This window comes from Bos indicus x Bos taurus, chromosome 8 (assembly GCF_003369695.1).
Source record: "Bos indicus x Bos taurus breed Angus x Brahman F1 hybrid chromosome 8, Bos_hybrid_MaternalHap_v2.0, whole genome shotgun sequence".
Lineage (NCBI taxonomy): Eukaryota > Metazoa > Chordata > Mammalia > Artiodactyla > Bovidae > Bos > Bos indicus x Bos taurus.
In genome coordinates this window covers 88,475,350-88,546,532 of record NC_040083.1, presented here as the reverse complement: position 1 = coordinate 88,546,532, position 71,183 = coordinate 88,475,350, and the positions used below count along the sequence as shown (strand labels likewise).

Here is a 71,183-nt window from a genome sequence, read left to right as displayed (position 1 = left end):
AATGGCTCTTCCAGAGAAGGACGGTAACAGGTGGAGACAGGCAGAGCCACAATGTCCCGGGGAGGTGGGGCAGAGCTCCTGTCACACTGCCCAGAAGCCTCCCTGCCCTGGGTTTTTGTGTTATAGAGAAGACGAGTGTCCTTGCTCTTCATTTACTTCCATGTAGGCTCTGGGTCTCTCTTATTGTTGTTCTTTAGTCATTCAGTCATCTCTGACTCTTTTGCAACCCCACGGGCTGTAGCCTGCCAGGCTCTCTGCCCATGGGATTTCCTAGGCAAGAATACTGGAGTGGGTTGTTATTTCCTTCTCCAGGGGGTCTTCCCTGTATGGAACCCACGTCTCCTGCACTGCAAGCAGATTCTTACCCCTGAGCCACCAGAGTTTCCAGTATACATGGCTGAAAACATCTCAGATGGAACAGAAGGTACTGCATAGCAGTGGTGAGACTAGATTACTAAATAATTCTGAGACAAGCAACAAATCTCTGGTTCACAGCATATAACATTTCTTAGCAAATTATAATTCATTAGTGGTTGACATAAAAACCATTATTTTCATTTCAATCAGTTTTCTCAGCTCTTCTCTTACACGTGGAAATGAGCCTCAGGTCACCTTCTCCTGGTTGTGTGTTCACAGGAGCTAAGTTGTGTTCGACTCTTTGTGGCCCCATGGACTGCAGCCCTCCAGGTTCCTCTGTCCGTGGAATTTCCCAGGCAAGAATACTGAAATGGGTTGCCATTTCCCACTCCACGGGATCTTTCTGAACAGGGGGTCTAGCCTGTATCTCTTGCATCTCCTGCAATGGCAGGTGGGTTCTTTATCATCGCATTCTCTTTTTACTGATCGAGTTTTCTGCAGTGCTGTCTCGGTTAGTTGTCCCTCTGCTGATGTGAAGACAAGCTTGTGCTGCGGTCTATGGAGCACCACTCTGGCCATCAGAAGAAGCAGAACAACACCGCCCTCTGCTTTTTTCATCAACTCTGCATGGCAGGCATTGCATATGTGGAAGTGGAAATGGAAACTCAGAGATGCGAAAGGACTCACCAAAGCTCTCTTGAGGGAGACAAGGCAGAACTGAAATACCAATTCAGGAAGCTGCTCCCTATTTGTGGACATTTGATGATCCTGTCACCCTTTCTTGGGCAGGAGAAACACCTGTCCCCTACAGGGACAGGGGCAGTCATACTGACCTCCCTAATTACCAGGTGAATACAGGACCCAAGGTAGCCACTCAGACTTCTGAGAAGTTTGCATTTTGAGCTGACACAGGATGGGAGGGTAAGAGCTGAGCTGTCCTGTAGAATGTTCCAAAGAGCTGGTTTCTGTGGCTTCTACTGATCACCCCCATGCTTCTCAAGGCCTTGCTGTCCACCTTTTCCATGACTATGATCTGCCAAAATCCAATATTTTTGGCTTCTTTTAAGTTTAACAAATTCAATCTTTGTTGCTCGCAACCAAAGGGCCATGCTGATATTCTCTTCTTGCAGTAGTGTTTTCTCCCAGAGGAAATACCAAGGAGATATTGGCTCTCAAGATAGGTTTTGGAGGTGAGCAGGAGCTAGCCAGGTATATGGGAGGTGGGGTTGAGAATTCCAGTTAGCAAGAAAAGCATACTGATAAGCACAAGCGCTTCAGGGAACCTCAGATATTCTGGTCTGGCCATCATATAGTTAGGAGAATGACCTGTGTTAGTCAAGAGTGAGTCAGGAATGCAATCCTGCTATGTGAGTTATGGGACAGGAAATGAGACCTTACACAGTGGGCTTCCCTGGTGGCTCAGCGGTAAAGAGTCCTCCTGCCAGTGCAGGAGACACAGGAGATGTGGGTTTGATCCCTGGGCTTGGAAGATCCCCTGGAAAAAGGAATGGCTACCCATTCCAGTATTCTTGCCTAGAGAATCCCACAGACAGAGAAGCCTGGTGGGCCTCAGTCCATGGGATTGCAGAGTCAGACATGTCTTAACCACTGAGCATGCATGCAGGCAAGAGTGAGTCAGGAATCCAAATCCACTATGTGAATTATGGGACAGGAAATAAGACCTTACACAGCACACAGTGTTTGCACAGGCGGACAAGTAGGGGCTTGCTGGCAGGTCCACAGTGAGACCATGAGAAGGAGCCCACAGAGCAAGATGCAATGTCGCTGTCTCTGTGTGGCTCCCACATGGGTTTGCTGGGAAATGTCTGGTGGTCGGCAGCAGCAGAGGAGAGGGAGGGCAAGCTGGACCTGTCTGGTCTTTCAAGTTCCCCTGTTACTTTATCTGATCACACAGATTTTTGAGGAGTCCGTGGCAAACATTAGCTGGCAATCACAAGGAAGGAAATGCTGGGGACACCGCTCCCAGCCTGACCTAGTCAGCAGAGAATAGTTCATAATGAGACCTGACCAGACCTGCCATGTCTGGAGGCAACTAGGCAGCAGAGAGGATGCTGCAGTGGGCCGGGACAGGCAGGGTGCCCGGGGGAGTTACATGCATCTCTGTGAAGTGAGAGCTTCCCTCATAGCTCAGTTGGTAAAGAATCTGCCTGCCATGCAGGAGACTCCGGTTCAATTCCTGGGTTGGGAAGATCCTCTGGAGAAGGGATAGGCTACCCACTCCAGTATCCTTGGGCTTCCCTTGTGGCTCAGCTCGTAAAGAGTATGCCTGCGATGTGGGAGACCTGGGTTCGATCTCTGGGTTGGGAAGATCCCCTGGAGAAGGGAAAGGCTACCCATTCCAGTATTCTGGCCAGAGAATTCCATGGACTGTATAGTTCATAGAATTGCAAAGAGTCGGACGCGACTGAGTGACTCTCACTCACTGTGAGTTGAGGAAGGACAGCAGAGAGGGAAGGAGCTCTGGTCTCAGTGTTCGTGTCCCCACAAATTCATACGTTGACACCAAACTTTCTGTGTGACAGTGTTAGGAAGTGGGGCCCTTGGGAGGCGACTGGGTCTTGAGGGTGGAGTCCTCATGAATGGGATTAGTGCCCTAAGAGAAGAGACCTCAGAGAGAGCCCTCACCCCTTCCGTCACATGAGGGCACAGAGATAAGTCAGAGTCTGCAACCTGGAGAAAGCTCTCACCAGACCCCAACTCTGCTCGTGCCCTGATCCCAAACTGACAGCCTCCAGACTGTGAGAAATACATTCCTTCTGCCTCAGCCACACAGTCTGTGATATTCCGGTCTCTAATAATACTCTGAGCAGACTAAGATAGAGGACAGGAGAGAGGTGGGCAGTGGCGCACACTGCACGTGGGTGGCCAAACATAGCTGGTCAGTGAGAAAGATGGAAGTTTCTAGAACAACCCCTAAGTCGGGCTTGGGTATCTAGAGGGAAGAAAGGGACATGAGAGGTCAGTCTCCCTGGGTTGGAAGGATGAAGAAAGCAGTCCTTGGAGGTACAGTTGGTGCCACCTCTGGGATCCTGAATGGGGGACAGAGCTTGTTCAGAAAGACCTCCAGATCCTGGTGGAGGGCCTTTTCTATGCATGTTATTCAATCTTCTCTGAGGTCTGTTTGGAATGTGGCAGTAAACATGAAGTTTATTGAGAAAACTTAAAGCCAATTAGTTGATTTATAGCTTTTCAAAAATTTTTATCTTTCAGAGATAAATCAGTGTAGTGTTGTGACTGATGTCAAAGCAAACCATTTCAGTATTTTCTAATTTAGCTGGAACTCCATGTTTTCCTTGTGATGGTGGTTTTTTAAAGGTTAATATGATTTATGAATATTATTTGATGAGCTTTTCCCCACACTTTCTTATATGTAACTTGTTCATAATGTTATTTCATGTTTTCTCATTGATGGTTGCAAATTATCTCTCTGAACCAGGAACTTTCTCACAGCCTGTTCTGATAAGTGTTTGACCCTTTCCACATTTAACCTCACAAGTCTTGAGTAACATTTGCATCCAACAGCTGTATTGTTAACAACAAAAGTAAGCCACCTGAAATTTTTCCTGAAATTAGCAAGTTGTATGTTTTCATTTCAGGAAAAGCAAGTTGTTTCATGACCAAGGTATTGCAAGTTATACAAAATACGAAAACAAGAGGATGGGCTACCTTTGTTTTCTCCCCAAAGTTAGAGACTGTAAAGGATTAGACAGAAGGCATACCCCAGAGAGACACAGAGACCAGCAGGGAGATGGCAGTTCCTGGACTTTGGATGCTGGTGATAAGATAGACAAAGGGTAACTGAAGTGCAGAGAAGGCTGAATTCTCGCTCAGCAATGTGGAACGAGCCAAGAGGCAGGACTGATTCATATAGTGAAATGCAGAAAGGATTAGAATGCAGAAAGGACTAGGACTCAGATGGATGCAGCCAGAAGCAGGGTGGTTAGAAAGTTTGCATGGGGAGCCATTTAAACCCTCTAGTCTGGCTCCTCCTCCCAGCCCCCCTGCCATGCTACTCTGTGCCACCCTCCCTGGCCCTGGAAATGTCTGAAGGTTTGCTCCCTGCAGAAGATAAGGTGAAGGAGGCTGGGCTCAGACACAGGACTTGCTGAGGGGGGTTGATTCTGAAATGCCGCCTAGCTTGCCTGCTTCCTCCATATGAGTCCAAGAATGTGGTCAGCCAGAGGTACGACCTCCAGGCAGGACACCCCAGGATGTTCTCCTGAAAAACCCACCCGCCCAAGAAAACAGGTGATGGAAGAGCCCGGGTGACTGAAAGTCACACACAAGAAGGCTATCCGCCTAGTCACTGTCCCTGCCCCCACCGCGATTTTACAGTACACACGTCTGTGCCTTGCTGTAAGATGAGATGGCTGTGAATCAGACATTTGAAGACGGAAAACTTCCAGTAAAAGAAACAGAAAGCAAAGTAAATAGAAAAAGCACAGGGCGGTGGCAGTGGGTAAGGGGGAAGAAGTGGGAAAAAAGACACAACAGAAAAATAAAATTTTCTAAGAACTATGATTTGTATTCTTAAGGAAATAAAGGAAGATATTGCTCCTAAGAAAATGAAGTAGGTAAAAACCAAAAAGGAATGTTCATAGAATAAAAACAGGTCTCGGAAACTAAAAAAATGAGGACATAGAAATGAGGAATTTAGTGGAGGTGATGGAAGGAGAGGGGATATCTCCAAGAAAACAGACTAGAGGGGAAATTAGGAGGAAGATGGGAGAGAAGAATGAAGAAAATCAGAAGAGTACTTTAAGAGATCTGACATCTGAACAAAGGAATCCCATCAGTGGAAGTGGATAGAAGACAGATAGGAATGTAGCAAAGAAATCACTTAAAAATTCCTAGAACAGAATGATTTGGGTTTCCAGTTTGAAAAGACTCTCTGAGCATCCTGCAAAATGGAAGAAAAAAAGGCCTCCCCAAAGCACAGAGTCTGGAACGTCAAAACACAAACAACTGAGATCAAGAACGACCCTAACATCTGACAGTGTGGGAGAGAAAAGGGACCCGAGCCCTCCCCTGTGGTGGGGGCAGTGAAAGAATGGCATCCTAAGATTTCGGGGAAATGATGTCCAACAGAAACCGTAGAGCCAGAAGGGTGAGCAGTCAGGAGGAAGTTAGAAAAATAGCATTTCAGTTCTGCTAATCATTGAGGAACCTGCTCTGCAGATACCCATTCTCAGGAAGTTACTAGTGGATATTCTTCAGCAAAATGAAGAAGCAGATCAAGAAAGAGAGGAGGGACTTCCCTGGCAGTCCAGCTGTTAAGACTCTGAGCTCCCAATGCAGAGGGGCCTGGGTTCAATCCCTGGTCAGGGAACTAGATTCCATCATGCCACGACTAAAGATCCCTTGTGCCTCAACTAAGACCCGGTGAAGCCAAATTAAGAAATTTAAAGGAGAGAGAGCAATAGGAGGTCCAGGAAGTAAGAGAGAGGTAAAGAATCTCATGATGACCTGTTACCTCAAGTGCCCTGAGGGTCCTGTGGACTGAGGCTACAGAATGGGTGCCTTGAGGGAGCAGCAGGAGGGAGGTCCTAGAAGGACTCTTTCCAAGAAAAAAAAATGCAACTGACAGAACACCTGATGCATTGAAAAGAGATTCGTATTTCTGGTGAAAGGTTTTGGAATTAATTCGTAATAGGTACAAAAGTTTGATAACCTGCAATACCTTACAGTGAAACCAATAATACCTTTATCTGGCATGAAATACTTGTTAATTTCAAGAAAAATGAGTGGCCTATCTTTGTTGTTAGAATGTTGGATGCAAATGTTACTTGAAAGTTGTTAAAAGTTGAAATCATCAAACACATTTTTATCAGGGTTGGCAGTAATACACTGGTAAGTTCATGGTTTAAGAAAGAAACGTTGTAATCATCAAAGCAAAAATATAAAGGAACACTATGAATTGACTACATACAATAAAAAATTTGACAGATATTCTTGGGGACAAATATTATGGAGGATGCTGATAATGCAAATGAAAAACATTTAGAAAATGCCATCAAAATCTGCAATATTTTTATTGCATGGCTAAAAATAATTGCGGAGAAGGCAATGGCACCCCACTCCAGTACTCTTGCCTGGAAAATCCCATGGATGGTGGCGCCTGGTGGGCTGCAGTCCATGGGGTTGCAAAGAGTCGGACACGACTGAGAGACTTCACTTTCACTTTTCACTTTCATGCATTGGAGAAGGAAATGGCAACCCATTCCTGTGTTCTTGCCTGGAGAATCCCAGGGACGGGGGAGCCTGGTGGGCTGCCATCTATGGGGTTGCACAGAGTCGGACACGACTGAAGCGGCTTAGCAGCAGCAGCAGCATATGAACAAGTTCCCGAACAATGCTATAATGGTTTTGACTTAGTTCCATAAAATAGATAAATTAAAGAGAAAGAGACATATATATTCTATCAAGTTTTTCCATCAAGCAATAATATATCTCATTATGTAAACTTTTTTGTACTCTGTTCTGTAAATTTTGACAGTTTTCTTCTTTGGGCATTATACATTGCTCTTAGAATTATCAATAGATGTTTTCTGTACTTTTGTTGCTGCATTTCTGGTACTATTAATGGAATATTTCTCCATTAAAAATTATATTCTGTGATTGTTGTGTTACAGAAAATATATTAATTTTTACATCAAATTCATAATTTGATGACTTCACGCGGCAATAGCACCCCACTCCAGTACTCTTGCCTGGAAACTCCCATGGACGGAGGAGCCTGGTAGGTTGCAGTCCATGCTAAGGGTCGGACATGACTGAGAGACTTCACTTTCACTTTTCACTTTCACGCATTGGAGAAGGAAATGGCAACCCACTCCAGTGTTCTTGCCTGGAGAATCCCAGGGACAGGGGAGCCTGGTGGGCTGCCGTCTATGGGGTTGCACAGAGTCGGACACGACTGAAGTGACTTAGCAGTAGCAGCATGCATTATAAAAATTTTACGATGACTCTCAGTTTTCAGTACATTACTCCATATCTTCTAATTGTAATATTTTTGTTTTCTCTTTTAAAATAATTGTATGTCTTGTTTCTGTTTCACTTGGTTTTGAATCTTCTGCATTTCAGAAAACTGTTAACAGTGATAGCAAGAGACTTTGTTTTGTTTCTAATTAAAATGAGCTGGTTGCCACTCAAAATTAGATTTTTAGATTTCTTAACTTTTTGCTACTAGTAGGTGTTAAATGGTATAAAATTACTTTGGAGCATTAAGTGAAACTTTACTAGATCTTTTCATGTCAGTTATCTTTCAACAGACTTTAGCACTTTAAATATACAATTTGACCACTAGATGGTGCTGTGCCCCAATTTTTTTTGATGACCTAGCGTTCTGAGCAGGGCGTGGCACAGCATTAAATAACTGCTGTTAAGTCACTTCAGTCATGTCCGACGCTGTGCGACTCCACAGACGGCAGCCCACCAGGCTCCCCTATCCCTGGGATTCTCCAGGCAAGAACACTGGAGTGGGTCGCCATTTCCTTCGCTAAAGTTTAAACATTTCAACTTAATATAATCCTCAAATGAGTATACTCCTTTCAGCTTTCTTCAAAGTGACCCTAAAGTAAGAATATGGTTTGTTTGTTTATTGCTTTTGTGTGGGCTTTCTCTACCTGTGGTATGAGGGCTTCCCATTGCGGTGCCTTCTCTTTTTGCAGAGCACAGGCTTTAGGGCGGGTGGCCTTCAGTAGCTGCAGCTCATGGATTCAGTAGTTGCGACTGGAAGGCTCTAGAACACGGCTCAGCAGTTCTGGTACACGGACGTAGTTGCTCTGCAGCATGTGGGATCTTCCCGGACCAGGGATCAAACCCATGTTCCCTGCATTGGCAGGCAGGTTCTTAGCCACTGTGCCACCAGGAAAGTCCAGTAATGTTTTTTTAAAAATCTTTTTTCTCCCTTTATATGGGCACTTTTATGGGGGGTGGTATAACTGACACAGAATAAAGGTTACCATTTTAGGTCCATAACGCAGAGTTTTAACACCTACATACAGTCTTGAAATCACCTCACAGTTATCTGGTGCATTTGTCACCCTGATGAGCTCCTTCGTGCAGTTTCTGCAGTCAGCCTTTTCCCAGATCAGCTGCTGGAAACCACTGCTCTGCTTTCGTCATTGGCTGCCTTTTCTGTGGTTTCATGTCCTCGGCATCGTGCATTCAGTGTGTGACCTGTTGTGTCTGGCCTCTTTCCTGTAGCACCATGCTTTCAGGATTTATCCATGTTGTCAACTGATTCTGTAATTTGTTCCTTTTAACTGGGGAGTGGCATTTCACTGCATGGATAGAAGACAATTTTTTTAATCTATTCATCAGTTGATGGGCATTTGGGTTGCTCCTAGTTTTTGGATATCATGAATAAAACTGCTATAGACTTTCATGTACAAGTCTTTCTGCTGTCGTGTATTTTCTTCTGTGTCAATCAATACATAACAAAGGAACAGCTGAGTCAGAGGATTCGTGTTAATATATGTTTAATTTGATAAGATGATGCTTCCAAACTGTTTTTCCAAAGTGGCTGTACCATTTTATATTTCCATTATATTTCCATTAGCAGTGCAGAAAAGTTCCAATCTCTCCATCTTCACCAACACTTGGCATCGCCAGTCTCTAAAATTCTGCTGGGTGTTTAGTTATATTTCATTGTGGTTTTACTTTGTGTTTCCCTAATGTATGATGATGTTGAGCATCTTTTCATGTGCTCCTTGGCCATCTGATAATTTTGGTGAACCGTCCAAATAGTTTGCTCCTTTAAAAAGAGTTGGGCTATCTCCTTATTACTGAGTTGACTAAGAAGCAGCAGCAGCAGCAACAGCTTTTCCTATATTCTGGGTAGAAGTTTTTTACATGTTTTGCAAATATTTTCTTACAATCTATGGTTTGCCTTTTAGTTTTCTGAATGTTGAGTTTTAAACCAGCTTTTTCACTTTCCTTTTTCACACTCATCAAGAGGCTGTTTAGTTCCTCTTTGGTTTCTGCCATTACAGTGGTATTATCTGTTTATCTGAGGTTGTTGATATTTCTCCTGGCAACCTTGATTCCAGCCTGTGATTCATCCACCCTGGCATTTCGCATGATGTACTCAGCATATAAGTTAAATAAGCAAGGTGACAATATACAGCCTTGACTTACTCCTTCCCCAATTCTGAACCAGTCCTTTGTTCATGTAAGGTTGTAACTGTTGCTTCTTGATCAGCATATAGGTTTCTCAGGAGGCAGGTAAGGTGGTCTGGTATTCCCATCTCTTGAAGAATTTTTCTGTTTATTGTGATCCACATAGAAAAAGGCTTTAGTATAGTCAATGAAGCAGAAGTAGATGTTTTCCTGGAATTCCCTCCTTTCTCTATGATCCAATGGATGTTGGCAATTTGATTTCTGGTTCCTCTGCCTTTTCTAAACCCCGCTTGTACATCTAGAGTTTCTCAGTTTATGTAGTGCTGAAGCCTTGCTTGAAGATTTTGAGATCACAGCCTTGTCGTGGAGAAGGGGCTTGCGAAACTCAAGGAAGCTATGAGCCATGCTGTGCAGGGCCACCCAAGATGGACAGGTCATAGTGGAGAGTTCTGACAAAACGTGGTCCACTGGAGGAGGGAATGGCAAACCACTCCAGTATTCTTGCTGTGACAACTCCATGAACAGTTTGAAAAGGAAAAAGTGTGAGGTAGGGGTTGAATTTAATTGTTTTATCCTATTTTTCATGCAGATAGCCATTGGTTTTAGCTCCTTTTGTTGAAAAGATTATAATTTTCCATTGAATTGCCTTGGCACCTTTGCCAAAAATTAACTGGCCCTGTACGAGTGGGTCTAATTCTGAACTATGTTTCTCTATTGGTCTATGTGTCTATTTCGCTTAGACCCTAATACCATGCTGTCTTGGTAATTGTTCATTTATAGTACATCTTAGGGATTCCCTGGTGGCTCAGATGGTAAAAAATCTGCATGCAAAGCAGGAGACCTGGGTTCTATCCCTGGGTTGTGCAGATCCAGAGGCAGGCATGGCAACCCACTCCAGTATTCTTGCCTGGACAATTCCCATGGACAGAGAAGCCTGAGGGGCTGCAGTCCATAGGGTCAAAAAAGAGTCTGAGTGACTCTTTTCAGTTGAAAATGACTGAGTGACTAGGCACAGAGCACACACAGTACCTCTTAAAATCAGAAGTGTGAGTCAGAAACCGTGTTCTTTTTCAAAATTGGGTTGGTTATGCTAGGTTCTTTGTATTTTCTAGGTTTTTTGTAATTGTAATTACATTTTGTAATTAGCTCCTCAATTTCTATAAAAAAAGACTCCTGAGATTTTGTTTGGGATTGCACCAAGTCTATTCATCAGTTTGGAGAATATTGACAGCACAACAATAGCAAATCGTGAGCGTGATATGTGCTCCATTTATTACAGTTTAATTTTTCTCAGATTCGTTTTATCATTTGTGCATCTGTTAATGTAATAATAAGCTTATTCAAATTTATTTAGAAACATCAAAAATATTTCATATTCTTTGATAACATTATAAATGAGTTTTAAAATTTTAACTTTTTAAAAAATTTTAATGTTCCAATTTTTCATTGCATTTGTAATATACAAAAGTTTCCAGTTTACATTGTACTCTTGGTATATATGAATACAATGGATTTTTGTATATTGACCTTGGACTCTACAATCTTGTTATGCTCATTGTTAGTTTTAACAGCATTTTGCAGGTTCCTTAGATTTCTCTGCAGAGTCTCATGTCTCTGTGAGGTAGTTTTCGAGGTAGATCAAGATGGTTTTATTTCTTCCTCTCCAACCTGTATGCCTTTTATTTAACTTTCTCACAAGGACTTCTGTGGTAGGCAGAATAACGGTGTTAGAATGTGCACGTTCTAATCCTTATATCTGAGAATGAATAAATTAGTTGACATGGCCAAAGGCAATTAAGTCTGTGGATGGAATTAAGGTTGCTAACCAGTGACTTCAAAAGATTGTTCTGGATTGTACAGGTGGACCCAGTGTAACCATAAAGGCAAGAAGTTGGCAAGTAGGAGGTCAGAGTGATGGTGTAAGAGAGACTAAAGTTGCTTCTTGCTGTCTTTAAAGATAAAGAGGCTGTGAGCTGAGGAATGTGGGTAGCTTCTAGAAGCTGGAAAAGCAAGAAAATGGCTTCTCCCCAAGAGACTCCAGCAGAAGCCAGCTCTCTCCACACCTTGATTTTAGCCCAGTGAGATCTGTGTCAGACTCCTACCCTATAGAACGCTAAGATAATAAATCTGTGTGTTTTTAAAATTTCTTAAAATTTTTTATTGGACTATAGTTGTTTTACGATGTTGTATTATTTTCTGCTGTACAGCAAGTTGAATCAGTTACACATATACAGGTATCCCTTATTTTTGGATTTCCTTCCCATTTAGGTCCCCACAGAGCGCTGAGTAGAGTTCCTTGTGCTCCGCAGTATATTCTCCTTAGTTGTATATTTTATACATAATAGTGTGTATATGTCGGTCCCAGTCTCCCAATTCATCCCACCTTCTTCTCCCCTTGCTGCTGCTGCTGCTAAGTTGCATCAGTTGTGTCCGACTCTGTGTGACCCCATAGACAGCAGCCCACCAGGCTTCCCCGTCCCTGGGATTCTCCAAGCAAGAACACTGGAGTGGGTTGCCATTTCCTTCTCCAATGCATGAAAGCAAAAAGTGAAAGTGAAGTCACTCAGTCGTGTCCAACTCTAGCGACCCCATGGACTGCAGCCTACCAGGCTCCTCCATCCATGGGATTTTCCAGGCAAAAGTACTGGAGTGGGGTGCCATTGCCTTCTCCATCTTCTCCCCTTGGTAACTGTAAATTTGTTTTCTATACCGTGACTCTATTTCTGCTTTTGCAAATAAGTTCATCTGTATAATTTTTCAGGATTCCACATATAAGTGATATTATATGATATTTGTCTTTCTCTTTCTGACTTCACTCTGTATGACAATATGGAGGTCTATCCATGTCATTGCAAATGGCATCAATTCATTCCTTTTTATGGCTGAGTAATGTTCCACTGTATGTATGTATCACATCTGCTTTATTCATTCATCTGTCCATGGGCATTTAGATTGCTTCCTTGTCCTGGCTATTGTAAACCGTGCTGCAATGAACACAGGGGTGCTTATATCCTTTCGAATTATGGTTTTCTCTAGATATAGCCTAGGAATGGGGTTGCTAGGTCATATGGTAGCTCTATTTTAACTTTTTTTTTTTAGGAACCTCCATGCTAATCTCCATAGTGGTTGTACCAATTCACATTCCCACCAACAGTGTAGGAGGGTTCCTTTTTCTCCACACCTTCTCAAGCACTTATTGTTTGCAGGCTTTTGGTGATGCCATTCTGACCAGTGTGAAGTGATACCTCATTGTAGTTTTGATTTGCATTTCTCTAATAATTAGTGAGGGGCTTCTTTGGTGGTTCAGTGGTAAAAAATGCAGGAGACATGGGTTTGATCCCCGGGTTCGGGAAGATTCCTTTGGAGAAGGAAATGACAACCCACTCCAATATTCTTGCCTGAGAAATCCCATGGACAGAGCATCCTGGCAGGCCACTCCATGGGGTTGCAAAAGAGGTGGACATGACTTACCAACTAAACAACAACAACAACAATAATAATTAGTGATGTGATGTTGAGCATCTTTTCGTGTGCTTTTTTGGGCCAGCTGTATGTATTATTTGGAGAAATATCTATTTAGGTATTCTGCTTTTTTTTGATTGTTTTGTTTTGTTTTTTGATAAAATATATATGGTTTTAAGGCACTGAGTTTGTGGTAGTTTGTTACAGCAGCCCTGGGAAATCAAACAGTATCCAATGTTGAAGAAAAGTGGTGAGAGTGGACAGAGATGCTTCTTTAAATGGAGTGCACTGATTTTTAAATAACACTCATTACAATAACAATGGAAAGGAAAGCCATCCCCTGAAGTCCCTCGATGCGTCTGATCTGCACTAAGATGGATCTGGGCCCATTTAATCCTGATGCTTGCTACTTGAGAGCTGAAGGTGTCTTAGCGGATACTTCCAGCAGAGTGGTAAGAGGTGCTGCTGTCATTTTGCTTCTCCACTAAATTAGTTTTTGATGTGACATTTACTTTGAGCATTAGGGATTCCATACTATACTACCTGAAAAATCAGGACTCCTTGTTGACTGATTTTTTGGAAAAAATTACAAGAAATTCATCTAACTTAGAAGAGTGCAGCAAGGTGGAGACATGTTGCTCAAATTTCTCTAACACTCCGGAATCCAGGTTGAATCAAATCCATCTTTAAAGCTGGCCTGTCTCAGGGCCTAGTCCTTGTTCAGTAGGACTTGTCTTGAATGAGTTTCTGAGATCATAGGAAAGTGGGTTAATCCAGGTTTAGGGCGGGTTTCCTTGAAGAGTCCGTCTGTGCTCCTTCTCTCGTTCTGCCTGTCTGTGTCTCTGGTGAGATGCCACTTTGGCACTTACGCAAACAGGAGATGCTCTGTGGATCTTTCTCTGGTTTTCTTTCTGTCCTTTGACACCAGGCTGCCTCTACTACCACCTGCCAGTCTCTGCTTTCTTTTGCTTTGAGTTTCTCACTGTGCTTTTGTTACATCTTGCAGCATAGAATCATGTGCTTATTTTCCAGCTGCCATAAAGTATTTGGGGAGACAGGTAAGTAAGTGTGGACATCTAAATCTGTTACTCTCTAGGCTTAGAGGTCCCTGGAACCCATAGCTGGTGCAGACGCTTGTGGGACACCCTGCTCTGATGCAGATATAGCCCATGAGGAACTGGCCAGCAAGACGGCAGATCACCCAACGTGTCCTGCAGTGCTTTGTACAGGGACACCCTGGTTCTGCCCTAAGTGTGGAGTGTTGTGCTCAGACCCGCAACATGCAGGCCTTTGGGGAAGGGAGATGCTATTTTGGAATGAATGGTTTACACTTACTCCCTCACTTCCAAATGTAGCTGAAGAAGCAGCGGGCAGCCCTGAGAAGTGCATGCTGGGTGAACGTGCATCTCCTGGCCTTGATGTGATAGAGGCAGGCGTACCACAGAGGCTCTTTCTCACCGCTGACTCCTTGTGAAAGATGAGTCAAGGTACTGGGGCCTCCAGGAGTGCATTTCCTGACCTTAGACTTAGGTTATTAAGGTTTCCGAGAACTGGGGTCTGTCTTTGGATTGTTTCTGCACATTGAATGTTGGCTGGCAGCCTCACCTCCCCTCCAGTCTGGGCTCTCCTATGTAACCTGAAGTTTCCCCAGTGTCCCTGTCATGATGGTAATTCTCTGGTCTTTCCTGTCTCTCTTCTCTGTGGTGAATCCCCCTGCTTCAGTTCTTCACTGTTGCATAACAAATATCCCAAAGTTGAGTCCTGTGAAACAACAGTTATGCTTGGCTCGGCACCCTGCAGGTTTGGGACCGCTTGGCCAAGAGGGTGTGTCCTCTCAGGACTCCTCAGGCAGTAGTGGTCACTGTAGCTTGGTCATCTCCGCGTCCCCATCCCCACATCTGGAGGCTGATGCTGGCTTTCAGCTGGGACTTCTTTCTGCTGGTGCTATCCGCCAAGACCTGTGGCCTCCTTGTGTGGCCTGGGCCTCCTCAGAGCACAGTGGCAGGGGTCCACAGGGACAGCCTGCAGAAGAGCCAGCTGTCACCTCTCATGACCTGACCTCAGAAGACACGTGGCACCACTTCCACCCCGTCCGGCACCTCAGATGCAAGTCACATGTTTGAGCTGAGGGGAATGGGGTTTGGGGATGGGGTTTCCATCTTTTGTTTGCAGTCATGTCTAGAATTTTTGGACATGTTCTAAAATTTCCACAAAGTCCTTTAGGGATTGTCTGGGTTTTCTGGGAGGCTGCTGTAATGAAGTACCACAGACTGGGTGGCTTAAACAACAGGAATCTGTTCTCTCCTGGTTCCAGGGCCCGCAGTCTGACTCCAGGGTGTCGGCTGGGCTGCTTCCTTCTCCGGGGCTCAGTGAAGAATCTCTTTCAGCCTCTGGTGATCCTGGCAGCCCTTGGTGGCCCTTGGCTTGCAGCTGCGTCACTCTGGTCTCTTCCCTGTCTTTATTTGGCCTTCTTTGTGCATCTGTGTTCAACATTCCTCTTCTTCCAAGGACACCCATCATTGTCATTAGGGTCCTAGCTTCAAGGTGGCAGGAAGTGTGATCTCCCTAGGCAACTAGAAGGAAAGCAGAACAGAAATGTCCTCCACGACGCCCATCTGCAGCGGGGAGCCTCATGCCAGAGTGCAGAAAGGAACAGGTAAGAGACACAGGATGCTCAGGACTTTCCTCCTCCCAGACAAAGGTCTGTTGGGCCAGGTGACCTCTTCTGGCCCAGCACACAGCGCATCTTTCATGGCCTTGCAGTGAGTGACGTGAGTGATGTGTGTCTAAGTCTTCACCTACAGAATGCCAGAGCAGAAGTGATATGTAAGCTCAAAGGAACATGGTCACCTCAGGTGGACAGGGGTGCCGTGGGGTACCCACAAAGTATGCTCTTTGGACTGGTCCGTAAACTGCTACACCCAGGAAGAGCGGAGTTAATTCCAGAATGCAGAGCAAGTGCATTGCCAAGCACATCGTTTCATTCAGGGAAGGCTTTCTTTGTAAAATAAGACTCTCAGCGGTGCACGTGTCTTAACTAGTTTCAGCAGGGTACTCCTACTGCAGGGGATGGTGGAAAATGACCCAGGACAAACCTGGTCCCATGGGCCTGCTCCTCTGGGAACTGCTGTGGGAGGGAGAAACGAACTTCTTGTCCCTAGGCCCCTTGGTGTTAGGTCTGCTTGTGACAGCATTATGGCCCTTCCTCTCACTGACACATGTCAACCAGCATCTCACAAATGAACAAATGATCACTCAGCTTCTCTCACTCCTGAGTTACACATTCAAACAAGGGTTCTTCCAACTTTAAGACTTTGGCAATACTCCAAGATAAATAAGAGGGTGGACTTAAAAAAAAAAAAGCTTCCAAATTGCTAAGAAACTTGATCCTGACTGTTATCAACACACAAAAGAAGATGATAATTATGTGACTAGATGGAGGTGGCCAATGAGGCTATAGTAATCTTATTGTAACATACAAATGCATCAAACCATTTGTGCACCTCAAACTTACACAATGTTATATGTTGATTAAGTGCTGTGCTGTCACTTCAGTGGTGTCTGACTCTTTGTGACCCCATGGACTGTAGCCCACCAGGTTCCGCTGTCCATCAGATTCTCCAGGCAGGAATAATGGAGTGGGTTGCTAAGCCCTTCTCCAGAGGATCTTCCTGACCCAGGGATCGAACCTGTGTCTCTTATGTCTCCTGCATTGGCAGGGGGCTTCTTTACTGCGAGCACCACCTGGGAAGCCCATATATTGATTATATCTCAATTTTATTTTATTTTTTTTAAAGAAGAAGAGAGGTGGGCTCTGGGGTCAGAAGGCAGGGCTCCGTCCTGATTACTTGCTGGGACCCTGGACATATTTACCCGTCTCAGCTTCCCCCATTGATTGGCTTGGTAACGCTAGGAATGCTACCTTTTTGGGCTCTTATGAAGATGAAGTGAGAGTCTGAATGTAAAATGGTCAGCACAGCACCTGACACAGAAGTGCTCAGCTGACGTTACTATTTCTATTACTGCTACTGTGAATGGCATTAGGAAAGGAAACGTCATAGAAGGACCTCCTTGACTCAGAGAGAGCATATTCCGGTCGGACTCAGGTGAACAACTGCACACCTTTTAGGAGGATGTGATGCGCACGCTCTCAATGATGTGACTTTCCAGGACTTAGTCCAGTCGCACACACCCTGTGAGGCCATTCACAGTGGACAAAATCCGAGGTCCAGGTGCTCCCCACAGAGGAGGGGAGGCCGGGGACCCTGCCACCAGCCCACCCGCTCGGCTCCGCAGTTCACAGGCGGAGCAGAGGCTGTGCCCCTGACTGGCCCTTCAAGGAGATCTTGCTGCTGGGGCGGGGGCTGGAGCTAAGCACTGGTGGAGGCTGGAGCCCTGAATGTGGTTAACTCAAGATAAGATCTGCTCAGCTCTTCCTGGAGTGCTGCCCCATTTTCACAAAAATGACTTGGAATGTACAATTTAAAATTTATCTCCTATCTTTTCTGCCTTTCCCAGATCTAGGCTGTTGGGTCACTACGTCCTGGGTCCTGCTTGGGTGGCAGTGTCACCACCTAGGAGGCTCCATGTGCTGGCTAGACCCCAGGCTTGGGACCACCAGGACTAAGCTGAAGGTGGTGGCCTTGGAGGTCTCCTGGAAGGTTGTGGCTAGGCCCTTGGTGTTCCCCCACCTTTATTTCTGTCTCAGCCTTGGTGAGTTCAAATATGTCTGTGGGTATCAGAGTATAAACTGGTGCTCGCCAACGTGCTTCTGAAATTTGGAGTGAATGCTGCTGTCTGACATTGTATGTGTGTATGCGTGCATGCCAAGTGGCTTCTGTCGTGTCTGATTCTTTGTGACCCTATGGACCATAGCCCTCCAGGCTCCTCTGTGCATGGAATTCTTCAGGCAAAAATACTGGAGTGGGTTGTCATGCCTTCTTCCAGGGGATCTTCCTGACCCAGGGCTCAAACTTGCAGCTCTTATGTCTTCCTGCATTGGCAGGTGGGTTCTTTACCTCCAGTGCCACCTGGGAAACCTGTATATGTGTATATTCAGATTCAAATTATGGGAAATACTCTCTAAAGATCACACCCCTTGTGTTAAGGGGAGAATTCCTAAATAAGTCAGATGATCCAGGGCAGAGGGAACCTTTGTTGAAAGCTTCTGGGATTTAAGAAATGATCAAGAAGATGCTAGTCTGGTGCTTTGTTTTTAACATCCATAAAGTCTGCAAAATGTCCAGCCTGACCCCGACTTTTTTGGTTGAGCTGTGGGGTGGTGAGGCCGCCAGCCCCTGCCCTGTGGGGGAGGGGTGGGACGGGGAGTGGACAGCTGGCTTCAGCCTCAGATTGTCCCCTGGGTGTGACCTGAGCAGCTGTCACAGAAGCAGGCTGCCAGGGGTCACCATGTTACGTCTGCTTAGTTTGGTCTAATTTTCAGCAATAAAATTTCCGCCAGAGCATGTGCTGCATGTGGGGTGAGGGGGGATGGGTGGTGGTGACATCTGTGTCCGGCGAGCCAGGCCAGACCGGCTCTGCCTCCTCTCTATCCAGATACATTCTCTGTACGAGCCTCACACTGCAGACAGGCGCTGGCATTCAGGCTGGCCTCCAAGCTAGCTAGCTGAGCCCATGTGAATTGAGGTTTGCGATCCTGACCCCATGGGAGGGAGAGGCTCCGTCCATGCATGGTGTTCAGTGTGCAGAGTCCCTCCCAGGCTTTCCTGGGCCTGCTGGCTACTGGCTGCACGAGGGCAGTGGCCACCAAGATGGACCCAGCACCAGGGGGTGGGCGGTCCATCACCCTGCAGAGCAGCCTTGTGCTTGCCTGCATGGCCCCTCTGCCACCTACTATCAGCTTGAGGGAAGCTCAAAAGCCCAGTCATTCAGTCATGTCTGACTCTTTGCAACCCCATGGACTGTAGCCTGCCAGGCTCCTCTATCCATGGGATTTTTCAGCCAAGAATAGTGGAATGAGTTGCCATTTCCTTTTCCAAGGGAAACATCCCTAAAATTCATTTCATTCCTTGTCACTGCTTTTGGAGAACTCCGCTCCACCCTCCAGACTCCAGCTTCCATGGGGAGTGTGTCACAGCTGTGGTCATCTCCCTTATTACAGTGCCTCCCGAACTGGAGTTGCATCAGATTCCCTTGGAGGGTTTGTTGGGGTTAAGGTTAGAGTAACACATTACTAGCAAAGTGATGCTCAAAATTCTCCAAGCCAGGCTTCAACAGTACGTGAACCACAAACTTCCAGAAAGCTGGTTTTAAAAAAGGCAGAGGAACCAGATATCAAACTGCCAACATCTGTTGGGTCATCAAAAAAGCAAGAGAGTTCCAGAAAAACATCTACTTCTGCTTTATTGAGTGTGCCAAAGCCTTTGACTGTGTGGATCACAACAAACTGTGGAAAATTCTCCAAGAGACGGGAATACCATACTACCTGACCTGCCTCCTGAGAAATCTGTATGCAAGTCAAAAAGCAACAGTTAGAACTGGACATGGAACAACAGGTTGGTTCCAAATCGGGAAAGGAGTACGTCAAGGCTGTATACTGTCACCCTGCTTATTTAACTTATATGCAGAGTACATCATGTGAAATGCTGGGCTGGAAGAAGCACAAGCTGGAATCAAGATTGCTGGGAGAAATATCAATCACCTCAGATATGCAGATTACACCACCCTTATGGCAGAAAGTGAAGAAGAACTTAAAAGCCTCACCACCATCAATTATTCAGTGCTCAGTCACCATCTGCAGTGATTTAGGAGCCCAAAAGTTGGCTTAAAACTCAACATACAGAAAACTAAGATCATGGCATCCGGTCTCATCACTTCATGGCAAATAGATGGGGAAACAATGGAAAAAGTGAGAGATTTTATTTTTTGGGGCTCCAAAATCACTACAGATGGTGACTGCAGCCATGAAATTAAAAGATGCTTACTCCTTGGAAGAAAAGCTATGACCAACCTAGACAGCGTATTAAAAAGCAGAGACATTACTTTGCCAACAAAGGTCCATCTAGTCAAAGCTATGGTTTTTTTCAGTGGTCGTGTATGGATGTGAGAGTTGGACTATAAAGAAAGCTGAGCACTGAATAATTGATGCTTTTGAACTGTGGTGTTGGAGAAGACTCTTGAGAGTCCCTTGGACTGCAAGGAGATCCAACCAGTCAATCCTAAAGGAAATCAGTCCTGAATATTCATTGGAAGGACTGATGCTGAAGCTGAAACTCCAATACTTTGGCCACCTGATGGGAAGAACTGACTCCTTGGAAAAAACCCTGATGTGGGAAAGATTGAAGGCAGGAGAAGGGGACGAAGAGGATGAGATGGTTGGATGGCATCACTGACTCCATGGACATGAGTTTGAATAAGGTCTGGGAGTTGGTGATGGACAGGGAAGCCTGGCGTGCTGCAGTCCATGGGGTAGCAAAGAGTCTGACATGACTGAGTGACTGAACTGAATTGAACTGAACAGATTACCCTGTCCATGCCCAGTGTTTCTGATTCAGGAGGTCAAGGTGGGGCTGAGAATTCGCATTTGAAGCAGGTTCCCAGGTGATGGGGGTGGGGAGGACACCTGGGCACAAACCCCTCCTAGAGTCAGGGCTGTGAGACAGATTAGTGTTGCAACCCCACCCAGTGTCCCATGGAACCCTGGCTTTATGGTCCATGACAAAGGGTTTGTGGTTAAATAAATGTGGCATTGTGGCAGGTCCACATCTCTCAGACATTCCAGATATACTGAAGTGATGTGAAGTGAAAATCGCTCAGTTGTGTCCAACTCTTTGCGACCCTATGAACTATACAGTCCACGGAATTCTCCACATCAGAATACTGGAGTGGGTAGCCTTTCCCTTCTCCAGGGGATCTTCCCAACCCAGGGGTCAAACTCAGGTCTCCTGCATTGCACGCAGATTCTTTACCAGCTGAGCCACTAGGGAAGCCCAGATACACTGTGATGGGATAAAAGTTTTTTTTTTTTTTTTCTTCTGATTTATTTGTTTTATTGATGCCTGGATGCTCAGTCCTTGACTGGGTACTCCCAGAGAGGGTACAGCGGCTCCTTCTGCTGCTGCTTCTTGGTCTTCAGGTTCTCTCCATGTGTGTTCAGTCAGCGGCATGTTTTCTTGGGCCGTGGATCCAGGGGCTTGTACTTCTTGCCCTTATAGAATTTCTCGAGGTTCTCTTTCCAAGTCTGGTTAATGACAGTCAGTACATGGGTGATGGGTTTATGAACAACTCGGATCTTGGAGAGTTTGGAAGCCATGCTGCCTGTCACTTTAGCCACATGCCGCTGGGACAGCTCCACTTTCAGCTCCTCCTCCAGCTCCTCCTCCTTCTTGCCGTGAAGGTTTCCTGCCTTAATCTTGGCCATGGCTGTACAGTCTGCCTCTGCTGCCTTCTCAGAGGGAAAGAAGGGGTAAAAGCTTGGATGAATCCTGCAGGGCGGCACCAAGCTTCCTTTCACCCCACGTTCCTCAAAGCTATTTACATACGGGACACGTCTCTTGCACCATTCCTTCTACCTGTAGTAGGGGGTCCATCAGGCATTAGTTTGAGAAATGGATCCAGAGCTTTATTTGTCTCCTGAGATTCTGTGTAGTCTGAAGGTGGGACAGAGCCCCTCACCCTCCATTCATGACGTGCTTTACCTGCCAGGATGAATCTGACTTTGTGAGGCTGTGTTTGGGGGAGACATATGGGCTGTTCCTGGGCACCTTCCAGGTTCTTCCTCACCTCCTCCCATGTTGCCTCCTTGACTTTGGGGGGCTCCTGATGGGGGTTGCAGGAAGAGGGAGGCGGGGGTGATCAGCAGGGTTGGGGGTGCTCAGTAAAGTTTCAGGGCCCCCTGGACTGTGGACTTGCGGTGGGCAGAGCCTGTGCTCTGTCCAGCCCCAGCCCCAGTCCACTGCCTTGAGTATAGAGCACGCCCACTAATGATTATGGTCAATGATCCTGCCTGCCCATCCTCCTCCGGGTTAAAGCAGAGCTGACCTTTGTGGAGACCAGTGAGGACTGCTCCGGGGCATATGGATCTTAGGAAATGCTTCTTGACCCTGCACACTGCCTGTGGAAACCCTGTCAGCGGTGGGACTCAGGGGCCTGGTGTTCTCCTGCCATGAAAGCTGGGCGGGCCTCTGGGCTTGGCGCTGACCAGCACCCTGGACCACACGGTTCCCAGCGCCCGGGAGGGCAGTAGCCCCGCAGCGGACAGTCAGACTTTCTCAGAGTCCTGCTCTCAGCAGCCTCCTGGACAGGCCATTCTCTGTACCCCCTAGGGTTTCTGGGTTATCTGGGACCCCAAATGGGGTTGTGCTTCTGAAGTTGACAGGGTCCTCCAGACTGCCTGGCAGAGCACTGGATTGGGGGCGGTGGTCTATAGTTGGGCTGGTGTGCTTTGTGTTGCAACAACCATCTCTTTGTCTCTCTGTCTCTGTCTCTCTCTCACACACGATTGTATACATGGTCACTCAGGCTGGTCTCGTGCCCTGGAGGGCATGTGTGGGGGTGGCCGTGGGTGATCAGGCCACTGGGTTTTCCCCTCCAGCAATGACTGGGGCAGGATGGCTTTGCAGGAGGAGAGGGCTCCCTGTGGCCTGGGGCCTGCTGGCTGGCTGGGGCCTGCTGTCAATGTAGCCACTTCTCCTGCCCCCACTGATATCTTTGCTGGTGAAATGACAAGGCCTGAGGCCCCCAGGGAACAAACACATCTGGTTCTGTTATCAAACGCACTGTGCTGGGTGGAAAATTCCTTTTGTTTTTCAAGGAATCCTAAGATAATGTGACCCATACCTATACTATGTTGAGGATAGGTTTTATTTGGGATGGTCTGAATATAGTTCAGAAATTGGTACCTTTTGGAAGCACATGTGTGACAAGCTGAGCACGATCTGAAAAAAACATAGGGGCCATTGTACAGATTCTAGTCCCCCTTTTTGGTCTTAGGTGATTCAAAGTCTGATTCATTCAAGGGCGGAACATCCCCAATCATCAGCTCCTTTTACTGATACAGGGAAATGCTGTGCATATTTTCTGAGATAAGCTGGGTGGATTTTGTCACATTTATGATCGTATATCATGTGTTCTCTCTCTTCTCCCCTTTTAGAATTCCTCCCTTTTTCCATTCACAAACTTAGAAACTGCCTTGCAGCTTTGGAGAGGCTGGCCCTGGGCTGGGCGTGGCAGGTCCCTTACCTTCCTGTGGCCCAGAAGGGCCATCTCCTCACCTATCTCTCCTTGTATCTTCTTTATTCCCCTTTCCTGGGTCTGGTCTATGTCATCACCTATGATCTCCAAGTCTGAGAAGCAGAGATCCCTGTCTTTTTGGTACAGAGGGAATTCCTTTCCCATCTGAAATGAAGCAGACACTTCCTTTCACTCGTCTAGTGCCTTTTCTCATGGGGACAGTGTGTGGGGATGTGATCCGAGGTTGTGTGAAGATCAAAGGGCAACCATATCATCCTTGTGATGGAGGCATTACCAACAGGGAAGGAAGGACGCTTCCCTCCCCTGCAGCGGAGCGTCCTGACTTGGACTGTGCCAAGTCTCACCAAGCAGTGTGAGAGGGGAGGGGTAGGTTCAGGAGGAGTAGGTGTGCGTACTCAGTCGTGTCTGTTTCTTTGCAATCCCATAGATTATAGCCCGCCAGGCTCCTCTGTCCATGGGAATTCTCCCAAGCAAGAGTACTGGACTGGGTAGCCATTCCCTTCTCCAGGGGATCTTCCCAACCCAGGGATCGAACCTGTGTCTCCTGCATTGGCAGGTGGATTCTTTACTGCTGAGCCATCTGGGAACCCTTAGGAGGAGCAGAGGTGACCTCAAAATATGCTCAGAGTTGGGGGACAGCAGAGGCTGCTGGACTGAGTGGGGAGACGGTGGCGGAGCAGCAGGAGCTGGAGCCCGGCCCCAGGCCAGCGTCTGCTCTTAGGAGCTGGAGCCCGGCCCCAGGCCAGCGTCTGCTCTTTGTCCCCCTCGGTGACAACTTTGAAGGTCTCTTCCTCATTTGTTTTCATTTCCTGGGGGCAGCGTGTGTGTGTTTTTCTCCCATGGGGAGGAGTCTTCAGGTGGGACTGCTGAAGGTAGGTACAGGTTAAATAGATTATCTTGGAAAAGAGGGGCCAGCCCCTGCTGGGATTCAGGACAAAGGGAGGAGCTGAACTCCTGTTCAGACCCTTGGGGTTGAGTTACCTGTTGTGGAGGCTGAAAGCAACCTAGAGAAGGAGCGGTTCCCAGTCCCTTTGACCAGAAACCATGCCTGTCCTGCTGCAGACTTCCCTGGAAAAATGAAAATACACCACCCAGGCTCCATTCTGGGCTATTAACATTTAATGTTAAAGTTTAATGGGGGGATTCCCTGGTGGTCCAGTGGTTGGGACTCTGTGCTTCCAATGCAAGGGGCTGACAGGGTTCAATCCCTATTTGGGGAGCTAAGATCCTTCATGGAGTGCTCCCCCCAAATAGATTAATAAAGTTTAATGGGGGGAGGAGGGGTCCAGAGGAACTAGTCCTATCTATCCAAACACCATGGGAGGGATGTGAATGTATGATCCCTAACCACTGTCCTCGGGTCCAAGAGCTTGGATTTGCTGCTGAGTCAGCAGAACGTCCTCATTTGCACTAGTTACTGTGCTATCTAAACTTCTGAATGACCCTCAACATCTCCCTGCAGAGCACTCATTAACCGGGAAGTGTAAAACAGTGACTTAACATTGGAGAATCCTGGCCGACTCCACCTTGACCAAACAACCACCAATATGGGACCAAGAATAGGAACAGACCAATGCAAGCACGTGCTGACACCTGCCCGGCGGAAGACATGACATCACTACTTGCAGCCTTTGAAGTGTGCCGGGGTCCAGCCCCGGCTGATCCAGGGTATTCGAAGGAGAGACGGCGTAGGCGAAGAGGTGTAGGTGAAAGCACAAAGCAGAAAGTAGGCAGACTCTGGTTTTGGGGGTAGATGGGGGACTCCTGAGGCTCGATCCCGCCTTTGCGTATGCCTTGCCTCCTTCCTCATGACCTTTGTCATGGGCGGAGTTCCTCACGCTGGCTCCCGGCAGTGATAGAATTCCAGTTGAGCTATTCCAGATCCTGAAAGATGATGCTGTGGAAAGTGCTGCACTCAATATGCAATATGCAATATGCACTCAATATGCAATATGCCGGCTCCCGGCAGAAGTGAATTATGAGGGAGCATCAGATAAACCTTAGAGGCTGAATTCTTCAGATGTCAGTGTCAAAAAAAAGTCCTTGGCACTAAACAGACTCAGGAATGATTTCGGATTAAAGGAGACTGAAGAGCTGTGACAAGCAACTGTGCCGAGGTCCTGGGCTTCCTTTGTCATGCAGGACATCGTGGAGGCGATCAACAGAATCGCAGAATCATACTGTGGTCTGTATATTGGACAGTAGCTTCAAGTCTACCAATGTTAGTAACAGTTTTCTGATTTTGATTATTTTGCTGTGGTTTATGAAATCAGGGCAATATCTTTGTAGGAAATATTGACATATATAGTGGTAAAGAGACAGTGAGCCTGAGGCTTACTCTCAAGTGGTTCAGAAAAATACGTATAATTGAGGAAGAGTTAAAAGGATAAAACAAATGTAGTGAAATGGGGGAGCCGGCTGAAGGACACACAGGAATACTTTGTTCTACTATGCTTGTAACTATCCTGTGTCTGAAGTTTGGTCAAAATTTTAAACATTTAAAAAGATTTCTAAAACACAGTGGCTGAAGACAGCTTACGTCTCTCTCTAGGACACCAGTCTGGTCTACATGGTCAGGTGGGGACCCAGGATTGCCCCTATGCCGCCCTCTTACCACTTGCACCACAACCACAGGAAGGAAAAAAAAAAAAACACTTGAAGCAGAAAGAAAGCAATTCCTGTTTGGGCACGTGACATGCAAGTCCACACTCCATTGGCTGGAGCTGGATCAGGTGACCAAGCTGTGTTGTGCTGCGCTGTGCTCGGTTGCTTCAGTCACGTCTGACTCTTTGTGACCCCATGGATCATGGCCTGCCAGGCTCCTCTGCCCCTGGGATTTTCCTGGCAAGAATACTGAAGCAGGTCTCCATGCCCTCCTCCAGGAGATCTTCCTGACCCAAGGATCAAACCTGCCTTTCCTGTGTCTCCTGCACTGCAGGAGAATTCTTTACCGCTGAGTCACTGGGGAAGCCCTAGGGAGATCAGAAATTTGGCATCCACAAGGGAGATCTTGTGCAAAGGAGAAACGCTATTCCATGGAATAAGGGGGAGCAGAGTTGAGGGGACTAGCTGTCTTCCCTTTTCTTTAATTCAGAGGACGTTTGGCAAATGGCCATGGCCCTGGTGAGTCTTGAGGTTGTGCATCCAGTTCAGAGGTCCCACACCTCACTGCTCAACAGTGGCGTCTGCTGGGTGCCTCAAACATCCCAAACACATCGAGTCCAGAACAGCTCCTCCTCGCCCCCTGTGGTCTTCCCGTCCTCCCCCTGTGCTGCCCCGCCCACCTCTCAGAGCCCTCCTGGTGTTCCTGCTGTCTAGAAGGTGGGTACGTCCCCCCCCACTCCACACATACCTCTTGACCTGATTCACATGCATCACTCTTGGCCAGTGTCTCCAGCAGCGCATTGCATAGCTCTATGCCATGGGCGACACTCTATGTCATGATCTTGCTACAATGTGGGTGCTCAGTTTGGAGGGCTGGGCAGGGCCTGAGACTCTGCACTCTGACAAACTCCTGAGGGAAGCTGATGCTGCAGGTCTCGGGTGGAACTGAGCCCCTTGGAGATGAAGGAACTGGCACTGCTATTACCGCAAGAGTACAATCATGGATGGAGGTGGATGGATCGTGGTGCACTAGCCTGTGGAGCTACACTTGTCTGAGATGGATGTCTTGTGGGGGTACTGTCCCGGTTCAAAAATGGCAGTATTTTGGAGAACATTGCCTCCTAAGTCCCTTCAAGTTTGTTTGCCTATAAGTTGATGAGAAAAAAAAAGAAAACCCATATATTCCATGTCATGTGGCTGATGAGGGAAGTTTAGAACACTGAAGGACCTGGGGAGATTCAGAGCATTTCTTTTTTTATATACAATTTTTATGTATTTATTTGTGGTTGCCTTAGGTCTTTGTTGCTTTGTGAGAGCTTTCTCTAGTCTGCAGTGAGCAGGGGCTGCTCTTTGTTGTTTGCATGGGTTTCCCACTGCAGCAGCTTTTCTTGTGGAGCACGGGCTCCAGGAAACGTGGGCTCAGCAGTTGTGGTGCATGGGCTTAGTTGCTCCGCTGCACGTGGGATCTTTTCGGACCAGGGATCAAACTCTGTCCCCTGAACTGGCAGGTGAATTCCTATCCGCTGCGCCACCAGGCTAGTCCAGAGCATTTCTAATTTCAAAGGAAAATAATGTATGAGCCATTGAGATTCCTCCCCGCTCAGCTAAGTGCTGTCTGGGCTGTGTCTCAGAATAGCTGTCTAGCAGGAAGCCCAGGTCCTACTCAACATGCAGTGGTGTAAACTGGAGGTTTGCATGAGGTCTGGTAGAGGGCAGCCATAATCCCAGCTCTGTGATTTGCTTTGTCATCTTGGACACGCCATTAGCCTCCCGGAATCTCGGTTTTACTGCCTGTAAAGTGGGCGGGAGTATTACAGCTGACACAGTGTTCTCAGTGGTTGGTTCTGGTCTTCCTGTTGCTGGCATGTCTCTGGATTCACAACATGCATCTCTACTGGTAGCAAACGCTACAGGAGCATCCTCTAGACCTGACTGACTTCTTAGAGGTTGCCCACTGATGGGGCTGATAATTCTTCAAATTGACAGAAGTGTGCGACTAGTGCCTTCAAGCTTCATAGAAACAGGAAAGGTTTAGTGAAAGTGAAAGTCGCTCAGTCGTGTCGGACTCTTTGCGACTCCATGGACTGTAGAGTCCAGGGAATTCTCTAGGGCAGAATACTGGAGTGGGTAGCCTTTGCTTTCTCCAGGGGATCTTCCCAACCCAGGGATCAAACCCAGGTCCCCCGTATTGCAGGCGGATTTTTTTTTTTACCAGCTGAGCCACAAGGGAAGCCCCACATGGGAAGGGAAAGGTTTAGATCAAGGTGTAAATAGGTTGCTTTTCAGAGCTGGAAGCCATATTCTCCTTGACCACAAGATGGCGCACGCAATCATTAACTCCACCACGGGCGATGTTGGTTAGGGGCTCCTGCTGCTGCTGCTGCTGCTGCTGCTGCTGCGTCGCTTCAGTCGTGTCCGACTCTGTGCAACCCCATAGACGGCAGCCCCCCAGGCTCCCCCGTCCCTGGGATTCTCCAGGCAAGAACACTGGAGTGGGTTGCCATTTCCTTCTCCAGTGCATGAAAGTGAAAAGTGAAAGTGAAGTCGCTCAGTCGTGTCCGACCCTCAGCGACCCCATGGACTGCAGCCTACCAGGCTCCTCTGTCCATGGGATTTTCCAGGCAAGAGTACTGGAGTGGGGTGCCATTGCCTACAGCGAACCAAATATTTTTTGGAAATCCTCTTTTCATTAAATGATTTCCTTATCCTTGGTGGACCAAGTGGTTTCCCCCAAAGGCTCTAGAAGAAGTTTTACAGACCCCTCTCGATGAGGACTAGGCACTCCGGAGCTGGCCGATCTGGGTTCATAGCCTATTTTTGCCACTTCCTGGCTATGTGATCTCAGGCAAGTTGCTTAACCTCTCTGTGTTCTTCAACTGACAGTGGTGACAACGGTGCCTCCCTAACAGGGTCACAGCGAGTTTTAAATGATGTTTTCAAAGTGATTGGAATAGTGCCTGGCATATAGCAAGTCCTAGAAAAGTCTGGCAAATAAAATCTTAATACTAACACTAAAACTAATTTTAATACAATACTAATACTAATAGCATACTGCCACACTCCTTTTCCAATAAATGAAATTTAACACTGGAAATTTGAATTGAACCTACAAGAGTAAAAAGAAAAAAGAATAGATTGAGTACATACACTTAAATGTTTTGAATTTTTAGAATTGCTGATATACTATGTAAACAATGGAAACAATTTTTATAATTTACTGTCGTCATTCCATTCTGGAAAGGAGACGTTTTTGCCAGAAAAGAAGTGAAAGAATTTTATCCATTGCTAGTTGCTAAAATGCACATCTTGGCGAGTTGCCTATCTGTGGAGACGTACGTGCCTAGGTGTTTGGCTGCTGGCCCCTCCTGCTTGCCTCCAGTGTGTGGCCTGATTCCGTCCCAGTCATTCCAGAGTTAATCTCCAAGTGCAAGATCACCATTTTCACTCAGCTGGGAACAGACCTGGGTCAACTGCCAAGAGGAGCAGCCTGGGAGTCAAAGGTCTCGCTCCTGCCCATCTCTTCCTATAAGCATGACCCTGCAGACAGCTAACTTCTTGATCTGTTACCATATGGTCAGAAATTGCTCAGAATAATGCCTGAAGCAGGAGTCAGGTTGATGATGTCTGGCACTGAGATAATTATCCATGAGAAGTTTGAATCTGTATTACATAAAATCAAATTGCAGAAAAGCATAATGAAGAAAATAAAAATCATCTATAATCTCATTACTTTGAGATATAACCACTGTTTCTATTTTGACTTTTTGTACAATTACGGTCATGTGTACTAAATGTTTCTGCACAATAAGAAGCACATGAGTCTATCTTGCTATTCTGCATTACATTTATCATGCAATGAAATACTCTTCAAAGCACTTATTTATGGTCTTGTATTGTCTACTCTATGGCTACATCATGTGAGAGTTGGACCATAAAGAAAGCTGAGTGCCCAAGAATTGATGCTTTTGAGCTGTGGTGTTGGAGAAGACTCTTGAGAGTCCCTTGGACTGCAAGGAGATCCAACCAGTCCATCCTAAAGGAAATCAGTCCTGGGTGTTCATTGGAAGGACTGATATTGAAGCTGAAACTCCAGTACTTTGGCCAGCAGATGAAAAGAACTGACTCACTGGAAAAGGCCCTGATGCTGGGAAAGATTGAGGGCAGCAGGAGAAGGGGATGACAGAGGATGAGATGGCTGGATGGCATCACTGACTCGATGGACATGAGTTTGAGTAAGCTCCAGGAGTTGGTGATGGACAGGGAAGCCTGGCGTGATGCAGTCCATGGGGTAACAAAGAGTCACACACAATTGAGTGACTGAGTTAAACACCATGATTTAGCACTTACCCCCTATTTGGCTTCTGATGTGCACTATTTGAAGAAATACTGCAACAAACATTTCCTTGTAATATACACTTCTGAGGGCTTTCCTGCTGACTTAGTAAAGAATCTGCCTGCAATGCGGGAGACCCAGCTTTGATTTCTGGGTCTGGAAGATCCCCTGGAGAAGGGACTGGCTACCCATTTTAGTATTCTTGCTGAAGAATCCCATGGACATAGGAGTCTGGCGGGATACAGCCCATGAGATCGCAAAGAATCAGACATGACTGAGCGCTTAATGCTAGATTTGACTTTCATACACTTCTGAATGCAGTTCTTTAGGAGAACTTAAGAAAAGCAGATGTAATGGGTTAACAAGCATGAGCTCTTTAAACCATGCACCAACTTCTTGCTTAAGATCAAAGTAAAGTAAGCAGCAAAAATACTTTGAGCTCTGTTCTGCTAACTGCAGCCTCCAACATCTTACTGCCGTTTCTGGGAATTTACTTTAAACTGTCTCTCTGCTTGGTGCTCTGTGGTAACCTAGATGGGTGACAGGGCAGTGGGAGGGAGGTCCAAGGAGGAGGGGACATATGTACAGCTGATTCACTTCCTTGTACAGCAGAAACGAACACAACATTGTAAAGCAACTATACCCCAATTTTTAAAAAATTGTCTTTCAGAACATAAGGGAAGGCTTTCACATAGGAAGTTCTGGGCTCTAGTAATCTATAACATGCTACATGTTATCCTCAGTCATGTCTGACCCTCTGAAACCCCATCGACTGTAGTCTGCCAGGCTTCTCTGTCCATGGGATTCTCCAGACAAGAATACTGGAGTGGGTTGCCATGCCCTTCTCCAGGGGATCTTCCTGACCCAGGGTTTGCACTTGGGTCTCCTGCATTGCAGGCAGATTCTTTACCATCTGAGCCACCAGGGAAGCCCATATGTTAATGTTTTCAGAAAGGCGACCATAGCATTCCAACTAACTGTGTACTGGTGAAATTTTACCCCAAACTCAAATGCCTACAGGGTTCAGGCAGGGGCTAAAAGTACCGGCAGGTCTGCTGTGGTATCTGGACAACGTCTAGAGTGACGTGGAAAGTGCATGCCATCCACTCTTACCTGCAGAAACAGATAGACAAGTCAAACCTGAATTTGTGAGTTGTTCTAGAACACTGCCCCCCAAACAAAACCCAAATGTGAGCCAAACAGTGACCAGGCGTGATGTGTAGAAACTCCATTTGAGGTTCATGAAGTTTGACAAAGGGCAGATCTTCCTTTCATAGAGGACGAAACTGGAGTTCAGAGGATTTGGGCATATGGCTGAGCCTGGAAGGACCTCACATAAGCACTTTGTCAGGTTCTCAGCTAGTGTGGCTGACCTTGCTGTGGTACGTACTTCAGATCATTGCTTACTCATGATAGACAAAGTATCAAGTGCCTGAATGATCCCTCCCTCATCATTTCAGGGATTCCACTAAGCTAATGTGACTTTCTCACACACTAAGCAATTGCTCTCTCAAGAAATAATTGCTCCTTCCAGAAAGCCCTCTCCACACAGGGACTGACCACAGATGTCCGCTTGTACTATATGGGGTTTTCCCTTTCTCTGTTTCCTGTTTCCTGTCCCAGCTGTTTTCAGAAGCCTCCGCATCCACAGACCTCACATTTCATCTGGGGTAGGGGGGGCCTGTGCCACTACTGGGGCAGTGGGTGGGTCCAAGGGGGCGGCAGCACTATACTGTTCCCGTTATATGCTGAGGTGCGTTTGAGATGCTGCTGCTGGGTTTTAAGTAATAGGTTTGTGTCTTGCACCAAGATTTGGTTTCTTCTTTGAGTTAATGTGTTAGTATTGCCACTAATTCATTGCTTTTCACCCTACTATTCTTGAGTTGAATGAAGCAGGGCAAAGACTAATAGAGTTTTGCCAAGAAAATGCACTGGTCATAGCAAATGCCCTCTTCCAACAACACAAGAGAAGACTCTACACATGGACATCACCAGATGGTCAACACCGAAATCAGACTGATTATATTCTTGGCAGCCAAAGATGGAGAAACTCCATACAGTCAACAAAAACAAGACCGGGAACTGACTGTGGCTCAGATCATGAACTCCTTATTACCAAATTCAGACTTAAATTGAAGAAAGTAGGGAAAACCACTAGATCATTCAGGTATGACCTCAATCAAATCCCTTATGATTATACAGTGGAAGTGAGAAATAGATTTAAGGGACTAGATCTGATAGATAGAGTGCCTGATGAATTATGGAATGAGGTTTGTGACATTGTACAGGAGACAGGGATCAAGACCATCCCCATGGAAAAGAAATGCAAAAAAGCACAATGGCTGTCTGGGGAGGCCTTACAAATAGCTGTGAAGAGAAGTGAAAAGCAAAGGAGAAAAGGAAAGATAAGCATCTGAATGCAGAGTTCCAAAGAATAGCAAGAAGAGATAAGAAAGCCTTCCTCAGCAATTGATGCAAAGAAGTAGAGGAAAACAACAGAATGGGAAAGACTAGAGATCTCTTCAAGAAAATTAGAGATACCAAAGGAACATTTCATGCAAAGATGGGCTCGATAAAGGACAGAAATGGTATGGACCTAACAGAAGCAGAAGATATTAAGAAGAGGTGGCAAGAATACACAGAAGAACTGTACAAAAAAGATGTTCACGACTCAGATAATCATGATGGTGTGATCACTGACCTAGAGCCAGACATCCTGGAATGTGAAGTCAAGTGGGCCTTAGGAAGCATCACTACGAACAAAGCTAGTGGAGGTGATGGAATTCCAGTTGAGCTATTTCAAATCCTGAAAGATGATGCTGTGAAAGTGCTGCACTCAATATGCCAGCAAATTTGGAAAACTCAGCAGTGGCCACAGGACTGGAAAAGGTCAGTTTTCATTCCAATCTCAAAGAAAGGCAATGCCAAAGAATGCTCAAACTACCGCACAATTGCACTCATCTCACATGCTAGTAAAGTAATGCTCAAAATTCTCCAAGCCAGGCTTCAGCAATACACGAACCGTGAACTTCCTGATGTTCAAGCTGGTTTTAGAAAAGGCAGAGGAACCAGAGATCAAATTGCCAACATCTGCTGGATCATGGGAAAAGCAAGAGAGTTCCAGAAAAACATGTATTTCTGCTTTATTGACTATGCCAAAGCCTTTGACTGTGTGGATCACAATAAACTGTGGAAAATTCTGAAAGAGATGGGAATACCAGACCACTTGACCTGCCTGTTGAGAAATCTGTATGCAGGTCAGGAAGCAACAGTTAGAACTGGACATGGAACAACAGACTGGTTCCAAATAGGAAAAGGAGTTCGTCAAGGCTATATATTGTCACCCTGCTTATTTAACTTATATGCAGAGTACATCATGAGAAACGCTGGGATGTTTCTGGAAGAAGCACAAGCTGGAATCAAGATTGCCGGGAGAAATATCAATCACCTCAGATATGCAGATGACACCACCCTTATGGCAGAAAGTGAAGAGGAACTAAAAAGCCTCTTGATAAAAGTGAAAGTGGAGAGTGATAAAGTTGGCTTAAAGCTCAACATTCAGAAAACGAAGATCATGGCATCTGGTCCCATGACTTCATGGGAAATAGATGGAGAAACAGTGGAAACCGTGTCAGACTTTATTTTTTTGGGCTCCAAAATCACTGCAGATGGTGATTGCAGCCATGAAATTAAAAGACGCTTACTCCTTAGAAGGAAAGTTATGACTAACCTAGACAGCATATTCAAAAGCAGAGACATTACTTTGCCAACAAAGGTCTGTCTAGTCAAGGCTATGGTTTTTCCAGTGGTCATGTATGGATGTGAGAGTTGGACTGTGAAGAAGGCTGAGAGCCGAAGAATTGATGCTTTTGAACTGTGGTGTTGGAGAAGACTCTTGAGAGTCCCTTGGACTGCAAGGAGATCCAACCAGTCCATTCTGAAAGAGATCAGCCCTGGGATTTCTTTGGAAGGAATGATGCTAAGGCTGAAACTGCAGTACTTTGGCCACCTCATGCGAAGAGTTGACTCATTGGAAAAGACTCTGATGCTGGGAGGGATTGGGGGCAGGAGGAGAAGGGGACAACAGAGGATCAGATGGCTGGATGGCATCACTGACTCGATGGACGTGAGTCTGAGTGAGGAGTTGGTGATGGACAGGGAGGCCTGGCGTGCTGCAATTCATGGGGTCGCAAAGAGTTGGACTCAACTGAGTGACTGAACTGAACTGAACTGATTCTTGAGTTTTTGGGGAAAAATCCCCAACATCCTTCTTAAAACTCAAGAAGCCCAGAGAAGAGGTTGGACAGACGGGGTGGGGGTCAGGGGAGTGAGAGGAAAACCTGAACCATTTGGAAAGGGGCCAATGCAGACTGCTCCAAAAATCCCCTACACCGACACAGGAGACACGTCCATCAGAACCTGGGATGCAAATGACGCTCACTTGACTTGCTCACGCATCCATCACTTGATTCGCTCACGCATCCACCACTTGATTTGCTCACGCATCCACCACTTGATTTGCTCACGCATCCATCACTTGATTCGCTCATGCATCCATCACTTGACTTGCTCATGCATCCATCACTTGATTCGCTCATGCATCCACCACTTGATTCGCTCACGCATCCATCACTTGATTTGCTCACGCATCCATCACTTGATTTGCTCACCCATCCTATAAGAAGATGGCACCTTTATTTTGCTTTTTAAACTTCAGTTTCTTCCCTAAGCTTGCAAATGCAAAGGGGACAGACAGGTAACATACATGAATAAAGTATTCAGGTATCCTCAAAGGGCCGTGGTCGTGAACAGTGACAGTGTTAGTTGTTCAGACCTATCTGACTCTTTGCGACCCCATAGCCCCCCCACCCCCAGGCTCCTCTGTCCATGGGATTCTCCAGGCAAGAATCCTGGAGTGGGTTGCCATTCCCTTCTCCAGCAGATCCTGCTGACCCAGGGATCGAACCCAGGTCTTCTGAATTGCAGGCAGATTCTTTACCATCTGAGCCACCAGCCTATGGTAAACTGAACAGCAGTGCTCAGTTCAGGGGTTCTAGTGCCCTCCTCCAGCTGACAGTTACCATGGTGATGGTGGTGGTAGGAAGATGCTGCAGGCACATGGTAGCCAAATTTTCCTCTTTTCCAAGAGAAGCTGGGCATCCAGATTTTACGTGAGAGCTGCTGGTTGTTGAGAGGTGGCCATGACTTTGACTTTTCCTGAGACATCCTATAGGCCAAAGGCAGCATGAAGCTCTGAGAAACCTTTCTGTGCCTTGCGACTTGTGTGAGCTTTTCTTTGTGAGGGGAATGAACTCACTACGTAACAGAGCTTGTACATGCTTCGAAAGTAAATAATTTCAGAAACTGCAAAAGGGACTGACTCATAAAGTTTACTGCTTACTTAAAACCCACTACTTTCCATATCCAAATGGATGGTGATCTCCACCAACATTTCTCAGGAGCGAATGAGAAGTGTTAATCAATCAGTTCAGTTCAGTGACTCAGTCTTGTCCAACTCTTTGTGACACCATGGACTACAGCACACCAGGCCTCCCTGTCTATCACCAACTCTTGGAGTTTACTCAAACTCATGTCCATCCAGTCACTGGATGAGGATGAGACTATCTCATCTTCTGTCGACCCCTTCTTCTTCTGCCTTCAGTCTTTCCCAGCATCAGGGTCTTTTCCAAGGAGTCAGTTCTTCACATCAGGTGCCAAAGTACTGGAGTTTCAGCTTCAGCATCAGTCCTTCCAATGAATATTCAGGACTGATTTTCTATAGGATGGACTGGTTGGATCTCCTAGCAGCAGCCCAAGGGACTCTGAAGAGTCTTCCCCAACACCACAGTCCAAAAACATCCATTCTTCGGCGCTCAGCTTTCTTTACAGTCCAATTCTCACTCCATACATGACTACTGGAAAAACCATAGCTTTGACTAGACAGACCTTTGTTGGCAAAGTAATGTCTCTGCTTTTTAATATGCTATCTAGGTTGGTCATAACTTTTCCTCCAAGGAGCAAGCGTCTTTTAATTTCATGGCTATAGTCACCATCTGCAGTGATTTTGGAGCCCCCCCAAAATAAAATCTGTCACTGTTTCCATTGTTTCCCCATCTATTTGCCATGAAGTGATAAGACCGGATGCCATGATCTTAGTTTTCTGTATGTTGAGTTTTAAGCCAACTTTTTCATTCTCCTCTTTCACTTTCATCAAGAGGCTCTTTAGTTCGTCTTTGCTTTCTGCCATTAGGGTGGTGTCATCTGCATATCCGAGGTGATTGATATTTCTCCTGGCAATCTTGATTCCAGCTTGTGCTTCCTCCAGCCCAGCGTTTCTCATGATGTACTCTGCATAGAAGTGAAATAAGCAGGGTGACAATATACAGCCTTGATGTACTCCCTTCCTCATTTGGAACCAGTCTGTTGTTCCATGTCCAGTTCTAACTGTTGCTTTCTGATCTGCATACAGGTTTCTCAAGAGGCAGGTCAGGTGGTCTGGTATTCCCATCTCTTTAAGAGTTTCCCACAGTTTGTTGTGATCTGCACAAAGTCTTTGGCATAGTCAATAAAGCAGAAGTAGATGTTTGTCTGGAACTCTCTTGCTTTTTTGATGATCCAAAGGAAGTTGGTAACTTGATCTCTGGTTCTTTTACCTTTTCTAAATATAGCTTGGATGTCTGGGAGTTCATGGTTCACTGTTGAAGCCTGGCTTGGAGAATTTTGAGCATTACCTTCCTATGAGTGTGATGAGTGCACTGTGCGGTAGTTTGAGCATTCTTTGGCATTGCCTTTCTTTGGGATTGGAATAAAAACTGACTTTTTCCAGTCCTGTGGCCACTGCCGAGTTTTCCAAATTTGCTGGCATATTGAGTGCAGCACTTTCACAGCATCATCTTTCAGGATTTGAAATAGCTCAACTGGAATTCCATCACTTCCACTAGCTTTTTTCATAGTGATGCTTCCTAAGTAAGGCCCACTTGACTTCACATTCCAGGATGTCTGGCTCTAGGTCAGTGATCACACCACTGTGATTATTTGGGTGGTGAAGATCTTTTTTGTATAGTTCTTCTGTGTATTCTTGCCACCTCTTCTTAATATATTTTGCTTCTGTTAGATCCATACCATTTCTGTCCTTTATTGTCCCCATCTTTGCATGAAATGTTCCCTTGGTATCTCTAGTTTTCTTGAAGAGATCTTTAGTCTTTCCCATCCTATTGTTTTCCTCTATTTCTTTGCACTGATCGCTGAGGAAGGCTTTCTTATCTCTCCTTGCTATTGTTTGGAACTCTGCATTCAAATGGGTATATCTTCCCTTTTGTCCTTTGCCCTTAGTTTCTCTTCTTTTCTCAGCTATTTGTAAGGTCTCCTCCAGTTTGCCTTTTTGCATTTCATTTTCTTGGGGATGGTCTTGATACCTGCCTCCTGTACAATGTTATGAACCTCCGTCCATAGTTCTTCAGGCACTCTGTCTATCAGATCTAATCCCTTGAATCTATTTGTCACTTCCACTGTATAATCATAAGGGATTTGATTTAGGTCATACCTGAATGGTCTAGTGGTTTTCCCTACTTTCTTCAGTTTAAGTCTGAAGTTGGCAATAAGGAGTTCATGAAGTGTTAATAAAAACATGGAAGCACTTCCAAAAGGTTTGTAAAGCAGAACATCTCTGAGGATGTCCCTTTAGTAATGTCACCATCACTTTCACGGTTAAGGCTCAGAGGCACATTAAGGGGTATAATCACAGGGCGCTTGGTGGATGTCACAGTCGCCTGGGACTGGGGGATGCAGCAGGCTGACACGTGGGTTGAATCAGTTTGGGGGCGCAGTGGCAACAGAATGGGACAGGCGGGCTTTAGTCAACCATCTGCTATCTCGGGGTGGGCCAGAGGAGCATCTGAAGGTTCCTGTACTGGGGTGTTGGCTTTGCCCATCCCTCTCCTGTGGTATGACAGGCAAGCTGGATATGGGCTGTCCCAGAGCCAGCAGCTTCTGCATTCGTCCAACTTTTAAGAATGGGGAGGGGGTGTCTGGTGAAGGGCCAACGTAGTCTCCAGACAAAACGTTTCTTTACTAATTGAGATGAAGCCATTTGGACTGACATAATAAACCCATGTGAAGCCATATCCAATGTCAGAAAGGCGATTTTCCTGAAATTCAATACCTTAAAAATGTGAGTGAAGTAGAATAGCCCCAGGGGGTTGTCAATCAGTCCTCTTCTTAGGGCTGGCTCAGTGCCAACTGGAAATGCTGTCTCCCATCCCCACTCCCCTCCTCTGGGGTCCGGGTGTGAGGCCTGGTGTGTAGGGAGATTTCCAGTGTTTAAAATGGGGAGGGGAAAGTAAACTCTAAGATGTCAAATAAGTCTCATTTTTGCAATGAGACATTTTCTGGGGACCTGGAACTAATACATTGAAAACATATTTAACACTTTAAAAAGAGCAATATCTAAGTTTCAACCACTTAAAAATAAATATATTTTATCCAATCAAGGCACACCATCATTGGTTCTATGAAGACCTACAAGACCTTTTAGAACTAACACCCAAAAAAGATGTCCTTTTCATAATAGGGGACTGGAATGCAAAAGTAGGAAGTTAAGAAACACCTGGAGTAACAGGCAAATTTGGCCTTGGAATACGGAATGAAGCAGGGCAAAGACTAATAGAGTTTTGCCAAGAAAATGCACTGGTCATAGCAAACACCCTCTTCCAACAACACAAGAGAAGACTCTACACATGGACATCACCAGATGGTCAACACCGAAATCAGATTGATTATATTCTTTGCAGCCAAAGATGGAGAAGCTCTATACAGTCAGCAAAAACAAGACCAGGAGCTGACTGTGGCTCAGATCATGAACTCCTTATTGCCAAATTCAGACTTAAATTGAAGAAAGTAGGGAAAACCACTAGACCATTCAGGTATGACCTCAATCAAATCCCTTATGATTATGCAGTGGAAGTGAGAAATAGATTTAAGGGACTAGATCTGATAGATAGAGTGCCTGATGAACTATGGAATGAGGTTCATGACATTGTACAGGAGACAGGGATCAAGACCATTCCCATGGAAAAGAAATGCAAAAAAGCACAATGGCTGTCTGGGGAGGCCTTACAAATAGCTGTGAAAAGAAGAGAAGCGAAAAGCAAAGGAGAAAAGGAAAGATATAAGCATCTGAATGCAGAGTTCCAAAGAAAAGCAAGAAGAGATAAGAAAGCCTTCCTCAGCAATCAATGCAAAGAAGTAGAGGAAAACAACAGAATGGGAAAGACTAGAGATCTCTTCAAGAAAATTAGAGATACCAAGGGAACATTTCATGCAAACATGGGCTTGATAAAGGACAGAAATGGTGTGGACCTAACAGAAGCAGAAGATATTAAGAAGAGGTGGCAAGAATACACAGAAGAACTGTACAAAAAAGATGTTCACGACTCAGATAATCATGATGGTGTGATCACTGACCTAGAGCCAGACATCCTGGAATGTGAAGTCAAGTGGGCCTTACTTAGGAAGCATCACTATGAAAAAAGCTAGTGGAGGTGTTGGAATTCCTGTTGAGCTATTTCAAATCCTGAAAGATGATGCTGTGAAAGTGCTGCACTCAATATGCCAGCAAATTTGGAAAACTCAGCAGTGGCCACAGGACTGGAAAAGGTCAGTTTTCATTCCAATCTCAAAGAAAGGCAATGCCAAAGAATGCTCAAACTACCGCACAATTGTACTCATCTCACATGCTAGTAAAGTAATGCTCAAAATTCTCCAAGCCAGGCTTCAGCAATACGTGAACCGTGAACTTCCTGATGTTCAAGCTGGTTTTAGAAAAGGCAGAGGAACCAGAGATCAAATTGCCAACATCTGCTGGATCATGGAAAAAGCAAGAGAGTTCCAGAAAAACATGTATTTCTGCTTTATTGACTATGCCAAAGCCTTTGACTGTGTGGATCACAATAAACTGTGGAAAATTCTGAAAGAGATGGGAATACCAGACCACTTGACCTGCCTGTTGAGAAATCTGTATGCAGGTCAGGAAGCAACAGTTAGAACTGGACATGGAACAACAGACTGGTTCCAAATAGGAAAAGGAGTTCATCAAGGCTGTATATTGTCACCCTGCTTATTTAACTTATATGCAGAGTACATTATGAGAAACGCTGGGCTGGAGGAAGCACAAGCTGGAATCAAGATTGCCGGGAGAAATATCAATCACCTCAGATATGCAGATGACACCACCCTTATGGCAGAAAGTTAAGAGGAACTAAAAAGCCTCTTGATGAAAGTGAAAGTGGAGAGTGAAAAAGTTGACTTAAAGTTCAACATTCAGAAAACGAAGATCATGGCATCTGGTCCCATGACTTCATGGGAAATAGATGGGGAAACAGTGGAAACAGTGTCAGACTTTATTTTTTTGGGCTCCAAAATCACTGCAGATGGTGACTGCAGCCATGAAATTAAAAGACACTTACTCCTTGGAAGGAAAGTTATGACCAACCTAGATAGCATATTGAAAAGCAGAGACATTACTTTGCCAACAAAGGTCCGTCTAGTCAAGGCTATGGTTTTTCCAGTGGTCATGTATGGATGTGAGAGTTGGACTGTGAATAAAGCTGAGTGCTGAAGCATTGATGCTTTTGAACTGTGGTGTTGGAGAAGACTCTTGAGAGTCCCTTGGACTGCAAGGAGATCCAACCAGTCCATTCTGAAAGAGATCAGCCCTGGGATTTCTTTGGAAGGAATGATGCTAAGGCTGAAACTGCAGTACTTTGGCCACCTCATGCGAAGAGTTGACTCATTGGAAAAGACTCTGATGCTGGGAGGGATTGGGGGCAGGAGGAGAAGGGGACAACAGAGGATGAGATGGCTGGATGGCATCACTGATTCAATGGACGTGAGTCTGAGTGAACTCCAGGAGTTGGTGATGGACAGGGAGGCCTGGCATGCTGCGATTCATGGGGTCGCAAAGAGTCAGATTCAACTGAGCGACTGAACTGAACTGAACTGAACAAAGGAAGAAGGGGCTTCCCAGGTGGCTCAGTGATAAAACAATCCACCTGACAATGCAGGAGATGCAGAAGATGTGGGTTCGATCCCTGAATTGGGCAGATATCCTGGAGGAGGAAATGGCAACCCACTCCAGTATTCTTGCCTGAGAAAATTCCATGGACAGAGGAGCCTGGTGGGCTACAGTTAGTTCATAGGGTCACAAAGAGTTGGACACATCTGAGCAACTGAGCATGCAGTGGGCAGTAAAGAAAGAAAGGAAATGGCAGCAAATTAAAGCCACAGGATGCCACCTGGTTCCAGCAATTAGAAAACAATTTTATGGGTACCGGGGGGTGGGGGTTGTGAAGGGGAGGGATAGGTTGGGAGGATAGTATTGACGTATACATGCAGCTACATAAAATAGATAACTAATAAGAACTTCTTTCGTAGCACAGGGAACTCTACTTAATACTCTCCTATGACCTATATGGGAAAAGAGTCTAAAAAAGAGTGGATGTGTGGTGTATATGTATAACTGATTCACTGTTGTGTACACCTGTAACGCTGAAAATCAACTGCACTCCAGTAAAAATAAAAAATAAAAAAAGACCTCGGATTTCAGGTATGTTAGGTGAACAAACCCTCAGTTGGCATCTGGGAAGTGTTCCGTTTTCTCAGTTGTCCTCTGCCAGCTGGCCACCGGGGGGCGCAAGAAACCGGTGCACTCCGTTGTTTTCCTTATTTCCTGTCTTGCTGCAGAGTCGGGACTCCCAGCACATCCAACAGCTCCTGCACCCGCTAGCTGTCCTGCCCAGTCTAAAAAACCTCACCTAGTAACGGTTAAGGCGGGGTGGGAGAGAGGGAATGCACCAAAGTGCACACAGAGAGATGCAGGCACCAAAAATTATAAGCTCAGTAAGCAAACTTTCTGGAAGTGTCAACTTCCCAGGTGGCTCAGATAGTAAAGAATCTGCCCGCAATGCGGGAGACCCAGGTTCCATCCCTGAGTCGGGAAGATCCCCTGGAGGAGGGCATGACAACCCACTCCGGTATCCTTGCCTGGAGAATCCCATGGAGAGAGGAGTCTGGCTGTAGAGTCCATGGGGTTGCAAAGAGTCGGACACCACTGAGTGACTAATATTCATTACACACAGGTCCAAAATGGCCCCGGCCAAGCAATGTCTATTAAACGCTCTCAAGCTCTCATATAGTATTATTTATCTATTACTGGAAAACAAGCTTTTAATACATGCATACTTAGGTCAAAATTTTTCAAAATAGCTTGAGAAATATAGCCTTTTCTTCCGTCAGTACTGGGTTGAAGTCTCCTTTCGTCTTCATCTGGGTTTTGCAGTTTTTGACTTCCATTAATACGTAGCTTAGATGGGGCTCAGCTGACTCTACCAGGGCCCCTCCTTGATCAGAGGGCCAGAGGCCAAGTCCCCACAGTATGTCAATGGAAGTGCAGGTGAAGAGAGGTGCTCAGGAACTTTCCCGTCGGCCTGTAGATGGCGCCCCGGGAAAGGGGTTCCAAGCGTCGTTCCGAAAGCTCTTGGGGCCCCCTGAGCCTAGTGGTCCGGGTAGAGTGCATCCAGCTGCGAAGAAGGTGCAGCAGCCAGGTGTTCCTTCCAACTTCCACGGCTGCTCCGCACTTGTGCTAGAACCTTTTGGGGCGGAATTACATGCAAACGTGTGGTGGGTGCAGCGGGGCCCGTGCAGGGGGCGCGCATTGAGGAGCGCAGGAGCCCCACGCGGCCGCGACCCACCACGCGCCGAGCAGCCCGGCGACCCCCACGCGCGGCGGGGCTCTCCCACCCCACCCAGCGGCAGGTGGACAGTGTCGCTATGAAGAGAAAGCTTCTATTGTCCCTCCTACAAACCGCCACACGCCAGACCTCCGCTATTGTGCGCCCAGCATAGAAATGCAAACGAGCCGCGTGCTCCGGCCGCAATCTGCTCGCGCGCCCTGGCGCCCCGCAGCGCTTAGTAGCGGGCCGGGAGATGGGCTAGACTTTCCAGCGCGACCCGGTCCGGGTCTTGATTGTGCTAGAAGAACCTCGCGCTCGGGGCTCTAGTGTCAGCTGGAGAGGGCTGCTTTCAGGCCTTTAGCTAGCTTAGCCAGCGCAGCCTGTTTTTTAAGTTCCGGTTTAGAAGCAATGGTTTCAAAAACTCCAAATTAAAAGTGAAGGAAAAAATAGAAAGGTAGCAACAAAAATAAATGCAAAAAAAAAAAAAAATTCTTTAGATTTCCTCAAAGGTGCATTTCACAAATTGCAGCGTACTATTAACAAGTGAGAGTTTTTTCCCCCCGTAACTTTTTCCTTTTAAGGACTTAAAAAAAAAAAAACAAAAAGGCGAGATGAAATCTGCAGGCTCCAGTCTGCCTGGTAACACCCCGACAAAAGCGGCAGATTTGAGGCATTGTCATCCCCCGCACCCCTCCCCACGTGGCCTTCTGGCACGAGCCGCGGGCAGCCGCCTTATTTGCATCAGAAAGCCGGCGCGGGCCAATGGGCTCGCAGGCTCGCGCCAGCTGGCGGCACCACCCGGCTCAGCCTATATAAGGGCGCACCGAGGCGCTGGGGCTCACTCGCAAGCAGTGGGCTCACCGGGCTGGGTGGTAGACTTTCCTTCTTCGCTCGCGTCTGCTCCGCCCTCTGTTCTTGTGGATAACTTGCTGCTCGCAGATCGCAACATGACTCTGGAAGAACTTCGTGGCCAGGACACGGTTCCAGAAAGCACAGCCAGGTAGGTCGGCGCCGAACGCCGGACGTCTCGGGGCGCGCGGGGATCCTTGTCCTGCCCTGGCCGCGTTGGTTGGGCGATAGTCTTTGGGGCCCGCCTGGGTGGAAACCGGCTGGGTGGAAGACGGGCGCGAGTGTGCCGGCTGGGCCGAAGGTCCGGCCCTGGGCTGGCGCGCAGGGCTGGGGCGCTGGGGGTGAGTCTCAGGGTCCAGGGATCTCAGCGCACCCTCCGGCCCGTCCGGCTCACTGTGCTGGCTTGTCCGCAGGATGCAGGGCGCCGGGAAAGCGTTGCACGAGCTGCTGTTGTCGGCGCAGCGCCAAGGCTGCCTCACGGCCGGCGTCTACGAGTCAGCCAAAGTCCTGAACGTGTGAGTATCACACGCGGCCCGTGGGAGGAGCGGCAGGGAGACCGGGGAGACGGTGGCTGGGGGCAGCCCTGGCTCCCCGACCTGATCTCACTACCTCTTGCTCGCCCGCGTAGGGACCCCGACAATGTGACCTTCTGCGTGCTAGCCGCTGACGAGGAGGACGAGGGCGATATCGCGCTGCAGATCCACTTCACTTTGATCCAAGCGTTCTGCTGTGAGAACGACATAGACATCGTGCGCGTGGGCGACGTGCAGCGGCTGGCGGCGATCGTGGGTACCGGCGACGAGTCGGGGGCACCTGTAGACCTGCACTGTATCCTCATTTCGGTGAGTGTCGCCTTCGGGCCGATGTGATCCCTGCTCCCCTCTGTTAGCAGCCAGTGCCTAGCCAGGCTGACCTCTGCGTTCTCTCCGCAGAACCCCAATGAGGACGCATGGAAGGACCCCGCCTTGGAGAAGCTTAGCCTGTTCTGCGAGGAGAGCCGCAGCGTCAACGACTGGGTGCCTAATATCACCCTTCCCGAGTGACAGCCCGGTGGGGATCCTTGGTTTGATCGACGTGGTGACGCCCCGGGGCGCCTAGCGCGGGGCTGGCTCTGTGGATGCGCCCTCGGAGGGCGCCGGAGTGCGGCGTGGAGACTGGCAGGCGGGGGCGCGTGGAGAGCGGCGAGGAGGTGCGGTTCCCTCCCGAGGAGGGGCCCGGCGGCGACAAGGGAAGGCTGGCCCCAGCCCAGGACTCTACAAGTGTGGGGAGCGGCTGCTCGCCCAGGAAGGCCGGAGGCGGGACCTTGGCCGCGCGGCCGGGAAGGACAGACTGGCCGGGCAGGCGTGACTCAGCAGCCTGTACTCCCGGCAGAAAGGAGGGGAAAGGCAAGGCCAGGCGGCTTGGACTTGGACGGTTACAGGAGCTTTGACGGACTTGAGCAGTATGCACTGCTGTTTCAAAACGGATACGGGCACTGCTTCATTTTCTAAAGGACTATGCTGCTGCAGCTTTGAGTTGTACAATAAACTTAACTGAAACAAACTTACTCTCTTTTTTGAGGGCAGGGGATCTTTGTCTGTGGGGGAGGTGGTCAGCGGGACTGCTGCTGATTTCCGAAATTTATGGAACTCCATTTCACCTGTTCCATCTTCCTGTTGGCGCTGAATGGCAGGCTCCTGGGTGCTAGAAGTGGGGGAAGGGACGCTGGCTGGGTATTAGGGCAGAACTTGAGCCCTGCTCCTATTTCTCTCCCTTCAGGAAGATTTTTAAACTTGCAAGACAGGAGCATACTTGGGGTAAGACATCAGTGCAGCAGCTGGCCATCCAACCTGATAGCAGAGACCTTTCCCTCCCCTCCCCCTTCTTTCCTCTCCACCCCCTCCCTTCCAACAGCTGCTTATGGGAACAGCTTGCAGGATGCAGGCAGCTCCTTCCTGCACAATGAGCGTTGCCTTCTGCAGGCACTTTGTGGTCCCTGAGGATGGTGGCAGACTGCTGTCAGGAACCTTTTCCCCTTAAAGGAATGGCACTTACGGCAATGTCACCAGGGTATTAATATCGCATATGACATGACTGCATTTAAGTGTGAGTCATCATTTTGTCATGACTGTGATAGATCTTAAGAGATCTGAGCAAAAATGGCAAGGGAGTATCTACACAAATAGGCGTAAGCAATTCTGAGTGGGGCCAGCATCTGCTATCTACTATTTTGAGTGTTCTCTGCCCACATCAGAGTTATGAGGACTGCTACTATTCACAGCAGCATTGAACGACTTACAGAAGAAAAATAATTCAAATCTTTCTGGCAAAGTCTTGTCTTAAGAAGGATGTAGGAGGAAATGTACTGAGTGAATCAAACTTTTTATATTATTAAACTGATATCTTGCTTTCATGCTGCTGCCTGATTGTACAGCTTTTGGCGGGGGAATATACATGGGACTACATTGCGTTAGCAAGCTGCCCAGTGGTCCACCGCGCCTTCTAGGCAAAGGAGGGTTAGTGTGCTGTTTTTCTAAGACGACAATTCGGGTTTCTCAGCAGTCCCAGGCAGCTGATTCGCCTTGTCGTGTGCCACTTTTTAAGTTCACTCCATATCCTGAAAGGATTAAAAGAGCTGTACAAGCCTAATGATTTCTACTACAAGAAAAGCATCTTTGTTTCACATTTATTAGCTCTTAAAAATATTTCTCCCTTGACTAGACAGAAGCTCAGTGAAATAATTCAGCTGTGTTTGTGCCAAAGTTTCATTACTGCTTCACCCACTGCTGCTCAAAGCCTTGAGTTTCCCTAGATGATGTGGAGCCCCGCAGGGTGGGTGTCTACAGCAGTCTGCCTTTCTGGGCTCACAACCATTTGCCACAGCATGCTACAGTAAACACAAACGGAGCACGATTCGTTTAAAATGTACCCTTCAATGAGTAAATCCAGCAGCATATTGCATAGGACAGGCAGCAGATCCTCCCACCGGCCCACTGACCCTTGTAGAACATTCAGTTGGCAGCTCTGTAAGAAACTTGGCTTTTGTGGATTAGAATTTACAGCAAGGGCACCTGTTGGAGCCCTAGGGGCTAAAAAAATTTATAGGGAGGGAAAAAAATGCATGCTTGGACATCGTGCCAGCCCCAAAGCTTGTGCTTAAATTTTTTGGAGTGGTGTGAACAAGCATTTAATGCTATTAAAATGAAACACTCCAGAGGATATGTAATAAAATGCAGCATGCTTATAAACACATTATTGTATCCATACTTCCAACAATTCTAAGTGGTAATGCATAGATAAACTAATTATCACGTGCACAATGAGGTGATCCATGCAGACTGATTATCACAATGTCCTGCATCTAGAAAGAGCTGAATGAATGTTGATGACAGTAATACTTAGGATCAAGGTGTTTGCTAAAGATCTTAAAAGTCAAATGGGCTGGTGGGTTTGGACCTGGCTGTCTGGTTCCAAGGCCTAACACTTTACCTCCTGTGCGGCACATCTGGGAAGGAGGACTACTTTCTTAATTTTATACATTCGTAAAAGTTTACATATTCATTGTAGAAAAATCGGAAAACACACACACACACAAGGCAGGAAAAAAGTAGAAGCGCTGTAATGGGCCGTCTCCAAATTTTGGTGTGTTTCCTCGTTGCTTTTTCTACACTTCTGAGGGGTACATACCGTGCAGTATACAGAACCACGTGCAACAGTTTTTAAGAAACTCATCTTGGGACTTCTCTGGTGGTCCAGCAGCTAAGACTCTGGGCTCTTGGTGCAGGGGGCCCAGGTTCGATCCCTGGTTGGGGAGCTAGAGCCCACCTGCTGCAACTAAGAGTTTGCGTGCAGCAGCTAAAGATCCCTCAATATCTCGATGAAGATCGATCATCCTGTGCAGCAACTAAGACCTGGAGAAGCCTAATAAATAAATAGATAGTAAAGAAAAAGCAGCTCATCTTCATCTGCATTTGATTGTCTCCTGTTTCTTCTCCTTGACATTGTGTTGCATGCCCCCATGTCATTTGGCGAACTTGGAGGCTGGGGTCTTCAGTGCTGCAGGGGGATCCAGCATAGAAGTGACAGAGCACACTGAGGCATATAATCTGGTAAGCAGGTGGTGGGGGGGAGTCCTTTTAAACAAACAGTCCTCACCAAGCAAGACAGATGTCAGTTATATGCAGGCACCAAGCAAGGCTGTGCCCGCCCCGGGGCAATGAGCATCAATCACGTTCATCTTTCAGTTCAAATAAAACTGTTTGCATATGATCATGGCTAGAAAACATTGCTTCCCTGTAGCTCAAATGATAAGGAATCTGCCTGCGATGCAGGAGACCAGGGTTCAGTCCCTTGGTTGGGAAGATTCTCTGGAGAAGGGAATGGCAATCCACTCCAGTATTCTTGCCTGGAGAATTCCATGGACAGAGAAGCCTGGCAGGCTATAGCTTGTGGGGTCACAAAGAGTCGGACATAACCGAGTGACTAACACACACACACACACACACACACACAGAAAACATTGCACTGGCAAAGCAGTAGTTGTGAAGACGAAAGGAAAACAGAAATTAAAGAAGGAGCAACGCTGGGGATCAGGCAGCCCTTGTCCACACAAGGAGCTGGGGCCTCCAGTTTTCCCTTTGGTAGGACAAGAGGACAAAATGATCACTTGAGATTTGTTTTATTTTTTAAAGGCTGTAATTCTATGTGTTACACATTTTATGGAAACATTAGCACCTGTGGCACAATGAGCATTGCTCTCCAGGTTCACAAAGAGCCACTTGAGAAACAGCGATAGAGTTTTACAAAAGCGAAGCAAGGATGTTGGCAAACAAAGTGAGACTGGGAGGTAAGTTCAGTGGGCAGATATTCATTTTCCCTTTTTTTTCAGAGTTCTTGAGCTTTCCCATGGGGTTTCAAGCTATCAGACCCTGCACTCCTCAGGACGTGTGAGTCCCCCAGAAATCAAAATGGTGCTGTTCTTCCCCAGCCACTGAGAAGAGGCTTTGCTGCCTTAGTAGGGTGGGGAGGTGTGATCCTTTGTGCATTGCAGGACGTCTGGAACCATGTGGAGGCTTTGATTTCTGTCTGTGGGCAAAGTTACGTGTGTTTCTTTGGAAACAGACTTGTTTTTTAAGTTTAGCTCAAACTGTATCTTCCAGAAGAGATTTCTCTTTTCTTGTCAAATAAGGTGTGCATGTGAGGAACTCCTGATGTTCTCTTCCAGGCAGCGAGGAGGAGGTGTGGGCAGCAGTCCTCTGTGAGGGGCCAGGGCTGCTGGCCAGAGTCTGGATTCTAGGAAGTGGCTGCTGGAAGCTGCTGGAAACAACCCTCAGGGCTGCGTGATTCCAGCTCAGCAGGGGGCAAAGAAAGACCTTTAGAGCCTCTGTGAGCTGGGACTGGAAAGGGGCTGCTGCTTCCCTGCCTCATGGTGAGGAGGTGGGCACTGTCCTTGGCTGCCAGGCTGAGGGATGGGGTTGGGCTGTTCATGCATTCATTCCCTCATTTATTCATTCATTCACTGCTTTCTTCATTCATTCAGCTGGCATTTATTCTCTGGGGCAGTTCTAGGTGTGGACTCCTGGCAGGCTCTTGCTGGCCGGAGTGGCTTGCTGCAGGTGGGTGTTTTGGTTGGGAAAAGGAGGCCTCCAGCTGTGTCCCACACTCATTGGGACCTGTTTTCAAGGCTGGCCAAGGACTGCCTGGTTCCTTGGGGCTGCTTCCAGGGCCGCTGGGGCATCTGAGGGCCAGTCAATGTATGGAATGCAGGCAGTTAGCCACAGAGACTACGCTTCTCCAGAGGGAAGGGTATAGCGGAAGAATGTGATCGGAACGTGGGGTCTACCCATCCATGACGTTTGGAACCTGGCCTAATTGTCTGGTAATGTAATATATTGCTCAAGCCCAAGTTCTCTCTTTTTGTTGCTGTGGCTTCCTGTTAACCCAGAATAGATACCTTTGTCTCCCTCTAGCTTCTAGATGTGGGGACCATAGATCAATGAAATACAGGAAAGCATGTTTCTTGTGGTCTGAAAACCTTGGTGGAGACAGCACAGTCAATTATGGGAACATTGTTAGAAAGACGTAGAAGCTTTCTTTCCCCGCAAAGTGACCTCTGATCCTATAACCCCTGACCATAGCAGTATCTCATACTAATCAATTGATGTGGTTTTACTTTATCACCTCAAGGGAAGGTAGAATTCATTGCCGGTTTTCATGATTCACTTTTTTTTTTAAATTTCAGTGTTCAGGGTTTGCTCTGGGTTGAAGTTTGCAAGCTCTTCGATTATGCAGCTTGGTGGCTAAAGTGATTCAGGTCTTTTCCTGCTCTCTGTAGTTATCTCCCACCTTTGTGATGATGACCTAGATATTCACTTACATCACTTCTCTGTGTGGGAATAATTCTAGAGGATGATTTCAAGTTTGTCAGATTTTTATTATGGTAAAATACAGGCAAATAGAATTGTAAGTGACAATACCAATACAACAATAAAAAGCAAAATGGGAAGAAAAGAGACGAGAAAGCACCCTCTTTCTTAGCAAGATCAGAGCTCCCTAAAGTGATTCACAGCAGCAAAGTGATTCCTGGAACTCTCCAAATGGAAATAATTCGATTTTGAGATTTCAGGAAGGAGGGTGCTGATGGTGGGTTAGGCACAACTGTCGGGACACCTATTGACAACTATTGTGCATTCATTTTCTGTCCTTGGATTTCTGCAAACCGCTCAAGTTCTGGTTCTGTGGGGCCAAAACAAGGATGAGATAAAGCCCAAGGATGGGGTGGTTGGCTCAGATACTCAGCTTGGCTGGCCGAGGGTGTGGGGTCCCCTGGGGGCAGCCTCAGAGCCCACGTTCCCAGTCCTATGTGGTCAGGGCCAGAGCTACCAGCATCTCTCCCTCCACGTAGCCTCCAAGGACCATGCCCCAGCCTCTCCCACAACACAGAAGACACGGAGGAGAAACTACTGCCCACCTGGGTGCAGCTGGGGAAGCCGGAGGGAAATGCAAGCAGGGCCACACAGTCTTGGTCATCAGAGACTCCTCTGCCCACGCTACTTTCCCTGTCCCACACCAATCCTAATTGTACTCTAGGACAAGAAGCCATCCACTGGTTCCGGCAGTCCATTCCAGGACAAGGGGGCTGTGGCACCACTGAACCCCCATGACAGCCTGGCAGATGGGCCTAGGCTGTGGCTAGACCCTGCTCCCTCCCTCTATGGTCATCAGCTGCCAGCAGTGCCCTTAGAGTTGGCCCTGCCCTTCCTGCTGCAGAAATGTCTATCTCCCTACCTATCTCTCCCTCCCCATGTGTCTCCTTCCTCCTTACCGGTCCCTCTCCACGCCTGAGCCCTCCTGTCCCCCCTGCCTCTCTCCCCTATAACTTTGGTTCAGGTTCTCCTTTTCTCAGATCTAGGCTCCCCATCCCCTCTGAGCTGGCCTTGAACTGTCACCGTCCCCACCTTCCATACTGTGGCAGTCAGTTACCTTCTAATGACACGGGTGTTGTCATGTTACCCCCTGTCCCTGGAGACTATCGGGGCCAGCTGATCCCTGTTGCTTCCCTGCCCTGCCCTGCTCCAAACATCAGGTGGGTCTCCACCCACTTCCTCACAGGCTTCCTCCTCTCTCCTCTCAAGGCTCCACTTACATATTATGGAGATCTGTCTATAAGCCTGAGCAGTCCTCACAGAGAGAGAGGGTCTCACCTGAATACCTAAAATCCAGCATGGTACCTGGGACAGGCTCACTCTATTGGCTGACTGAGCAGAAGGATGCTGTGTTCTTTGGAGGATGTACACGCGTCATCCTTACATCCTGCCATATAGTCTATAACAGCTGTACTTTGAATGCTTAATAAAAGAGGGAGAAGCAGAACCATTTTAGCAGGAACACTGGTTTGGTGTCTGTAGTAGGAGATGGGGTGGGATTTAACTTTTCATTGTCACCATCACCATCTTGATCACCATGACCACCATCAATACCAAGCACATTCGCTGAGTGCCCATCTGGTAATGGAATATAGATCCTAGACAATGTGAAGACCTTAAACTTTACAAGAAGCAACACCAACTTATTTATTTTTTTAATCAATAGGAAGACAAACAGTGAGAAGCACTTACTTTAAGAGGGATGGAGGAAAGAAGATCAGGGAGCAGGTGGTGAAACTTTGAATACAGACCACACAGTGGAAGGGTCTTGGCTCTTTTCTGCAGGAAGCTGGAAACTGAGGTGCATCCTGCCTGTGTGCTTAGTCGCTCAGTCGTGTCCGACTCTTTGCAACCCCAGGGACTGTAGCCCACCAGGCTCCTCTGTCCTTGGGGATTCTCCAGGCAAGAATACTGGAGTGGGTTGCCATGCCCTCCTCCAGGGGATCTTCCTGACCCAGGGATTGAAGCCACGTCTCCTGTGGCTCCTGCATTGCATGCTGATTCTTTACCCACTGAGCCACCGGGGAAGCCCGTGGTGCATCCTACATAGTAGCAGAATGGGGCCTCATGGGGAGGAGAGCAACAGCCAGCCGCAGAGGACTGACGAGAAGGGTCAGTCTGGGTGTGGGGTGTTCTTGGAGGAGCAGGATGGTTTCTGACGGTTCCCATGTATTTGAGCCTCCTAGGGCCTGGGGAGACCTGGCAGCAGGCCTTGGAGTGAAGGTGAGGCAGGGGTCCTGCTGCTTGAGGTCTTGGCTGTTCTCTCAGTTTCCTTGCAGAACAAACCATCCCAAACCTGTCTCTTGGCTGGCTTGGGCTCTGCAGGCCTTCTGCCCCCACCTGGTACTGCTCGAGGCTGCCCAACCTGGTGCCCTGCAGGGTCTGATGGAAGACTGGACTTGGCCAGGGTGTCAGATATCTGAAGGGCTCTTTCTCCCCAGGTGGCTTCCCCCTGAAACATCCTACACAGGCATGGTGCCATCCCCGCTGTGTTCTCTCAGTTCCCAGAGCCACAGGCCTGCATTAAATATGGGAGCATCATTCCTGGAGCAGTGGTCCAGGAGGCAGGGGTGAGTCCTCTTGGAGAGTGGCTTGGACTCCTGTTTCTGAGTCAGGTTTGAGCTAGTGCATTCCTCGGAGGTGTATTTAGGTTACATAACCCACTTTGAGGGAAAGAGAACATCAAAATACAAAATACAATTGTCTGTAAAATTTCAGTTTGTGTGTGCTGCTGTTCTTTGGTGGAAAAAGTCTTCTTTAAAGGATGTTTGTAAAAACTAGAGGTAAAGTCCACAGCAGACACATCCCCTCCTCAGCTCAGTGTATGGCTGTTCAGCAACTTGGAATGAGGGCGTGTTGTGGTTTGTGTGGACCCTTTACTGGTACCCAGGGGTGCCAGGCTGTGTGCTCTCCCTGCCTTGCAGCTGCAGTCTCCAGCATTGTTGTTCCCCCTACCCCAATGCCTGGCCCTTCCCAGCCAGGCCCTGCCCACCCCCCAAGCAAATCCCCTGGACTTGACTTCTCTGTTCCCCTACCCTGACCCAGCTCCCCTCAGATGTTCCCCCATGGAGCATATGGTTTTGCATTTCTGAAAGACAAATCTTTTATCTGAAACATCTTGGCGGGTCGAGCCTCTTGTTAGTTGATAAGTGAGTTCATTGACGGGGAGGCTGTCAGATTGTGCAGATAGGAACCTCTGGGAGGGTCAAGAGCCCCTCAGGCATCCAGAGTCAACCAGGGCGGGGTGGGCCTGGGTACAGTGAGGAAGGGATTTCGGGATTTCGGTTCTTTATTCTCTTCTGACTGCGCCATGCGCATGCGGAATCTTAATTTCCCGACCCTGACCTGGGATAGAACCCGTGCCCTTGCAGTGGAAACTATTGGACTATTGGACTGCCAGGGGAGTCCTGAGTTTCATTTCTAATCCAGGTCTTCTCTGTTAACTCGCTGTTCTTCCCTTTTTGGTGGGAAAAAAAAAGTAATTTCAAAATATAACGATTTAGGTTTGAGTACTGAAACTATCAACTATCAACAACAGTGTGTGTGTGTGTGTTAGTTACTTAATTGTGTTTAACTCTTTGCGAGCCCATGGACTGTAGCCTGCCAGGCTTCACTGTCCATGCAATTCTCCAGGCAGAATACAGGAGTGGGTTGCCATTTCCTTCTCCAGGGGGTCTTCCCAACCCAGGAATCAAACCTAGGTCTTCTGCATTGCAGGCAGATTCTTTACCTTCTGAGCCACTGGGGAAGCCCAACAACAACAGTACAATAAGTTAAAGTCTGCAATCTAGTCTTGAGTGCGTTGTGCTCAGCACTCTGTGGCATGGGCTCCTGGGGCCCTCTCAGGTCAGTGCCCAGAGGACTGTGCTGAGATTTGGGAGGGCATTGCCCAGGCCCTGCCCCAGGGTTCCTCCATGGACTTGGCCAACCGGAGGGTCGTTTGGGGAGAGGTCAGTGTGTCTTCCCTCTCTCTCCTGCTTTGGGGCCCTGTCCCTGACAGTGCCCTCATCCCTGCATCACCTCTGTGCTAGGAGCCCCTCCCCACGTGCTCTGGGGTGACCACCTCCTCCCCTGGCTCTTGGCAGACGTGGCTTCAAGCCCAGCGTATCTGACCCTCCTCTCCCCTGTCATTGGCCAAAGCATAGCACATGGCTGTGCCTAAATCAGAGAGCAGTGGGCTGGGCTCGTTCCTGCAACGAGGGGCCTCCCTCAAGGCCCAGCTGTCGGGGGCTCCCACGCAGACCCCTTTACCTGTAGGTGTGCCCACGTCCAGCCACAGGGAACCTCCAGCCAGGGCAGGCTGCCTCTCTGCATACTCAGCCAAAGACCTCAAAGGGAGGTGCCAAAGGCCACACAGTGCCTCCCGGTGGGACTCACTCTGGGTGCTCAGGGGAGAGAGTGCTCTCAGCAGAGCTTCCCCTACCCCATGCCCTTGCTCTCCTGCCTCCTCTTGACCCCTCTCTCAAAAGCATCCTGTTGGTCACTTAAACTGAGACCCTGTGTGAGCCTCGAGGGTCTGGGGAGGATCCCCATGCTTATTGGCCATGTAACTTGAGTCAGGTTATTCCATCTGAAAGACAGGGCCCGCCTCATTAGGTGGCGTGAGGATGCAGAGAGACAAGTACATGCAAAGCTTCTGGAAACAAGCCTGCAAGCTGAGGCCGGCAGAGGAGCAGGCCAGAGCCGCCTGAGTTTGCTTGGCACTTCCTTAGTGGCTCAGATGGTGGAGAATCTGTCTGCAATGCTGGAGACCCGGGTTTGATCCCTGGGTTGGGAAGATCCCCCGGAGAAGGGAATGGCAACCCATTTCAGTATTCTTGCCTGGAGAATCCCATGGACAGAGGAGCCTGGAGGGCTACAGTCCATGGGGTTGTAAAGAGTCTGATAGGACTGAGTGACTAACACTTTCACTTTCAGGCTGGGAGTTCCCCTGTTTTTTCCAAAGGAACAGGAGACACTGTATAGCCCTCCTATGCACTTCTCCCGGCTGAGTGGAGGAGAGATGGGCACTTTTTGGCTCAGTCCCAAAGCTCTGGCTGCCTGAAGACTTGGCTCCGGGCCCATGTGTCCCCTGTAGCACAGGGGCCTCAACTCAGGTGAGGCAGGGACATGCTGTAGCCAGGGAGTCCGAGGGGGCAGAGGAGAAACGTGCCCGAGAAGAAGGCCAGGAACCACAAACTGAGTCCCAGGGACTGCTCTTGCTGACTGCCTCCAGCCTGTCTGGCAGGTCTTCTTGGCCCCGGAGAGAGCAGACAGTAAGTGCCTGCCAGTCTCCTGGGGCTTTGCGCAGCTTCTGGGGACCTGGACACTCTTCCTCCCCATCAAGCCAGGGCACAGAGGACCCCACTGCACCCCTCAGTGTGGAGAGGGGAGCTGATTCTAAATTTACCCTGAATACAAGTCTCTATTTTGCTTTAACACACTATGGCCCACAGTGCTCCAGTTCTGGCTGACTCCTGACAGGAGAGGCATCTGTCCACGCCCTGTGGATTGGACCTTATAGAGGTGGCCATGGAGAAAGGGGAAGTGTGTCCACTGTCTGATGAGGCAGGAGCTGGTCCCAGGCCCCTGCCCCTATTTGGCGTGAGGCCAGACTCTGGGTTAGGAGCCTGGGGGTGTGGGAATTGCGGTCTACATTAGAAATCCTCACTCTTGACCACTTTCCAATTGTGAGCTCAGGACTCTAGGTACCTCTCTGAGTGTTGATGTACATATTTCAAGAGCTCTGAGCTCACACAGTACCTGTGGGCTCAAAGGGCCCACTCTCTCATTGACTCTTGGGGTGAATTGTCGGACTTCTCTTCCTCAGTCACTTAGCACCTCTAGGAGCAAGTGAGAGGCCTCTTTTGCTCTTAAACAAAGCATTGAAGCCCATGAACGCTTAGGCTCTCCTAGTTAAAGGGTTGCAATTTTCTATGGTCCCACAATAACCTCTTCCATTAGCAGCTTCCTCCAACTCACATGCACACACACACACACACACACACGTTTCCATAATCCTCTATTGTGAAGCCCAATCTTTCTGGATCTGTAGCTATGAAATGAAGTCGGCAGGGTTTGCTGTACCAACGTCAGACAGCCAAGGATGCATAAATAAAAGGGAAGCCCCCTTTTAGATGTTGATGATGGGTGAAGATGCCCTGAGAGAGACAAGCACCCAAGGCTCCATGGCATGGCCACCTCCTGTGAGAGCCTTTTAAATCTGTTTGGCGGTTTGTGTTTCAAATCATCAGCACTGGAAAAGAACGGACCGTGCTTCTCATTTCACTTTCCCAGGCTACACTCTATCACCCTTTCCCCCTCTGTTACCACCGAGCCATGAATAGCCCAAAATCCCAGGGCTTGCAGCCTGCTTTCCTTGCTTTTGCTCCTGTCCATGGAGGCTGCATCTGTCCCATAAAAACACAGGAAGACCACCCTATTAACCTAGAGGGGTGGGATGGGGAGGGAGGTGGGAAGGATGTTCAAGTGGGAGGGGACATGGGTAAACCTATGGCTGATTCATGTTGATGTTTGGTAGAAACCAACTCAATACTCAGAGAAGGCAATGGCAAGCCACTCCAGTACTCTTGCCTGGAAAATCCCATGGATGGAGGAGCCTGGTAGGCTGCAGTCCATGGGGTCTCTACTAGTCGGACGTGACTGAGCTACGTCACTTTTACTTTTCACTTTCACACAATGGACAGGGCAATGGCAACCCACTCCAGTGTTCTTGCCTGGAGAATCCCAGGGATGGCAGAGCCTGGTGGGCTGCCATCTATGGGGTCGCACAGAGTCAGACACGACTGAAGCGACTCAGCAGCAGCAGCAGCAGCAGCAGCAGCAACACAATACTATAAAGCAATTATCCTTCAGTAAAAAATAAATAAATTAAAAAGAAAAAAAGCTGAAGGGATCCAGAAGGTCTCTGATTTTCCCACAGAGGAACTCTTCATCCTCACTCTTACTTACAAGCATTCTCTGTCCGTAGCACTTGCTTTATTATTGTTTTTCTCAGGGCTGCAAATTACTTCAAATAAACAAGCCGGTACAGAAAAAGTAATGGCTGGAACGCTTGGTTTCCACCAAATGATTATTCTATGGGAACATTGCGCCTTCTGGAATACCGGGGCAAGGTGATGGATGGATAGCTGGTGCACAGAATGTTCTGTTCTGAGCTGCAAGTTGGTGGCTTCCATTCCCGTGCCCATCCTTGCACAGGTTTGCAGTCCATGAGAAGAACTTGAGCTCTCAGGGTTCTCTGGGAGCCTGTCTTCTTTGCCCTGGGGATAGAATCGGGCACAGAGAGCAGACTCCGGAGCCAGCACTGCCTGTGCTGCCTGTGTGCCTGGCTGACAAACTCACCTCTGCAGGACAGAAGCGCATCTTCAGGGACTTTTGAACCTTTGTCAGAGGTTCCCCTGACAAAGCTGGCTGGTGGGCGGGGCAGAAAGAAACCTCTCTGGCTGGGATCTACTCCAGGTGGAACCTGCTGGAAAGTAGATCCCGTCAAACCCACCTGCCCCTGCCCAGGACTGGTCTCCAGTCTCTCCCTGGCTCTTCTTCCGCCCACTGAGCCCACTCAGCCATCTCTCCTGGGGTCACTGCCGAGGCCGCAACCGAGTAAAGAGGTGAAGGGCGCCCAGTGAAATCCCGCCCATAGTGGACACCTAGTAAAGTTTGACTCCCTCTCCCCTACCTAGAATGTGAGTGAAGCTGATTTCCTATCACATGTTGAACTTGAACTCGCAACTTGCAACCCAGAGACTCCCTGCTCCCCACCTGACCACCATGGAGGCAGCCTCACCTTAGTCCACCTTTCCTGTGAGCTCATCCTAACTGCCCCAGGGCTCACTTTTCGGGAGATAGGTGGAGGCTCTGGGAATATATTCTTTAGGATTGTCCGTGTCTCATTATGGGCTTTCCTGGTGGCTCCACCTGCCAATGCAGGAGACACAAGTTCGATCCCTTGGTCAGGAGGATCCCCTGGAGAAGGGGAAACCTGTATTTCTCAACACTGCCACGGTGGGAGGTTTCATGGAAGGAGGGTCTGCTGGGGACAACAGCAAATGAAGTCAGGAGGCAGGGAAGCCACAAGGAGAGACGTGTACCCTGGAAGGTGAGGAAGCTGGGTCACCAGCCACCCAGCTAAACACCAAGGGATGAAAGTACTTGCGGCACAGGGTGAGCTGGCGTTTCTGTTTTATTGGAAACAAGAGGAGCGAGGGTTTCCCGGTAGCCAGAGGGTGTCGCACCATCTTTCTGGCAGAGAGTGAAGGCTACCAGATGCGGGGAGGAAATAGCTCTGCACTTCCCAGCGGCCTTGCAGAGCTACTGAGTCATAAGCCGGAGAGCAACTGAAATGACACATACGTCCACATTTGCTGTTGTTGAAAGACTGTCAAGCAAGCTTCCTGGGCACAGCTCTGCGGCCCTTCTCAAGCTGGTCTAGGAATTGTTTACGAGCCCGGGTTTAACACTCTGCCAGGAATCGTGCATTGCAACTGGACTTCTCGGATATCCTCAGGAACCAAGGAGCCGGACGAGAGGGAGGGAGATAATCTGAGCAAGAAGGAGGCGGGAGCAGGAGCCAGTTCCCTCGGTGATTCCGGGTGACCGCCCTCGTCCTCGCACTGCCCGCAGACTTCTGCTGGCGGGACTTCACGTACGCTGGTATTTTTATCTCCGTGTTAAGTGGCACTTTACCTTTATTCTTCTGGTTCCCCATCAGCGTGGTTGCCATCGTCCCTTCCTGCCTTCATTCTTGCCACTGAGGAAACACACCTGCGGCCTTTCCAATCTTATTGGCGGGCTCGGGGCACACGGGGGAGGGCAGGAGGTTGCCAGCAGGACCCCTCTCACACAGTGGGCTGTGCTGAGAAAGGGCAGAAGGGACAGGTAGGCCCTTTAGACTCCCGGCTGCTGTCCGTCTGTGTCCCTCCAGAGTAGCTCGCAGGGCCCCGCCCAGGCAGTGTGCTCAATCCTGGGCCACGTGCCTGTGTTCCGTGCACAGACCATCCAGGAGGGGAAAGGACCAGAAACACCCCCACCCGACCCCCACCCCGTGAACCAGGGAAGCTGCTGCCCACGTGAGAGCCCCTTGGCGCCCTCCAGCCAGCTGGTTGGCGGCCAGGAGGCTCTGAGTGTCCTTTGTTTCTTGCAGCAATGACTTCCCTCTTGGGGTCAATTATGCAGCCTAATAGCTGTTATTACTTCTGAACAAAGTGTGCCTCGCAGCCTGTGGCAGCTTAAAGGGCAGCCCTGCCCACCAGCAGCCTGCCACCCTCCAAAGATGGCGGGGAAGGGAGTGGGGGGAGTGGGGGAGGGTGCCCCCAGCAGGTGGAAGTTGGTGGGTCGGTGACTTGGCTGGTCCTCTTGTGGTCACCACCTTGCCAGGGATGTGAGTTATCAGAGGGCATTTGCTTGTTTGGGAGACTGAAACAGGAGGAGCTGACATGCTGGGGGGACACTCAAAGGGACTGAGGTCTTTTGGACTTGCCTAGGAGGCCAGTTCAGAGCGTGAAGAGCAGGTGTGGGGCTTGATTTGCCCCTGGTGCCTCACAAAAGAGAACCGAAATTCAAGGCATGACTCCTGGAAGCAGAATTTGGAGGGAAGCTCAGAGCTCACCTAGTCTTAATCTCTACTTTTCCTTGGGCTCCCTAGCATTCATCTCTGATTTTCCATGACTTCTGATGGACCCTTAAAGAGAGGTAAAACCCACCCCCAGGGGGTGGGTGTTATAATGTGGTTCTCAATGGTGACCCTCAGCCTGTCTTCCACCAGGATGGTGAACTCCGTGGGCAGGGGCTGTGCATACTCCCTGGGGGCTTGTGCAGCATGCACGAGCCGACCCCAGGTAGTTATGGAGACAAATGACAAAACCCAAGCCAACAGTGCAGAAATCTCATTCTGTCTTTTTGTTTCATAGACAGTTCTGGAATATTTCACAGGCTGAAAAAGGATGAATCTGAGCACCACCTCCCCTCATATATTTATTTATTTCATTTGTTTTTGGCTGTGCTGGGTCTTCATTGCTGTGCACAGGCTTTCTCTGGCTGCAGTGAGTTGGGGCTACTCTCTATTTGTGGTGCACAAGCTTAGTTGCCCTGTGGTGTGTGGAATCTTCCCAGACCAAGGATCAAACTTGTGTCCCTTGCATTGGCAAGTAGATTCTTTTTTTCTAGGTAGTTTTATATTTTCACTTTTTTCATACTTCATTTGCTTTTATTTATTTAATTAAAAAATTATTTATTTTAATTGGAGGCTAATTACTGTACAATATTCTAGTGATTTTTGCCATACATTGATGTGAATCAGTCATGGGTTTACATGTGTTCCCCATCCTGAGGCAAGTGGATTCCTAACTGCCAGATAAGCAGGGGCGTCCTCCCCTTGTATATTTGATGGAGGAATTTAAGAGGACCCAAAGGAGGGCTACGAAAGGGAGAGATGGTGTGGATGGGTCCTGATTGCCATAGGTTCTGCTGGGCCAGTGCGCACGTTCACAGTTGTCAGGTCAAACCCTCTGCCGGGGGAACTTGCTTCCCCTGATGGAATGTTCTGGAGTGAATGGCTCTACTGCAGCTCTCCTTGGGGCTTATTTTCTTTCAAGGATGACACAGACTTCTGGAGATCCATGATAGGGGCAGAGGTGGGTACTTGAGGTTGACTCTTTGCAACCCCATGGACTGCAGCACGTTAGGCTTCCCTGTCCTTCACCATCTCTTGGAGTCTGCTCAAACTCATGTCCATTGAGGGCTTCCCCAATGGCATTAGTGGTAAAGAACCTGCCTGAGAATGCAGGAGACATAAGAGACACGGGTTCGATCCCTGGGTTGGAAAGATTCCCTGGAGGAGGGCATGGTAACCCACTTCAGTATTCTTGCGCAGAAAGTCTCGTGGACAGAGGAGCCTGGTGGGCTGCAGTCTATGGGGTGGCAGAGTCAGACATGACTGAAGTGACTGAGCACGCACGCATGTCCACTGAGTCAGTGATGCCATCAAACCAGTTCACCCTCTGTCGCTCCCTTCTTCTCCTGCCCTCAATCTTTCCCAGCATCAGGGTCTTTTCCCATGAATCTTTTTTAGGGTTGTTAATAATGAGAGTTATAAAAGCAAAATATTAGCTTTTCTGTCTAATCCTTTCGCTTGGTCGTGGGGATTTTACTCAGTTAGGCGGTACAAGCCTTTTTGCTAGCATGCACCTCTTAACTGTTCTGCTACAGCTCAGTTCAGGCTGAGGGGCCCAACTGATGAGATGCTGTGTTTGGCACCACACTTTCGAGCACTGGGCTGCCTTTTCCCACCATCATAAGTTGTAAACGTCACCCAGCACCAGGCTCTCCGGCTGTGCCCCTGAGCTGTGGTCCTGTTAATGAAGCTCAGTAGAGTAAAAAATAGCTGCCATGCCTGCCAGTTCTCAGCTTGTGAAAGTGTGTGTTTATGCTGACACAATTCATCTCAGAGCCACATATGGGGCAGGGTGAAGGGCTTAAGTCGGAGGACAGATTTTTTTTTTTCTCTTTTCTAAATTCAGATTCTGTAGGGTGAAGAACTGAAGGTGAGGAGGATGGAGAGAGTCTGAGGTCCAAGACCGGCATGCAGCCCGTACAGTCACATGACCCTGTGCGGCCTGATGCTCTGCTGTCACCATCCTGCAGTTGTGAACATCCTTGAGTAAGCCCTGCACTCTCACTTGGCACCGTGTGTGCGTGTGGGGGCCTGTAGTGTCCCTGTGAGTGTCTGGCTTCTCATGGCCATATGGAGACGTTCTGGGTGCTGTACCCTCCTCCCAGGTCCATGTGGTCGGTGGAGATTCATTACTTAGTCTGGGTGGGATTCTGTTCCTGGGTTGGTCTTCCTGGCTATATCTGGGCCTGGCCTTTCATGGGTTTCTCTGGTGCTGACCAAGCCCCTGGGCTGGTCCAGAAAGGCCCCACTGCCCATCTGGCCTCCACACTGGACCCTCTCTGGTGTATCTATGTTCTCATGGGCTCTCTCCCCCTGTTGTGCTATGTGGTTCCTCAAAGGACCAACTCAACTTTCTGTTGTCCCTGGCAAGTGTCACTTCCCCTAGCCAGCAAATGGTGGCTAAAAATCCTGCTCCATCTGTTGGAGGAAGGGATATGGTCTCTGGGTGGCTCCTGTGTAGCCCTGAGTCCCATGGTCCAAGGGGACCCTCGTGCTGATCTATCTGAAATCATAATTTCTGCCTGCAACATGGTTTGTCCTTCAGTGCCCACCTGCTTGGGCATTTTTGCTTTTCCACTGGGCTGCTGTCCTTAATGAGTAATTCCCGGAGCCCAATTGATAGGGCTGGAGGCTCAATGGTGGGCGGTGCTGTGCTTAGTCACTTCAGTCGTATCTGACTCTTTGTGACCCTGTAGCCCACCAGGCTCCTCTGTCCATGAAATTCTCCAGGCAAGAATACTGGAGTGGGTTGCCATTTCCTTCTCCAGGGGATCTTCCCGAACCAGGGATTGAACTCACGTCTCTTACATCTCCGGCATTGTCAGGTGGGTTCTTTACCACTAGTGCCACGTGGGAAGCCAGAATAGCCCGAAATTCCCACAAGACTGTGTGGTTGAATGTTCATTGGGGCTGCCACTCTCAGAGCCAAGATCTTAGCTTGCTCACATTTCTCCAAAAACCAGGGAACACTGCACTCAGGCAGGTGTGAAAAAGCCTGTAGAGACAGGGCATGACTTATTGGCCAATAGAAACATTCTGAGAAGTGGGAGAAGTGGTCCTTATGTTGCAGCTCTGACTCAGGTTCTGACATCAGCCTGCAAGATGCAGAGTGAAATAGAGCTTTGACCAGGATCAACTGTAGAGCTCAGAAACCTGAAAGGGAAACTGTCCTCCTTCCTGCTGCCTCTAGGAGAGGACAGGAGATCCCACGGGTGCCCAGATGCTGCCAGGCCTGGCCTGCAGTAATACACAGTCCCATAGTGTAAAGAAATGCGTGTGGGTAGTGGTGGGGTGAGAGTGAAGGCTTGGGGCTTCAGTTACAGTGCCTCTGAGCTCTGTTATTCACTCAGCATGTTTTACACACCTACTGCATGTCAGGTGCTGTTTTAGAAGTCATAGGCACACAGAGGGCAGATCTGGCCCTGGGAGGGGTGGACGGGTGGGGCAAAGAATCACACGTTAGGTGATGACAGAAGTAAACACAAGGTTACAAAATATGATGAGTCCATGCAGGGCAAGAACCACACGCTAAAGGGGGAACATTGCACCGAGAGCTGAAGGACTAGTGGGAGGGATGTAGTTGCTGTGTGTGTGTGCACGAGTTTATCCCAGATAGAAGGAACAGCATGTGCGAAGGCCCTGGGGTGGGAGACTCCTGGCCTGTTCAGGGAACTGATGGAGGGTCAGGTGGAAATAAGCTGGTGCTGATGTGGGGCCACCAAGAGGAATTTACTTTAAATAAAGGTCCATGGAACTATTTGCTTTCCCAGAGTGTGTTTGCTTGTGTGTGTATGTGTGTGTGTATGTACACATGCAAGTGGCAAGGCAAAGAAGGAAGCAGAGGCCATGAAGAGAAGGAACTGGGAAGCCCCTGATACCCAGATGGGCACCTTGCGGGTGAGTAAAGCTATGATCTCGTAGTCATCATGGTGGGGACCTGGCACACCATATGAGTGGGCCACACCAGTCACAGGCAGCTTTGGGGCAGGGGTAAGACGGGGGCGGAGGGTCTTCTCCCCCAAAGGAGGGAGGTCACATCTTTCCTGACATTTCCAAAGGGTTAATTGCTATCAGTGGGGGACTCTGGGATTAGAGGAGAAAGTGAGAGGGGGCATCTTTGCTCTCCTTTTCTGCTGAAAAAGGAGTGGAAGTGACATTCCAGGAGCACCTACAGGGATCAGGCATGGTCCCCTTGCTTTATCACCACCAACCTCATGAGGAGACCCTTAATCCCCTCAATCAGCCAACATCACTGAAGGGAGGCAGACTATGGCCTGGGGCGCCCTGGGCTGTGTCTTCCTCTGAAGCCTGTTTGCTGGCTGGCCTGCTCCAGGAGGCCCTGCCATCACAAGTCCCTTCCCTCCCCTCATCCTCCTGCAGTCCCAGCCCTGGGCAGCCTCCTTGTCCATTTTTTGTGTTGCTCAGAGGAGGGCTAGATGTATGGCTTTGTCCTATATTGCCCTGAGCTCCCCCAGGCCCAGCCCAGAGCTCCCCAGGTTTCTCCTCTCATCCCTCTGCTGGGGCCTGGAGAGCTTAGTGACCCTGAGGTGGGAGGAGGGGGATCTGTGTGATGGGCTAGGTCCAGGGAGTTGTGGGTTCTGGGGGTGTGGGGGATGGGGTGTAGGAGATAGGAGATGGAAATGTGGAGGATGGGGGTGTGGGTCCTGGGGGATGTGGGAGCATGGGCATGTGGAGATCTGGGATGTGGGTGCCTGGGAATGGGGGTTGGGAGTGTGGGGCATGGGAGTAAGGAGACCTAGGGGTGTGACGGTTGTGGGTGCCTGGGAGTATGAGGGTTGGGAGGATAGGGGATGGGAGTGTAGGTGCCAGGACTTTTGTGTCAGGGAAACCTGGATTCTCTGTTGCCCTGATCACCAGCAGGATAAGCTCACTAATCATGCTTTCTCATTTGTGCTGCTTATTCCAAGAACCATGTGCTGAACCTGCAGTCTTTGCCATGCAGACTTGGCACAGAGCAAACTCTGTCTCTGTGAGCCTCCTTTCTGCCCTTCCTTCCACCACTGACCATCCCCATGCTCCTCTGTGGGGCCCCCAGCAGCCCAGGGTGGGGCTGACCTGGGCCAGCTGGTAGTCCTAGGCACCCACATGCTGATCCATTCCCATGACCATACAGAATCCCCAAGAGGTCTCAACGGCTTTCTTTGGGAGTGGAATGTTCCCAAGCATCTAGTTTGCCCCTTTCAGGCAATTTCTTTCTGGAAAACTCAGACACTTGTCAGAAATAAGAAAGGCACCTCTGGGACTAGTTAGACCCAGATGGAATGTTCCTGGATCACAGAATCCACTGCTGATCATTATGACTGGGAAAGAAGGAACCCCAGCACCCACCGTGGGCACTGAGCAATCTGCTTTCAGAATCAGAGTTGCAGGCCCCAGGCCGGCAGCCAACCATTTTTTTCACCGTTGACTCTTTTATCTTCCTTTAAGGCAGACCCCCACAATAGCCTCCTTGCCCTGCTATGAGTGTGGCTCTATTCCTATCTGTGCTGTCTCTGCTCCCAGCACTACAGAAACCAAAGACCATCTAGTAAACATAAAAGATTTCATCCCAGAAAGCCATCTTTTGAAATCAGTTTCTGTTTTTTGACCCTGATTCATCATTTAATAGGTATGCAGGAGGAGAAAGGGGTGACAGAGGATGAGATGGTTGAATGGTATCACTGACTCAATGGACATGAGTTTGACCAAACTCCGGGAGATGGTGAAGGTCAGAGAAGCCTGGCCTGCTGCAGTCCATGGGGGTCGCAAAGAGTCAGACTCGACTTAGTGACCGAACAACAACAGATACAGGTCCGAATCCCTTACTTCTGTTGCTCATGAGCCCGCTGCTCTGGGGTCAGCTTCTCTGCCCAAAGGCATAGGTATGCAGGAGCTCTTCTGCTAGGCGACTATTCTTAAGTTGCTTTCTCTGAAGCAGCAGCTTCCCTTTGAACTTGGCCGGCAGCACAAGAAGCTGGACAGGAGATGGTTGGGAGTGGTGTCCTCCACTTTCACGTGCTCTGCTCCAGGTTCAACTGCTGTTTCTCCTGGCGGTACTTGCTGCTGAGTTCCACTGTGACAGCCTGGTGGGGATGGAACCCCAGCTCGGACCCCTGCCTCCTGAAGTCAGTTCCTAAAAGACAACCTCTCTGCCTATTCAGAAGGGGCCATGTGTCCCTAAGGGACAGTTAATTCAAAATTTACTCTTCAAATCCCTCCTTTTCTGTTTATAATAACAGTCTTCAAAGCCAGCTTGTGTAGCAGGAGTCTTTTCCTTGATGGTGAAGGAAGTCCAGCCTGTCCCACATTTGTGGGTGTCCTTTTTTCCTTTAATAGCATCTGCAGAGCTTTGGGGAAGCTGTTCCTGCTGACAGGCCCCCGTTTGGGGCCGATGGTTGTGGGCCCAGGGCTCCTTGAGCTGAGAAGGGGAGTCCTGAGGCAGAGATCCCCACGATCTCCCTGATATTGTGATTCATAATAAATATAGAATTTGGTCTTGGCCATTTCCTGGCTCATGGTTTCCCAAAACCTTGGAATTTTCAAGCAACAAGAGCAATAGGAGCATCTTTTGTCTTCCCTGGTGGCTCAGCTGGTAAAGAATCTGCCTACAATGTGAGAGATCCTGGTTTGATTCCTGGGTAGGGGAGAGCTGCTGGAGAAGGGATAGGCTACCCGCTCCAGTATCCTGGCCTGGAGAATTCCATGGACTGTACAGTCCATGGGTTTGCAAAGAGTTGGACACAACTAGTGATTTTCACTTTCACTTTGTTATAATGTTTGGTCCCTTGTCCTCAGTTACCTGAAATTGCTTCAGAGCCATAAAGATGAAAAGGACATCACTTCCTACCATGTGTGAGTTTATGTTAATGAGGTGGCTTTTGTACCACACCTAAGGGATTTCTGGTGGCTCAGAAGGTAAAGAATTTGCCTATAATGTGGGAGACCCAGGCTTGATCCCTGGATTGGGAAGATCCACTGAATAAGGAAATGGCTACCCATTCTGGTATTGTTGCCTGGAGAATTTCATAGACAGAGGAGCCTGGTGGCTACAGTCCAAGGGGTCACAAAGAATCAGACATGACTTAGTGACTAACAGTTTCACTAAAAATTGAGAGCTGGTTGCCGGGGGAATCATTAAGAATAGCGGGGATAGAACTTTCAGCCCCATGACCTGGTTTCCAGGGAATGGAGAGGGGACTGAATCAAGCACCAATGGCCAATTATTTCATCAATCATGCCTGTGTAATGAGGCTGCCACAAAAGTCCAAAGGAATGGATTCAGAGAACTTCTGGGTTGGTGAATCAGAACTTGTCCTTGTGCTGCTGGACTGGACCCCAAACACCACAGGGACAGAAGCTCCTTTGTTTGGGACCTCGCCTCATCTGGCTTTAACATCCTCTGCAATTAGCAGGTGATCTAGTGAGTCAATGGGTTTTGTGAGTTCTGTGAGTTTCTCTAGCAAATTAATGGAATATAAGGTGAAGGTCATGGGAACCTCTGATCTGCAGCTGGTTGGTCAGAAGCAAGGTGACCAACTGATGTTGCAGTTGGCATCTGAGTGGAGGGTGGTCTCCTGGGAGTGAGCCCCTAAACTGTGGGATGTGACACTATCTCTAAATAGAGAGTGTCAGAGTGGAATGAAATTGTGGGACACACAGTCAGGGTCTGCTGAGAATTGCATAGTGTACGAAAAACACATACAGTATCACATGATCACAAGCTGAAGCAGGTAAGTTTAACATAGTGGAAAGAACTCAGGGTAAATGTTTTCCTGAGGTGGGACAAATACCAGGGTCAGCCTGGGAAGTGGTTGAAACAGTTGGTGATTAGTAAGGAAGGTGTGAAATGATTGCTTGGTAACTTTGAGGCATTGATGTGTGCATTGCCATTTTGTTTATTCTTGGCATGCATAGAGCATCCTTGGGTGGCCAGGTTGTATGTAGTCCTTTGAAGCTCTAGTCTGCTGGCTTCTGTGCCCAGGCTGCAGAAATGGCTATTTTTTTGGTGGCACTGCCTCCAATTATAGACACAGTGTCCGCTGGAAAGAAGAAGGTCTTTGAAGTACTAACAAGCTTCACACTGGACAAAAAAATGTTGCTCTGATCCTATGGAGGGAACTCAGCCCACTCACTGGATCCTGGGGACAACATTGCTCTGGTCCAGTATATGCGGAGGACATCATGAGAAACGCTGGGCTGGAGGAAGCACAGGCTGGAATCAAGATTGCCGGGAGAAATAGCAATCACCTCAGATATGCAGATGACACCACCCTTACGGCAGAAAGTGAAGAGGAACTAAAAGCCTCTTGATGAAAGTGAAAGAGGAGAGTGAAAAAGTTGGCTTAAAGCTCAACATTCAGAAAATGAAGATCATGGCATCTGGTCCCATCACTTCATGGCAAATAGATAGGGAAACAGTGGAAACAGAGTCGGACTTTATTTTTCTGGGCTCCAAAATCACTGCAGATGGTGACTGCAGCCATGAAATTAAAAGACGCTTACTCCTTGGAAGGAGGGTTATGACCAACCTAGATAGCATATTAAAAAGCAGAGACATTACTTTGTCAACAAAGGTCTGTCTAGTCAAGGCTATGGTTTTTCCAGTGGTCATGTATGGATGTGAGAGTTGGACTGTGAAGAAAGCTGAGCACAGAAGAATTGATGCTTTTGAACTGTGGTGTTGGAGAAGACTCTTGAGAGTCCCTTGGACTGCAAGGAGATCCAACGAGTCCATCCTAAAGGAGATCAGTCCTGGGTGTTCATTGGAAGGACTGATGTTGAAGCTGAAACTCCAGTACTGTGGCCACATGATGCGAAGAGCTGACTCATCGGAAAAGACCCTGATGCCAGGGAAGATTGAGGGCAGGAGGAGAGGGGGACGGCAGAGGATGAGATGCTTGGATGGCATCACTGACTCGACGGACGTGGGTTTGGGTGGACTCTGGGAGTTGGTGATGGACAGGGAGGCCTGGCGTGCTGTGATTCATGGGGTCGAAAAGAGTTGGACACGACTGAGCGACTGAACTGAACTGAACTGAGTAGGACCCCACTGCCCTCTTGAGCTAACCTGAGGGGGCCAGCCACCCAGCCGCATATGGTCAGTAAGGAGGGGGTGTCCTGCCAGGAGATGTGCTCTCCATCTTGAGCCCAGGCTTCCAGGTGAGTGTCTGTGCAGTGGCAGGTCCACGTGTCTCCTGGTTCTGGGATATGAGTTGCGGTGCTGGGCCTCTGGGTGATGTCACTGTAGGTGTGGGTGTCCAGGGTCATGATGGTGTCCAAGGTTATGGTGAACAGTTCCTTGTAGTTGCCCTTCCCCTCTAAACTTCTGTAAATGTTAACATCTTTGTAAGGTTGGGGAACACTCAGCCCAAACTGGATGAATAAAAATTGCAAAATTACAGCTCCGGGGAGTGGGCTGTCCCTGGAATGACTGGACCCCTTGTGCAACTCCTTCTCTTTTCCTTTCAAAATAATCAGGATATGAAGCCTGGAACTCACAGGGAAGGTTTGTTTCAGACCCCACAGAGGTGCTTACAGTAAGACAATGAGATTTGCTTTCTCTGTACTGCTGTCAGTCATGCTTCATTGGACACTGAAGGGCTTTGACTTGTATAGCCGATGGCCTTGAATCCTGGACCGGGTGGCCCCCACGGTCACTGTCCTCCTGAGGGGACTGGAGCACAGTTAATGTGCCAGAATCTTGCAGTACACATCAGAGGCTGCCAGGTCAGGCAGCCATGGCTTGGGGACTTTCTGAGACCTCAGGATGTCTCCCCAGGAGATACTCTTCCCGTGCCTTGAACGGCTCCCAGGAGTCTGAGAAAGAGAGAGGCTAAGATGGATTTCAGGTGGCGCTAATGGTAAAGAACCCACCTGCCAATGCAGGACCTGCAAGAGACACAAGTTTGATCCCCGGGTTGGGAAGATCACCAGGAGGAAGGCATGGCAACCCACTCCAGTATTCTTGCCTGGAGAATCCGATGGACAGAGGATCCTGGCGAGCTACAGTTAATGGGGTCTCAAAGAGTCAGACAAGACTGAAGTGACCTAGCACACAAGGTGGGTCTCAGACAGGCTGAACTCCTTGTTTGTTCAGAATGTGAACTCTGGTCACAATCGACAGCGCTGGCATTTGCTTATAAGGTCTTTACGAGGCTGAAATTGGAAACCACACAGAGCAAGCACAGTTTTACAGGCTCCAGCTTGATGGATGCCTGATATCACACTCGGTTGTTTTCCAGAGCTAAACTGGTTGACCTCTGCTGCTGCATGTACTTATCAACAATTTGTAGAAGAGAAATTTTTTCTAATTTATGAGAAAATGGAATGTTTTTTGCAGGAGCCTTTAAGAAGCTGAAGTTGAACGGTTCTATGAAGACCTACAAGACCTTTTAGAACTAACACCCAAAAAAGATGTCCTTTTCATGATAGGGGACTGGAATGCAAAAGTAGGAAGTCAAGAAACACCTGGAGTAACAGGCAAATTTGGCCTTGGAATACAGAATGAAGCAGGGCAAAGACTAATAGAGTTTTGCCAAGAAAACGCACTGGTGATAGCAAACACCTTGTTCCAACAACACAAAAGAAGACTCTATACATGGACATCACCAGATGGTCAACACCGAAATCAGATTGATTATATTCTTTCCAGCCAAAGATGGAGAAGCTCTATACAGTCAGCAAAAACAAGACCAGGAGCTGACTGTGGCTCAGACCATGAACTCCTTATTGCCAAATTCAGACTTAAATTGAAGAAAGTAGGGAAAACCACTAGACCATTCAGGTATGACCTCAATCAAATCCCTTATGATTATGCAGTGGAAGTGAGAAATAGATTTAAGGAACTAGATCTGAAAGATAGAGTACCTGATGAACTATGGAATGAGGTTCGTGACATTGTATAGGAGACAGGGATCAAGACCATCCCCATGGAAAAGAAATGCAAAAAAGCACAATGGCTGTCTGGGGAGGCCTTACAAATAGCTGTGAAAAGAAGAGAAGCAAAAAGCAAAGGAGAAAAGGAAAGATATAACATCTGAATGCAGAGTTCCAAAGAATAGCAAGAAGAGATAAGAAAGCCTTCTTCAGCGATCAGTGCAAAGAAGTAGAGGAAAACAACAGAATGGGAAAGACTAGAGATCTCTTCAAGAAAATCAGAGACACCAAAGGAACATTTCATGCAAAGATGGGCTTGATAAAGGACAGAAATGGTATGGACCTAACAGAAGCAGAAGATATTAAGAAGAGGTGGCAAGAATACACGCAAAAAAGATCTTCATGACCCAGATAATCACGATGGTGTGATCACTGACTTAGAGCCAGACATCCTGGAATGTGAAGTCAAGTGGGCCTTAGGAAGCATCACTACGAACAAAGCTAGTGGAGGTGATGGAATTCCAGTTGAGCTATTCGAAATCCTG

The 71,183-nt window shown here is 48.0% G+C and overlaps 1 protein-coding gene and 1 pseudogene across 1 annotated transcript; one reads left to right on the top strand and one right to left on the bottom strand.

The window, feature by feature from the left end:
* Positions 1–20,986: 20,986 nt before the first annotated feature.
* LOC113897872 lies at positions 20,987–21,343 on the bottom strand (annotated as a pseudogene).
* A 22,271-nt stretch (positions 21,344–43,614) lies between these two features.
* Positions 43,615–45,231, top strand: GADD45G (growth arrest and DNA damage inducible gamma). The gene is made up of 4 exons (XM_027550362.1): positions 43,615–43,840; positions 44,103–44,204; positions 44,318–44,531; positions 44,622–45,231. The coding sequence occupies exons 1-4, from the start codon at positions 43,788–43,790 to the stop codon at positions 44,730–44,732; spliced, it is 480 nt and encodes a 159-aa protein (XP_027406163.1). The 5' UTR covers positions 43,615–43,787; the 3' UTR covers positions 44,733–45,231.
* Positions 45,232–71,183: the final 25,952 nt, after the last annotated feature.

Excerpts from the sequence above, each read along its gene's own strand:
- GADD45G (XM_027550362.1), top strand. The coding sequence starts at position 43,788 with ATGACTCTGGAAGAACTTCGTGGCCAGGACACGGTTCCAGAAAGCACA. Across the intron at positions 43,841-44,102 it reads GTTCCAGAAAGCACAGCCAG|GATGCAGGGCGCCGGGAAAG; the intron begins GTAGGTCGGCGC and ends GCTTGTCCGCAG. Across the intron at positions 44,205-44,317 it reads TCAGCCAAAGTCCTGAACGT|GGACCCCGACAATGTGACCT; the intron begins GTGAGTATCACA and ends TCGCCCGCGTAG.